At 46.6% G+C, this 51,557-nt stretch overlaps 1 protein-coding gene across 1 annotated transcript; it reads left to right on the top strand.

Annotated features, from left to right (window-relative positions):
- The first annotated feature begins 21,951 nt into the window (after positions 1-21,951).
- LOC118981710 (probable histone-lysine N-methyltransferase PRDM7) lies at positions 21,952-29,451 on the top strand. Its single transcript, XM_037038537.1, has 7 exons — positions 21,952-22,046; positions 22,151-22,522; positions 22,805-23,031; positions 24,064-24,113; positions 26,260-26,416; positions 28,820-28,921; positions 29,120-29,451. The coding sequence occupies exons 1-7, from the start codon at positions 21,952-21,954 to the stop codon at positions 29,449-29,451; spliced, it is 1,335 nt and encodes a 444-aa protein (XP_036894432.1).
- Positions 29,452-51,557: the final 22,106 nt, after the last annotated feature.

The raw sequence follows: 51,557 nt of genomic DNA, 5'->3' as shown, positions 1-51,557 counted from the left end.
TCATGGATTGGAAGAATTAACATCATCAAAATGTCCATACTACCCAAAGCAAGTTACAGATTCAATGCAATACCTATTAAAGTACTAATGGCATATTTCACAGACATAGAACAAACACTTCAAAAGTTTATATGGAACCATAAAAGACCCCGAATAGCAGCCGCAATTTTGAGAAAGAAGAACAAAGTAGGAGGGATCACAATTCCCGATATCAAACTATATTACAAGGCCACTGTAATCAAAACAGCCTGGTACTGGCATACAAACAGGCACATAGACCAATAGAATAGAACAGACAGCCCAGGAATAAACCCAACTCTCTACAGTCAATTAATATTCGAAAAAGGGGGCAGTAACATAAAATGGAGTAAAGATAGCCTCTTCAACAAAGTGTTGGGAGAACTGGACAGCTACATGCATAAAAATGAAACTCGAGCACCAACTTACACCATACACCAAAATTAATTCAAGGTGGATAAAAGACTTAAATATAAGATGTGAAACCATTAAAGTCCTAGAGGAGAACATTGGCAGGAAAATCTCAGATATTCCACACAGCAATATGCTTACTGATACGTCCCCTAGAGCAAGGGACATAAAGGAAAGAATAAACAAATGGGATCTCATCAAAATTAAAAGCTTCTGCATGGCTAAGGAAAACAGTATCAAGATAAAAAGAGAAGCAACAGCTTGGGAAAACATATTTGCCAATGATACCTCAAACAAAGGTTTAATCTCCAAAATATACAAAGAACTTACACGACTCCACTCTAGGAAGACAAGCAACCCAATTAAAAAATGGGCAAAGGACTTGAACAGACATTTCTCCACAGAGGACATACAGAGGATCCAGAGACACATGAAAAGATGCTCGATATCGCTAGCCATCAGAGAGATGCAAATCAAAACCACAATGAGCTACCACTTTACACCAGTCCGAATGGCCACCATAAACAAAAAAACAAACAACAGGTGCTGGAGAGGGTGTGGGGATAAGAAGACCGCCCTTCTGAAAGGCAGATGATGGTTCCATTCTTGCCCCACGATCTCTCCAGTTTCATGTTACTGTAAAGTATCAACTGTTCATCCACCCTCACAATTTGTCTTGGGAAAACAAAACAGAATTTCCTTATGTTTCTGAAGAAAATCCCACGGGGAAATGCTGCCAAGAATGGTGGTTTTTTTTTTCCCACTTCACTGATGTGGAACCCAAACACCAAAACAATTACCGAAACCATCCTGGTGCAAACAATTTTCCACAATCGATTTGGGTACTTTGAGTATGTGGCCTGTGTCCCACGTGGCCTCATGTGGTCTGTCCTCAGGGAACATCTGAACTTGATGGCTCTGCCACTGCAACTGGTCTGTTCACCCCGGGGCATCTCTGCGTGAGAAACCTCCTGCACAAAACGCTGCAAACCACTCCCCACACGTTCAATCCGTCACAACACCTTCTCGTACGTGCCCAGAGTCTTTTCTTCTGTTTACTGCCATTTTCACCCTTCTTGAAATACCAAAGCCTAATGCACCAAAAATATTCCTTATGTTCATCCACCCTCAATAGGAAAATGGCCACACAAACACTCAACAGTTTTGATGAGTTTTTCTTAACTCACGCTGATACGACATTTCTCATGATACAGTATAACAAAGTGGTTTTGAATGAAGTTAAAGACAAGTACGTTGTGAACCAGAGCCACGTGATGGGAGTGGGGAGATGGGGGTGAAGGCAGGGGTGGGGGGGTCCAAACTAACTTTTCGGCCAACCGGGTATAAAGCAGGCTGCACCCAGCATCGCGGCACTGAGCTCATGTAGAGTGTGTGTTTTGCTCTCATAGCACTTAAGCTGGAATTCACTGAAAGTGGGTGACTGGAAAGTTCTGCTGTTTGGTATTTATGAAACAGACTCATAAATAACCTCCAAAATGAACCACTATTGAGTTACAAAACAATTTGAGCTGAATGACTCTAAAAACACTACATACCAAAACTTCAGAAAGAAATCTTTACCCTCAAATGCATGCTAGAAACAGAAGTGGAAACGTACAAGTTTTGCACCCGTAAGAGGAACCTCAGTCAGTAAGTGAAGTCCAGGCACAGTGGAGGACACGAGCCCGCAGACATGTCTGGAGGGGCACATACATGAAATGATAGCGCTTTTTTTTTTTACCTCTGGGTGGAAAATTCTGAATAAATTTTACTTTTCTCAGTGTTTAAGGAAGCTGCAACACACAAAGCCAATTATAATTTTCAAGCACACTTGGAACTTTTAAAAACTTGGCTTTTGTGCTACAAAGTTCCCTCATTGTGCTATAAGCCAGTTCCAACAAATTTCACATTAGATACGCTTATTCCTCCCTTTGCCCTTAATCTTGAAGCCAGTCACAATGTACTCAAACAGTCCTTACACTTAGATGTTTTCAAATGCATTTGGAAATACCACTGCCATCAAAACTCATTGATAGTCCACTGGAATAAACCACTTTTCCTGCTGACCAGCACTAAGGTGTCGTTCCCCAATTTGACCACAAGACGGCAGCAGAGATGCACACTCAGAACACATACTGTACTTTGGGCCTGGCCAGCAGGTTCCTTCGGTTTTTTTCTGTGAGATGCAATGGCGGGCACATTTTTCATTTTCCCCAACAACGTGACTAAACAGCATATTCACCACTTTGTTCCACTGCCCTCTACCATCTTTCAGGCTACTTCGCCATTCCATCTTCCCACAACATTTTATATTTTGGAGCAATCTCCCAGGTGCCATTCCACAGAATGGAAATTTTTCTCCATTGAGAGAATTGTGGAAAGGCTGAAATAAATGGCAATGCAAAGGCGCAGGGTGGGTGAGTGCTGCGGATGAATCAGCACAGCCAGATCGCAACCGTTTTCTCCTGGTCATCCCAGAGAAAAGTGTGTTCTCACCTTATCTTGTCTGAAGATCACATGTCTTCTGCTGACACATTCAGGACTCTGTCCCTCAGGTGCTCTCTTGTGCTCTCTTTTGCTCTGAGGCGGAGCAGTACTTGCTGGAAGGAACCGCCTGGTTTCTGGTGAGGAGCTCCTAGGACAGGACTCCCTAATGACCCCACCACATGCACAGCATCGCCTCCTTTGGACGCAGACCGCCCTGTGGAGTGGATGGTGGTGGTTCCCTCCATGTGCCCACAGTCTCTCCTGGTCCACACTAGTGTCAAATATCAATGGTTCGTCCCCCCACCCCCACCAATCTGTCTTGGAATTGGAAGGCTTTCCTTACGTTTCAGTGGAGAATTGCATTTGGAAATGTGGTCAAGAAGGGTTCCCCCTCCTCCCTGCTTAACTTCTGGGGAACCCAAACATCAAAGCAATGAACGTAACTGTGCTGGTGCAAATGATTTTCAATCCTTGATTAGGATACTTTGTCCTCATGTCACCTGCTCCCACGTACCATCACGTGGTCTGTCCTCAGTTAACGTCTGAACTGGATGGCTCTGCACTGCAACTGGTCTATGTGACCCAGGGGGCAACTGCACAGGAGAAGTCGGCAGCATGAAACTCCGCAATCTGCTTCTGACACATTCGGTCAGTCACACACCTTCTCCATTCACACCACAAACCATTTTTTGCATTTCAGTTGTGTTTTCACCTTTCTTGAAATGACAAAGCCTAATGTGCCAATAATGTTGCTATGTTGATCCATCTTCAACACAAAAATGGCCACACAAATATTAACCAGTTCTGGTCAGTTTTTTCTTAACACATGTTGAGACAACAGCTATCACAATAACATCCAAAAAAGAAGTTTCAAATGTAGTTAAAAACAAGTCGTGCTACAACTGCACCCCAGCCCCTAATGTTAACCCCTAACCGTGCCATGGAACTGACACCCGACCAGGTGTCCGAAGCCTGTCCCTGACTCCAGATGCCTGGCTCTGGACATCATACCACAGAGAGCAGTGTGTCCTCCTATTTAAACCTGTAAACCCTTACAACGTAAACATTTAATGTCTAAAAACATAAAACAGGTTTCTGTTTAAAAAGTTGTATTAAATCAAACAAATTAAATGATGCAATGAGGACGCACATTAGACATGAGACGTAGGAGGCTGCTGCTGCCAGATCAAGGCATTCTCTTCCACAGCAAAATAGATGAACGTAAATGAGTAAATGTGGTGTCCTCCTGATCAAAAAATTCTGCATAGCAGGATAAGCTATTCACAGAGTAAGAAGACCACACACAGAACTGAAGAAAATGGGTGCACATTATACTTTCAATAAGACTCTTTTTTCCACAACAAAGAACTTTATGACTCAACAAAGAGCAGACACCTATATTATTTTAAACATTTTATTTATTTACTTTTAGAGAAGGGGAGAGAAGGAGAGAGGGAGAAGAACATCAATGTGTGGCTGCCTCTCACACACCCCCTACTTGGGACCTGACCCACAACCCTGGCATGTGCCCCGACTGGGAATCAAACCAATCACCCTTAGTTCACAGGTCACTGCTCAATCCACTGATCCATATTACCCCAGGGAAGACATCTATATTTTTAAAGAACTTGAATAGTCCCTTCTAAGGAGAAGATATTCATACAAATGCTAAAAAGAGAAAAACACCAGAAAAGATGTTCAATAGCTAAATCATGGCATGATACCCTTTCCCAGACACTACAAAGGCTGTAATGAGAAGGCAAACTGAGAAATGTTTATGATCACAAACAAATATTAGAACGATTGACCATTTCTTTTGTAAATGTAAAATATTGCAGACCTTGTTTAAAATGGTTTGACATTTCCTTAAAACAATTACCCTACTGTGTTCAATAACTCTACTTCAAAATATATATCTGAGGAATTAAAAACAGATGTTATAACAAACTTACACATGATTAGTTATAACAGCACTGTTACCAACTGAAAGGCAGAAAGTATTCAAATGCCCATCCACAGGTAAATGAATAAATAAAATTTGGTTATTCTGTCATCGAAAAGGTACTGGACCCAAGGTGGGTTTGCCCTGGCAAGGTCTCCTGTGTGTAGGTTCTTGACTTCATGCAGTGAAAAGTTCACAACACAAAGCGAGGGAATTTTGAGAGTTTGTGTATTAAATCTAAGCACAGTGAAGCAAAGAAAGGACTTCAGATAAAAGAGGTGACATCACAGCGCAAGAGTGAGCACAGGTGGAGCTCCTTCCTGGGAAACAAGAGAGTCAGACACAAAGAGGGTCCCTTCAGACAGGATCAGGGGGTGAGCCCAGGACGAGCTGCCACTGCCTACAGCTCCCCTGCCTGCAAGTCTCCTGGGACCTTAGGAGATAAGGAGAAACAAAGCGAGGATACGGGGCTAAGGAAAGAAGAGAAGGGAAGGCGCACGTGCACTCAACAAACACTGCATGCGGGTTCTTTGCCTTAAGGGGTTTACCTTTTTTCTAAGGTTGAGGACTTTAGAGGAGGTCTTGGAAGAGTATCCCAACAGAATTCAGCTTTCCAGGTGGGGCCTTTGATGTGCTGATTCAACAAAGCGAGCACACAGGGTGATCAGGGTCCTTCTCTGGTCAATTTCTCCCTCAGAAAAGTCACAGAGAAGGGCAGAGACCGGGGTGGGTCTTCCCCTGCATGGTCTGCAATGTCTGAACCCTTTGCTGTCAAATGCCCTTGGTCATGGAGGATAAGAACCGCAGACTTATTATGGGCTGTGAATCATTGTCGTTATTTTGCTATCAAACTCACTTTTCCCATTCCACTACCAAGGAGTTTTCATAGCTTTTTTTACTAACCTGCCTCAACTCCATACACTTGGGGAATCATATTGGCGGTGAATTTAACACAGTGACCATTTGTTGACAGACACGAGCTGCCAGAGCCAAACCTGGCACCCTGGACACAGACCTTTGACTCAAAAACCTGGACCCTGGACAAACACCAAACCAAAACCTGGACCCCAGTCCCAAATCTCTAAGCCTAAAGCAATGTGCCCTCACCCGAGCCAGACCACGTGGTCCAAAGGCCAAACACGAGATGCCAAGGACTGACATCAGACGCTTAATGCCAGATTCCATACACCAGAACCAAACGCTTCATCTGAATATAGACCTCACCTGTGAACTCAGAACACAAAGACACATCCTAAGAGGTGCAGGACTGCAGACACACAACTGAATATATTTTGACCATGAGGCACTGGCCCTGGACACAGGACACAGATCTCTAACCAGGATGCCATTGCCAGAATTTGGAGTTGCAGAGAGACACCGGCCCCGTGTGGCCAGAGGCCACAGGCAGGAGCTGAACCAGATCCTCCCATTGTAAACAACCCTGTGATTCAATAAGATAAAACCCTTGTCCCTCCAAATGCAGACTTCAAAACCCTGCCAAACCCAGCAGCAATGGGCCAAAGAGTGAACAAAAAGGATGCTGACCTTGGAGGGCAGACGTCCATGATCTCTCAGCTGCCACAGGTTCAGGAGTTAGCACTGTCTCACCATTCATTCCACACTGCCTACTTTTCAAAACTGTGTGGGATTAAAAAGGGATTATTTTCCACAAACCTTGTCAGCTCTAACACCAGTGGGATAATAACCAAAATAACATAATCAGATCAACACAAGATATTCAACATTAAATACATGCATGAGAACAAATGAATACCAGACAACGAGGTGATATCAGGTGTATAGGACCTTTGGGAGTGTGGGGAGATAGGGTCTTATGAGGTAAAATGGGTGATAGACAGGAAATTTGTGAGAAGTGCAGACTTCATGGAATGTTACCTTTTGTTAAGCAATCCCACACACTATAGGAAAGAAGCTAAACTAATAAACTCTTCCAAATTTCATCAACACATCACTCAGATGAGAACAGGTTACTTCGCTAAAATTGTTCCATCTTGTGGCAACAGCAGCAGGCACAGCCTGAGAGAGTCACCAGCGGCCAGGAGGGCCCTGCATCACCCACAGGGGGTCAAAGGTCTGAGCGTCCCTGTCCAGTGCAGTGCGGACCGTCCTCCTCTGCCTGCAGCCAGCACAGTGCGGCGGGGCCAGCCAGTGCAAGGCAGGTGACCGTGAAGCCACAACCAGGAGGCGAGCCCTGGCCACACAGGTGGGACAATAAGATTTGTCATCTCAAGTGACACATGACATGGCAGCAGAGAGCCACACTTGGGACATTTTTTCAAAGAGACCACCCTGTGCTAAAACAAGTTTTAAAAATTTCAAAGGACTGAAATTATATACAGTATGCTTCTTTATGTCATTGCTGTTGATATAGAAATCTGGAGCAAAAGGTAATGAGTCAGTCTTGATATTTAAAAGTTGGTGAATGCACGTCTAAATAACATTGCAGTCAACAGTCATTGATATTCTACTACAGTCAACCACTTTTCCTGCTGACCTGCCACTAAACATGTTATTCCCGAAATTCCCACAAGATGGCAGCAGAGATGCACACTTGGAAACTCCTACTCCGTTGGCCAAAAGGTTCGTTCGATTTTTAGGTAAAGACACAACAAAAGATGTGTTTCATTTTCACCAATAATTTCATTGAACAATGTGTTCACTGTTTTGTCACACTGCTTTCTGCAGTCTTTCAGGCATCTTCATAATTCCATCTTCCCAAAAGTTTTTTCTCTTTTGGCCAAGCCATTATAAAGCCAATTTCAACAAACATTGCACACAGCATTGAAAGTATATACAATATGTTCCTTAATTGCTCCTATTGCACTTGTTGCATCCACCAACTGCGAGAACAACTGTCAGAGACTTTCAGGGTTTCAAAGATGTTACTTTATTGGCTAAGTTTAACCTGCGCAGGGGCAAACTCTCAAAGTGTCTGGAGACATGGTGCCCGCAAGGGCTGCAAACGAGAGTCGCACGCAGCGCTTACAGGTAAGTCCTTATATAGAGGCAAGCAAGCAAGCGTTGCACAGAAGCAGATGTGGCGGTTAGCTATTGGCTTACAGAGCCCGCGCGAGGGAACAGGGTCTGTCTCAACTGAAAGGAAAATTTTGAAACTAAACAGATGGCAATCAATTTACAGGATGTTTGCTAGAGACGCAGGCTCCTTGGGGCTGAGACTATTTTTCTTGTTCCCAACACTGATCCGTTTTCTTTGGGGGTATGTCAAACCCTTGACTTTTCTTTATTTGGGATGATCAGGGGTCCTGGGACGGGGGCTAGGAAGGAGAGAAGAGTGTCCTGCCACTAGGAGGATGCTCCTGTCCTGGCCCTGGGCCATAGTCTGTCTTTAAGTCTATTTATGCATTGTAAGTTTTCTTCAACTAAGGCACTTTCATTATTTTTCTCCTCCTGTGATTAACTATTAGGAGGGGTTCTGAGATTTCTTTCTCTTTCTGGAATCATATAAAGGACAATGGATGAAGGTCTCATCTTCTTATAACTACTTCAGGCTGGACATGCACGTCATCCTACCTACCCTTGGGTCAGGGGTACCCTGAAAGAGGAGGAGGTGGGTGCAGCACAGAGGGAGTCCTTCCTGCAAGGGGAAGGACCTTACAGGGTCCTGGGCAGTTGGCTGTCACCAGGAAGTCGCAGGCTTGGTGTCAAAGGCTGGCATTACTGGACCGTTGGCCTTCTGGTCAGGTCATATTCTGGAGGTGACTGATTAGGTAGGTCATAGGCATACGGCCTATGTAAACAGAAGAACACACAGGTTAATTCACACAATAATTCACAAACCAGTTGCTGTGCCTGTGAGACTGTCTTTTGGGATGACATTCTATTGCAAGGTCCTTCTTGAAATGACATTTAACAGTGGCAATTTGACAGGTCCTTTGCACCTGTAAATTGTACATCTTTGGTGACATCACAAACCAGGTTTCAACTCTTAAATGAAAATAAGAGTTTTAAGACAGTTAGCTGCGCCATTCTGATATCCAATACTGAGCATAGTGATTTTCCTAGAACTATAATTTTTCTCCTTAAGATCACCCTCACTGTTATTATAGGGACTACTTTAGGTCCCACTTTTGATTTTGACTGTTCATTTGCATAAACATACCAAGAGCAGCCTGGATCACTTATGATCCTCAAGTCCGCTTTGCTGGAACTCACACAGGGAACCTTCAGATTGACTTCTCAGCCTGCCCCTCGGGGCACAGAAGCAGAGCCACACATCCGCCATCTGGCTTCGCCTGTACCAGTCATTTCACTCAAATCCTTGAGCCTCCATTGTGCCTACAGGTTCCTTTTTAGCCATCTTTCAGGAAAGCAACCTTTGTTCTTTCCCTGGAAAGGCTGGCTGGAACCGCACAACCAACCAAAGTACCAGGCTTTTCTCGTGGGCTTTTGCTAGCTTCACAGGTCAATCCCAGTTCCTCTGAGCTCTCTGGTAACGACCAGAACTCATATATGCCTCCTTCAGGTATGACATTCCAGTCAAAGTCTTGGTTAACAAAACCACTTTTAATGACCGGTCTTACTGGTTTTATGCAAAGAAACCGTACATCATCATTCATTCCTTCAGAATGCCAAATTCTGGAGGGATCAGGTAGAGAGAAAAACACAAAGCTTGAAGGAAAATCTTTCTCTTTCTAATACCCATTAAGATGCATCTCTATGCTGTTACAGGAAAATGAAGCGACCAGACACCGAGGGTTCAGGAGCACGATCTTTATTATGTGCACAGGCTCAGAGGAGAGTGACCTCCAAATTCTGAGCCCCGAACAGTGGCAGGGGTCTTACTTTTATACTCCTGTCTTTCTTTCTAAGCTACATGGCAAAAGCAGGTTACAGAAGCAAATGTGGAAGTTATGTCTATTTCCTTATCCGGGGATATCTGAAATGCTGGATCTCTCTCTTGTGGTTGCCTGGCAGAAGCAAGTTACAGAAGCAGATGCGGAAGTTAGATTACTCTGTGGCATTCTTAGGCTAGTGGGAGGGGGCTTTTTCCCTATCATTCCCCCCTGTGGGTGCTTAGACAGCGCTTTCGTCTGTCTCAGCATCCAATAACGGGACTCTCTGCTCTTGTTGTTGCTGGAGAATGAGAATGCGGCTAGTGGTCTTCCGTACTAGTGCTCCTTCTAAGTGGCTGACTACTGTTCTAATGGCCCAGGGTCCTACGGTAATGACTAGGATGAGGATGATCAGGGGTCCTAGGACAGGGGCTAGGAGGGAGAAAAGAGTGTTCTGCCACCAAGAGGTCACTCCCGTCCTGGCTCCGGGCCGTAGTCTGTCTTTAAGTTCATTTATGCGTTGTATATTCTCTTCAACTAGGCCACTTCCATTAACAAAATAGCAACACTCTTCTCCTAGGAATATACAGGTCCCTCGTTTATCTGCCGTTAGGAGATCTAAGGCCCGCCGGTTCTGCTGGGCCACCCTAGCTAGAGATAGGATCTGGCGTTGCAGGGAGGCCATAGAGGTTGCTACTGATCCTAAGGCCTCATGGAGTTCTTGGCGGAAGGCCTCTTGGGACTGCAAGCTTCTGACTAATCCTGCTCCTCCTACACTGATACTGGCGAGTGAAGCAGCGAAACTTAGTCCTACTAGTACAGGGAGGAATACTGCTCTTCGGTGGAGAGTGGAGTTTATATACTTGGCTTCTAGTTCTCCGGGTGGGTAGGCTAGTAGTTGGGGGGCTAGTGCTACTAGGAGGTAAACACGAGAGTCTGAACAGTTGATACTTGGGACTAATGTCTGATTAGTCCAAAAGAATAGCCCTGGTGGGGGTACAAGGGGAGGTGATTTGTCCCCCTTGTACCAGCTGGTACTATTTGGGCATAAACTCCTCTCTAGGGACTGATAGAGGGGGGCATGGACGGGCCCTAGGAGTCTACCTTGGCTGCCGTGGTCTGTATTCTGAGGAATGGCATTAACTTGGACTGCAATTAGTGGGGGCTTGCTTAGGGAGGCACAGAGGAAACAATCTGTGAAGTTTCCTGGGTCACTGAGGTTAAGGAGGGCTGCTCTCTCCTGGGTTAGAGTTATCCAAGAGAAAGGAGTATCTGTTTGGCTGACCTGGGGTTCAGCCCTTTCAATGGTTTTCTGACCTGTTTTCAGCATGTGGAGGCCAAGGTACAGATCTTTCCTTTTAAAAACTATTATATCTCCTACTGGTCCTGAAAAGGCCATGCCTACGTAGACTTTTCCTTTAACTCCTTTTTCCCAGTTAGGGTCTTCTGCCTTATCTTGGGTTATAACAATTTCTCTGCCATTTGTGCGGTGGACTCGGCAATATTTGTAGGCACAACCCCCATAGGTCTCCGGCCACCGATTGCATGACTTATCAGTCTGATCTTCTTTGAAACAGACAAACAGGTCCCTGAACCAAACCCACCCATTTAGACTTTGGAAGGACCCTCCCAAGATCTTGAGTACTAATTTTCCTCTGCAGGGCCCAAGACACTCTTTTGTGCCTATGGTGGCTACAGTCGTCCACCTCCCCTGTTTCCTATATTCTTGAACTACGATGGTCTCATTATAGACCATAGGGCTGACCTATGGCTAGGTCAGTGGGCTGACCCATAGGCTAGCAGGGGCAATAGGATGAAGAGCGTTTGCCAGGGGTTCATGTTGGGTGGGTTAGACAAAGCAAGCAATAGCTACGAATATACAAGTCAAACCTAGGTATAGTAGCCCTAGGGTTACTCGGTCTCTCGTGGTCCAGTCTTCTGGGGCAGTAACCCAGAGTCCAAGTCCCCCTGCCGTGGTGAGGAGGCCAATGACAGTGTAATAGTCCCAGGAGCGATTGTCCATTCCGCTCCCCTCCCTCGGGTTGTCCTTCCGAGTCTGGAGGCAGGCACCTGGCGGGGACCCTCAGATTCTCCCTGGGGCGACGAGCGGTGCTCAGGGTCCTGACGGGTCACGGGGAGTCTGGTGGTGATCTTGCAATGGTCCACTCTTCTACTCCGTCGTGGCAGGTCCTCTGCAGTTTCAGGGTGCGCACCCGGTCCGGTCTCTCCTCGGGTCTCTGTCCGGGCACCTCTGGATCGGCAGCAGCCTTCGCTCTGGTGTGGTGGATCCAGGGGGCGACACCTGCGACTTTTAAAGCAGTAGGGGTAGTTAACAGTACCAAGTAGGGTCCAACCCATCTGGGCTAGAGGGGCTCTTTTTTCCAATCTTTTACCCAGACATACTGTCCTGGCCTGAAGGAGTGGGCTGGCCCCCCTGTTGGTACTAGTTCTTGCCCAAGGTGGGCTTGCCTTACTCTTTCTAATTCTTGGTCTAGGGCGAATAGGTAGGATGCTTGACGGGTCTCTCCTAAAGCAGTTAAGTCTGTGGTGGCTGGTATTCAGGTTAAGGGGGTGGCTCTTCCATATATGATTTCATAAGGGGTATATCTGGCTGCATTCGGGGTGCACCTTATCCTGAAGAGGGCAAGAGGCAAAATGTCTGGCCAGGGGAGGTGTGTTTCTTGGCAGAGTTTTCCTAAAGTTTCTTTTAGAGTTCGGTTCATTCATTCTACCTTGCCTGAGCTCTGGGGCCGGTAGGCAGCATGTAGTCTCCACCTCAGATTCAGGGCCCGAGTCAGCAGCTGCATGACTTTAGCGGTGAAGGCCAATCCGTTGTCACTCTGTAAGCTGAGTGGCAGGCCGTGCCATGGGATGATTTCTCGGAGCAGTACTCTCGCTACTTCTTGGGCCTTTTCTGTGTGGGGTGGGGAACGCTTCTACCCAGCCTGAGAAAGTGCATACCAGAACTAGGAGGTACTTGTACTCACGGCTGGGTTTGAGCTCGGTGAAGTCGAGTTGGAGATCTTCAAAATGCAGTGTGCCGGTATACTGGATGCCCTGGTGAGGAACCTTGGGTGCCTTAGCGTTATATTGTGCACAGGTAGGGCAACGGGCTGTGATGGAGGTGCACAGGGTGTCCAAGGTGGGGATATATAGGAACTTTCCAAGGAGCTGGCTTAGCTTAGTCTTTCCTAGGTGGGTTAGACTGTGGCAGTTCTGGACAATATTCCGGCCTTGACTCTGAGGTATGTATATCCTCCCATCTTTTAGTTTCCAAAGCCCCTCTGGTGTCTTCTGGGCTTGGACTTGACTTGCCCACTGGTCCTCCTCTGGGCTGTAATCACGCTCGGTTGGGGTAATTCCTAGTATTGGGTTGAGGGTGATTATAGGCTCCGGCCATTTGCGCGCTGCCTCCTTTGCAGCCTGGTCAGCGAACTTGTTTCCTTCTATTTCTCTGGTGTGGCCCCACTGGTGTCCATGGCAATGGATTACGGCCACTTGGTTGGGGGCCTTTACCGCCTCACGTAGCCTGAGTATTTCTTGTTTATTTTTTAGCTCTTTTCCCTCCGTGGGCAAGAGCCCCCTTTCTCGGTCAATTGCCCTGTGGAAATGCAGGGTGGTGTAGGCATATTTGGAGTCAGTAAATATGTTGACCTTTCTGCCTTTGCTTAGTTCTAGGGCTCGTACGAGGGCATATAATTCGGCCCTCTGGGCCAACCACCCGGCGGGTAGGGCCCTCGCCTCTATGACTGTGTCTCGGGTGGTGACTGCATAGCCCGCTCGGCGCTCTCCAGCCTCAGTCAAGTAGCTGCTCCCGTAAGTGTACAGAGTCCAATCCTCATGGGGTATAGGTTGGTCTTTCAGGTCGGGTCGGCTAGCATAGACTTGGTCTGTAATGTCTGCACAGTCATGGTCTGGGGCCCCGTGCTCTGCGGGCAAATATGTGGCCGGTTGATAGACCGCACAGTCTTCAGGTGGACCCGGGGGTTTCCTTGGAGCAGCCCCTGGTATTGAGCTAACCGCGGATTGGATAGGTAGCGGTGCCCTGCCCCTTCTAATAGTCTATGGACAGCGTGGGGCAAGTAGAGGTGTGTTTCCTGCCCGAAGGTTAACTTGTCCGCCTCTCGTAGCAGGACTGCCACTGCCGTGACCGCTCTCAAACATGGCGGCCACCCCGCTGCAACATTGTCTAATTGCTTAGACAGGTATGCTACTGGCCTTTTCCAAGGTCCGTGATCTTGGGTTAGCACACCTAGGGCTATTTTTTCCTTCTCGTGCACATAGAGCCAAAAAGGCTTCTCTGGGTCAGGCAGACCTAGGGCCGGTGTGCTAGTTAAGCAGTTTTTGATCTGCTGGAATGCCTCCTCCTGTTCGGGGGTCCATAGAAACGGATCAGAGTCCAGTCCTTTTGTGGCCTGGTACAACAGTTTGGCTATCTGGGCGTAGCCGGGTATCCAAAGGCGGCAGAAACCAGCAGCTCCTAAGAACTCTCTGAGTTGTCTCCAGTTTGTTAGGACCACCATTTGCCTGATGACTGCCTTTCTTTCTACCCCGAGGGCCTGCTGTCCCTGGCTAATCTGGAACCCTAGGTATTTGACAGTCTCTTGGCAAAGTTGTGCCTTTTTCCAATATCCCCTGTCCTGCAATAACTGGAGTAAGGCGCCTGTGTGGACTGGGCAGTCTTCCTTCCCTCACCTGGCCAGTAGCAAGTCATCTACGTATTGGAGTAGAGTGACTTCAGGGTACTCATCCCTATACGGGCATGGGTCTTTTGCCAGGGCCTTACTGAATATGGTGGGTGAGTTCTTGAACCCCTGTGGCAGTCTTGTCCAAGTTAACTGGGACTTTTCTCCAGACACTGGGTCCTCCCACTCGAAGACGAAAATGGGCTGTGACTGTGGGGCCAGTGGGATACAGAAGAAGGCATCTTTCAGGTCTAGGCAGGTGAAGTGAGTGGCTGTCGGTGGCAACTGCCCCAACAAGGTATATGAATTTTGGACTACAGGGTGCAGCGTAACCGTGGCTTGATTGACAGTCCGCAAGTCCTGCACTGGCCTATAGCCGGACCCATCTGGCTTTTTCACAGGGAGCAATGGGGTATTCCACGGTGACTGGCAAGGGACTAGGATCCCTGCTTCCAGATGTTTATTGATTATTGGAGCTATGCCATGCCGGGCATCTCTTGGTATCGGGTATTGTTTAATGCACCTCGGGGTCGCCACGACCCAGGCCAGACCATCGACCCTGAATGCCAGACCCTCGACACCAGAGACTGACAGAGAATCCTGGACACCAGGTTCTATACATCAGACCCTACAGCCAGAGCTGCACATGGACCCCACACACCCATCCAGGAAACAAAGCTGCGCCCAAAGAGACTCCAGATCTCAGACACACAGACATAGATTCAACCCCAGGCCACAGACCCAGGAGACAGAACCCAGACCTGTAACCAGGACCCCACAGCCAGACTCCGGAGCTGCAGCTGGACAATGGAGCCCACTTGCCACATGCAGGAGTGGAACCCAGTCCTCACAATGCAAACAGAGCTAGGAGCCAAAAAAGAACATTCTTGACTCTCTAAGTCCGAGCAGCTCCCTCAGAAACAGTTTTTGATGCCAGTATAAGTGTACAAGGGAAGAAAATAACTCCCAACACTACTAAATTACACCAAGCCCTGCAGAAATAGACCAAAAACGCTGACAGAGCAAAAAATAATAATAATGCTTACTCTTGCCGGGAGAAGGCCATGATCTCTCAGAGGCTGCACTTTCCAGAAGTTAGGATTATGACGATGAATGTCACATGGTCAGCTCACAAAACCTCTGGGGGAATAAAAAATTATTTTTGCCGTACCTTCTAATTTCTAACAGCTGGAATAACAAACAAATTCACATAATCTGATTAATGGGAGGTTTCCAACGTCTAATACATGGGCAAGGGGAATTCATATTAAAATGAATACCAAACATAATGAGGTAATATTGAGCATATGGGACATTTTGGAAAATGGAAGAACAGAGTCTTAGATTTCAAAGGTCAAGTGGGGGACATGCAGGTTATTTAGAAAAAAAAAGGCAGCACACCTGCCAGGTCAATTTCTGTTGGGCAACTCCCACAACTTTAAGACACAAGGAGTACAGGAAGACAGTCCATAAGCTCCTGCTAGGAGTCTTACTGTCTGAAGCTGAGGTGAGTGTGCTGAAGCTCTCTTCCTAAACCAAGCTGTGGCAACTAAACCTCTTAGGAAGAAATGAGATGACAATCTTAAGAAATTTCTCAGTCTTCCCTTTCTGAACAGCCAGTTTAACATCAACGTGCCAACTGCAAAATGCTGGCCCTCTCATGACCGCCCCTGATACTTTACATAGAAGTTTTATATCCACCACCTACATGAGTACATTGTTCCACATTTCCATTGTTCCACATGACCATTCACTTTTGAGAATCAGTTACTTTACTCAAATAGTTAAATCTTACTTAAGTAAATGGTGACATGCATGTACTCCCCAAATTGGCCCCACATTAAATACCTGACTGCTTGCTTGTGTGGTGGGGAAACAGCCTTTCCTAGAACCTCAAGAATCTTCGGGCTGCTCTAATAATCCAACAGGTATGACACAGATTACCAAATGAAAATAGCCAAATGTCAGACATACACAGCCAGGACCACCTCACTCATAGGAGAGAGTCAGAAACCCCCCACACAGAAGAGCATAAATGAGGCAGCAGTGATGTGAGGGGGCGTGGTCATTTTCTATGATAAAGATATCTCCTTAGATCTGTGGGAAGAATATTTGACATGTAATAAAAGGGGTTGGAACAACTGAATGGGAAAAATGGTGGGCCCCCTACATTACACCCTCCACCAAAATCAATTCTTTCATTGATTTCAGTAGCCACTCATAACTAACATAAAACACTGAGAGCTATCTAAAACATACCAAAAGATCTAAAGTGAAAGAATGGGAAAAATATACTATACGAACATTAACAAAATGTAAAGTATATAACATATAATACACTTGAAGGAAAAATATGAACCACTACTACAAATAAAGATGAGTAGTTCATATTACTAAGTTCAATGTACCAGTTAGTTCCAAATTTTTATTCACTTAATAACATAAACTCAAAATTATATGGAACAAAGCTTCATGTAAAAATACACAAATAAATAATCATAATAGAAGAGTTAACCAACCTCTATCATTCAGGTTCTGTTTCAGAACCAATAAAGCCCACAAAAATAGTTAAAATATTTTAAAAAGAACATCAGAAGCAAATGGCATTCAATGTGCATAAGTACTTCACAGCACCCCAAAATTGCGAATTACACAGTTTTGTAATTTGAAATGCTTTCCAAGCACCCTGGGAATTTTTTTTAAATGACCATATTGTGAAATAAAGCAAGTTCCAACAAATTTCAAAGGACTGAATTTATATATAAACACACTCACATATATATACATATATTTATTGCTCTCACTGCCATTAATCAAGAAATCAGTAACAACACATAACTAATAAGTACTTATATTTACAAATTATGAAATACACTTCTAAATAACCACCCAGAAATAATACACAATTGGAGTTAGAAAACAATTTGCAGTGAATGATAGTAAAAACACTTCTTACCAAGGACAGATCACTCAGGTTCAAAAGATGATCACAGCTTCAAGCTCAGTGGTTTTCAACCTCAGGTTGACTTTTCCCCCCGGGGCACATTTAGCACATTGTATGGAGACCTTTCAGATTGTCCTTGGGGTGAGGTTAAGGTGGGAGTTACTGGCATGCACTGAACAGAGGTCAGGATTACTAATAAGCACCTGCCATGTGGAGAAAAATCCCCCAGGAGAAAATATCATCCACAGCAATGAGAAACCCTACTCTCTATGGAGCAGGATGGAGAGTCCATTACAATACAAACAGCATGTGACTTTGCACCCTAGATCTGAAATCACGCCTCTCTCTGGACAGGCAACCTGGAGGCTGAGAGCTAAAGAACAACAGAAAATAAATTAAAATGTCAGCCATGTTGCAAAGACTGGGGAGGAATATCCTTGGCTAAGAAGATGCCTGAGAAAACTCAGAAACCAAGGAATATATGACACCTTAAGAGTCTGAACTACATCATGATAAACCACAGTACTGAGGGCCACTGTCTGATTTCATTGCCCATACATAAGTCACTCTTCAATAATTGCTTATTAAAATAACTTGGAATCTATAACCTTACTCTTTTACTTTCCAGAATTCATCATCAAATGTTCTACTCTTTGAAAATGTGGACCTTTGCCATATTGCGAGTTCCTCAGATAAACTACAAGGCACACAATTTTACTTACAAAGTACTTCTGATTTCTAAAACACCATTGCTCTGGGTCCTGAACTCATTTACAATGCTAAGAATCATGTTATTATTGTTAGGGTGGGCGGGGATAGGAGGAAGCTCCCGCTGGACTTTGCCAAGACGGACATCCTCACAGTAACCTGAGTCCGAGGAGGAGACCACCAATGCTGTACTGCTGCTTTGTTCAGAGGGCACCCTATCCTCAGCTCCCACGGGGAGCCAACAAAAATAAAACCCCACTTCATTCCCCGCTTGGGCGTGACCTCCCCGGACTCATTCTGAAGACGGGGAACCTCACCCCGGGGGTACAAAACCCAATAAAGCTCTTTATTGCCTACTTTATGGCTGATTGGTATTTCTTTCTCGGTGGAGCCTAAGAAAACCTTTCATTTGGTGTCAAAACCCGGGAGGAGTTGTTGTCTGCTGAAGACCGCTCCTCTCCCAGCTCCCGGAGGAAGCCTCCGGGCCACCCCACCAGTCCGGACTCTGATTGGCATTTTTTCCTCGGCGGAGCTTGAGAAAAACCTTTCAATTATTTTATTTCTTTATTAATGAACTTACAACTAACACATTTTTAACTCTTCATATCTTCATCTTTTATTCCAAGTTTTAACTATTCTTTTATGCTTTATACAGCTAAACTAGCGTAATTTTATTATTGTATGATATCTTATTTAGCTTAACAACTCATGAATATTAACTTAAAGTTATTATATATGAGAGGTTTTCTTAGGCTCCGCCAAGAAAGAAATGCCAATCAGCCATAAAATAGCAAATAAAGAGCTTTGTTGGGGTTTGTGCACCCTGGTGAGATTCTACCGGTCTGCAGGATGAGGCCGGGAGAAGTCACACCCAAGCAGGGAATGTAGCGGGGTTTTATTTTCGTTGGCTCCCCGTGGGAGCTGGGGATTGGTGCCCTCTGAACAAAGCAGCGATACAGCATTGGTGGTCTCTTCCTCGGACTCAGGTTACTGTGAGGATGTCCGTCTTGGCAAAGTCCAGCCTGAGCTTCCTCCTATCCCCGCCCACCCTAACAATATATAATACAATTTAATAAATTGTGTGGTAAATAACGTGCAGAAATAAATTACTCTTTTATATGATGTGCTCATAGAAAGTGATCCTAAGGAACTGATCACTGACATTGGGACCTGGGACTTGTACCTTGAAACAGTCTTTTTAAAAAATCAACATTCACTGATATTCCACTATAATCAATCACTTTTCCTGCAGACCTGTACTAAGATGTTATTCCCCAAAATTCCCACTTGATGGCAGCAGGGATGCATGCTTGGGACACGTATTAGTGCTTTGGCCTTGGATCCAACACATAAATATAAAATTCATTGTTTTCATAATAAATGGTTTTCATGTCTCAAACAGTAACTGTGTAACACAGTATAGATTGTACTATGGAAATATTCCTGCTGGAATAGGGCTTTGGATGCAAATCGGACACTTTGGGTGGTCAAGGTGCTATTCAGTTAAGGAAGGCAGCACGGGCCACTGGATGTAATGAGGGTGTGCAGAATTTTTGTTGAGTCACTTTTAAATGCATACACATAGAACCAAGTACTTCTCATCCATTCTTTTATCTACAAAAAATAATTATAGATAGATTTATGTAAAGGAGAAAACAAATAACACAACATTCCAAATGACACGAAGGAAAAGCAAGTTTTCCCCTCCACCTCGCCCAGGCCCTGATCCGGTGAACAGTCCCTGTGTCTCCTCTCAGCACATCCTCTGCCTGGGTTTTTTTTAAACATAATTTGTTTTGCAGAATACTTTTCTCACACAATAACATTATTTAGAAGTTATTCTCTGTTAAAATCCATTAGAACCACCTTATTAGGTTTTATTTCTTTAATGAAACATCACATATTCTCACCCATTTTTAATGTTCTATAATATTTCATAATGTGAGCAAACCATAATTTAACAAATTCTCTTCTACTGAAAACTTTAAAATTATATCTGTATTATATATGTTGGATAAAATATATTAAGCATACTTCATTTCATATACAAGGAACCATAACTGGGGCAAATTTTAATGCTTTTCTTTCCATTATACTTATTAATTTGAAAGAGAGAGAGAGTTAGTTGTTTGGCTTATGCATTCATTCATCGGTTGCTTCTTGTATGTGCCCTGATTGGAGAATGAACTGACCACCTTGGCATATGGGCAGGACACTCTAACCATAGGAACTACCAGGTCAGGGCTACTAGGAGAAATTTTTTGAAAAGTGGAATTTCTGGGTCAGAGGGTATGAAGATGTTGTTTCTGGATGGCTATTCTCAAAATGATCACTGGGAAGACTGCACCAAAGGACCCTTCCCAGAGTTTTTCAGATCAAGGGCACTGTACCCGCTTGCTCATCAGCCTCAGAGATGTCAGGAGTCCTCTGGATCCTCATATGGGCCCCCACATTATGTACACCTTAAAAATATAGCAGTCAGTTATTCTACCAACAGATAAGGGGTTTATTCAGAAACAGTAAAAAAATGCAGTTTAGGACAAGCAACCTGTAGCAAAAGTCATTGGCAAGATTTATAAGTAAAAGAGAGGAATGTTATGTAACACAGAGAAAGGAGGAAGCTGGTAGGGATCATTTCAACAGAAAGTGCACTGGAGGAAACCATCAGGGTGACGATGGTTTCTCTCTGGCTGAGTTGCTGGGAAGTTGGTCTCTCCTGGGAGCACATGGTACCATCTTCATGTTGGGGGCCTGTGACAGACAATTTTTCCTGTAATTGACCCTGTGTGATGTTATGTGTCAGCACCCCCACTGACCCCCAACTCCACTTTAGTGAGATTTCCCTTTATGCAATTTCACAGTAATAATTAGTTGGCTTATAACTTATTTCCATCCATGGAAATCAAGTTATATTTACGTGCTCAAAACGAGGTAAGGACCAGAAACACTCTTCCTACTTTATCTGGTCAAAGCCAGTAGCAGCGAAACAGACCCTGCTCTGTGGACTCCTGTACTCAAATTTGATGTTATTTTTATGCAAAATACTTGCAGGTTTTTGAGTATTTCTAAACTTATTTAATTTTGCTTGGTTTTATCTTGGCTTCCTATTTCTGAAATGTTTTTTTTAAAGATTTTATTTATTTATCTTTAGAGGGGAAGGGAAGGAGAGAGGGAGAGAAACATCAATGTATGGTTGCCTTTCGAGGGTTCCCTGCTGGGACCTGCAACCCAGGCATGTGCCCTGACTGAGAATCGAACCGCGATCGTCTGAGTCGCAGGCCCGCGCTCAATCCACTGAGCTACACCAGCCAGGGCCCTGAAATGTTTTTACACCTGAGTTAAACACACCTATTGTTCATAACGCCACTTCTTTGAGATGTGAAATTCTCCCAGTGTGTTTTCCAGTATACTCATTATGTCATTTGTTGTGTCTAAATATTTGAGCCCTCTGGGACTTATTTTGTGTGTATGAATTGCGTGGCCAGATTTTACTGACTTAAGTTTCCACGGAATGCAATACAGTCTCGACCGCGTCCTCACTGCTTATGCTGCTCTAGCCGAAAGTGGGTTTGAAAAGGGGAGTGGGGGCACGGACGGGCCTTGATGTAAGTTGGGGATCCCGACCACAGTCTAGTGGAACAAAGTCACTTTGTCTGGCGGCGGAGGCTCACGTTCACCCCAACGTCCGGCCCGGCTCGGAGTTCCCAGCTCCTGCGGGATGGATTCACCAGCTGCGGGACAGCCCGCCTCGGAGCTGCAGGCTGCGTGACTGGCGCACGGGAAACCCAGGGTAGTCAATCCCCGCGGGGCGGGGCGGGTCTTCCGCTGGCCAATCCAGAACCCAGGGGGCTCTGTCCCTCTGCCCCGCCCTTTCAGCTTCTTCTGACCGCCCATTGGCGGGCAGGGCCCGGGGATTCCAGCACTGATTGGGCGCTATCCAGGATGGAACCTCCCCCCCTCGGGGCGGGAAGCCCCGGAGATCCGAGCGGATCTCCGCTGAGGTGGGCGGCGCGGCGGGGGCCGCGGGAGACTCTCCGGTAAGCGGGGAGCCTTGCCGCGGGGAGTCCTTAGCCCGAGACCTTCAAGGTCCAGCCTGAGAGACCCCGATGCCCTCATCCTGAGGGGCCCCGAATCCCTTCAGCATCGAGGGGCCCTCGGAGGACCCCCGACGCTTAGACCCCAAACAGCCCGAAAACCCCCGTTCCCCTCAGCTCGGGGCACCCTACGTGCAGCTCGCCCGGAAAGACCGAGTCTCCCCAAAGTCAGAGACGCTAAATGCCGTCGTCCTGGAAACGGACTCCGTGCGGGGACCCGGAAGCCCCTCGACAAGACGCCCCGAGTCTCCTCCGCCACCGCCGGGGTCTGACCCTCCCCTCCCCCCAGGCCTCCGCGTCCTCAGCCCGGAAGCCGCCCCGGCCGTCGGCCCCTGCCCCGCGGCCCCGCGGCCCCGCTCCCGGCGCCCCGCCAACGGGAGAAAGGCGTTCGGCCCTCTCAGCGCCTTCTCCTCCCACAGGCGCCTCGGGCTCGGGGCCGGGACGCCATGAACCCCGACGGCGGCCCGCGGCACAGCCCTGAGGGGGAAGCGGGGCGGACGCCTCAGGAGAGCTGAGGGGCGGCCCTCGGGGTGGCTGTGCGCGGGCGGAGCGCTGGTGGGAGAGACGGGACTCCGCGTCGCCGGGACCAGAACCTGAAGAGGAACTTGGAGGCGCGCCCCAGCCCAGGTCGCCAGTGCGCAGGCGCTGGGCGGGAGGGCCGCTGACCAGACAGGCTCCCTCCTGCGCCGACGTCACGGCAGGGCTGGCGCTGCCCGCGCGGCGCTCCCATCGCACCCGAGCCGGTCCCAGGGGCTTCCCGGAGCTCGTGCCTCCTCCAGGCTCCGTGCTTTCAGGACTTGGTTGTGTCTCCGTCCAGGTCTCAGGGCTCCTCAGCCACCTTTCCTGCGTCACCACCGCACGGGGGCCGCCGAGCTCCAGGAGGCGGACCCTGCGGACGCTGATGAAGAATGGGCTCCAGGGCAGCGAGGTGAGGGGCAGGAGGAGGCAGAGCTGCCCTCCCGACGCGGACCTGGTGTAGGTCAGGCTGCATCTCGGGACATAACCAGGGGACAGGGCTTGCTTGTCCAGCGAACACACAGGATGCAGAACAGTGTGTCGTACAGTGAGGGGCTGTTCCTGTAAACTTCAAGTGTGCAAAATCATCTTACATATTTATAGACACATTAAGAACCCGTAAACGTATAGGAATATACAAGTGAACAAGACATTCAGAAGAGTCATCACAAGAGAGGGAGGCAGGTCTGGCCGGCGAGGAGTGTCCCCACACCTGGCTGCCCGGCGCCCTGGTGGAGACAGACGCGGAACGGCATTAACCACGCCGAGGACGGGACTGGGGGGAGGGCCGGAGGAGGAAGTGGTGATCGCTGTCTCATTTCCTGACGTCGGCCACGGGGCCGTTCTGTCCAGTATCATGAGTGTTCGCTGGGTAGAGTCGGTGCACTTTCCTGGGTCTGGGGTTGAAACACAGCTGAGGCCAAGATGTGATCTTCAACTTGACTGGAATTCTGTTCTGTGATCAGCAGACTGTGGATGCCGACCAGAGTCTAATGATAAGGAAGGGCGAGGATGGCCAGTATGTGCACAGGGGGAGGATCCCAGAGAAAGGAGGTGAGGGGCTGTGGTGCCCGGACGAGGCCGGTTCAAATGCAAAAAACAGGACGGAGAAAGGGTTGTGTTGAAGACATGGAATTTCTGTGCAGTTACTGTTATTACATTTTTGTCAGGAGAGGCCAATGTATCTTTTAATAAATGATAATAGGTGCTTCATGAACATAAGATGAAACGTAGATGACACTTTGTCTATTTTTTATCATTCTAATGAAATTAGTGGATGGCCCCAGTAGAAGCATAGACCTAAATGATACCTCAGAAAACATTTTCCAATCATCCTGGGATTGTTCTTGGACTACTCTCATTCAGAATTCTGTGTCCCTAATAAGAATCTCCACATTTTTGGAACATTTACCAACCAAAACACTGATTTCTCATCGTCTTTCAGTGAAACCTTCTTGGGTGGCCTTCAGAAGGGAACAGAGTAAACATAAGAAGGTGAGTATTTCCCAAATCCTGTTGACAAGAAAATTTTCCTCATGGATAGAAATGCAGGTAAGAGTAGGAAAATGCAGAAAGGATCCTAGGAACTGCTGCCTTCCTTTACTGATCTCTTCAACACATTGTCTGATATTACCATCTTTTAAAAAAGATTTTATTCACTGATGTTTTAGAGAGAGGGGGAAGGAGGGAGAAAGGGAGAGAAGCATGTGCGAGACACACCTGTATGGGTTGCCACTCACACGCCCCCAAGTAGGGAACCTGAACCGCAACCCAGGCATGTGCCCTGACTGGGAATGGAACTGGTGACCTTTTAGTCTGCAGGCCAGCACTCAATCCACTGAGCCAACCAGCCAGGGCTCATCATCATCTTAATAGTTAACAACTACAGCAACAATAATAACTACCATTTGTTTCATTCTCACAATGTTTCAGACTTTAAGAATTCTATGTGAATAAACTCACTCAAACATTACAACAACCCGATGAGGTATGTACTATATAACTCCATTTACAACGAGGAAAGTGATCTTTCAGAGATAGAGAAATGTTTGAGTCTTTCAGAGATACAGAAATGTCTAAGATCACAGTATCAGTGGTAGTGCAATGTAACCCATATTTGCTTCTCTAAAACACAAACTCATTAAAACTTTCAGAGTTTTGCCCTCACCACAGTGACCAGTTGGTTGTCATGTTGCAAAGCGAAAGATCACCAGTTTGCTTCCTCGTCAGGGCACATGCCTGGGTTGTGGGCTAGTTTCCAGGTTGGGGTGTGTGTGAAAGGTGAGTGGTCACTGTTTCTCTCTCTCTCTCTCTTTCTCTCTCTCTCTCTTTCGCTCCCTTCCCCTCTCTCAAGAAAATGAACAAAATCTTTTTTAAAAATTAGAAAAATAAACTTTCACAGTTTCTAAATTTTACATTGTCTTATCCATATGTCATTACATGAATCATCTGACTGACTGTTTCAACCAAAGTTCTTCTCTGCTATGCTGAAGTGAGAAATGCACTAAGACCCTCTGAACGAGGAAAGTGTACGATGTGTAGGCACTTGGTACAGTGGATGGTCCCAGATGAAGAAGAATGTAAAATGTCCAGGATCACAGCCTCCCACTCTAATCAAAAAAAGCATCTCCCACTCCTGAGGAGCTTCAGGTTTGATGATTGAGAAACAACAAATAATAAAATGACTTAAGGACATCATATAGGTTACACACTCTTCTATAGAAAATCATCCATCTGGAACTGATTTCAAATGCCCTTTCTTATAGGGTGAAGGAAAAGCTTCTTTCTCTGAGTTCCAATGAGGCCACTCTCATCCTCTATAGTTCTTTAGATTCTATATTTCCCCTACTATTCTTGCCCTCCCCCTATCTATTTTCTATCTACTGTCTATGCTATTTTCTATACCTCATCCTATTTAGAGTCATTTGTTCAACCTGCCCCCCTCGGCGTTGTGGGCTCTTTGAGAGGCTGGTCCATGCCTGAGACTTCTCAGAGGTTACAGGCCCAGATCAGGGCCCCTGAGGGCCCCCAAATGTTTGCTGAATGATTTTACAGTTACAAATTAAACTAGAAGATGATAAATGAACGCCGAAGGCAATTTCTGTGAGATGTGAAATATGGAGAGAGTTGAGTAAATTGATAGCAGGACTGTAATCGCACATTCATACTGTATTACACAATTCACAGAACACTTTGGTGAGCATTATTTAATTGCACATTCACTGTAACATTGAAAATTAGCATGTTAGAGGTCATGAAACTGAAGACAACTAGCTACTGATACAGTCTTATTCAAACAATTGGTGGGAAGCAGCTAATCTAAGTATAAATATTCTTTCTAAGGTATTCCAAATTTTATCATCATTTTATTTATTGTCTAGATATGTTTCCGCCAACTATTTCTTTATTCTTTTCCCAATATTCTCCACTCAATGTTATAGAGACAATTGAAAGAAGAGAGCCATAATGCACAAGTTCTAATCTTGGGTTCATTATCCACATCGGCTCTATCCCCTCTAATATTCATACTCCCTATGTGTTTCCAAGGGTTGAAGTATCAAAGACATGCATGTAAAATGTATCATAAGCCTTAAAAAATTAAATAAATGTTATCTTTTAATATGTGACTCTTATATTGAAGGCAACATCCACGCTGCCATTAAGCAATGAAGACAGTTTGAAGGAATTATCAGGAATAGCAAATTTGATGACTGCAAGTGACTCAGAGCATGGCCAGAAACCAGTGTCCCCTCCTGGAGAAGCATGTGCCTTTGGAAAGCACACTAGACAAAAACCAGGTAAGAAAAAATAATTTGGAAACTTTAGTTCTAAGTCATATAGAAGGGCTGATAAATCTGACCTAGGTATGTGAGGTTGACTATGGATGGGCCTGGATTTAAGCTGGGCTAAGCTGAGAGTAAAGTTACCACTGGTCCTTTGGGCAAATCCTATAAATTCTCTGAGCTCCCAACTGCTAATGTGTAAAGCGAAGAAGATAAGGATATTTCGCTCATATGTTGTTTGAAAACATTAAGTTGAATTTAAAATAGTTGACACGTGCAACTTGTCCAATATATCCATCTGTGATAATAGCAACCACACTTTATTGGTGTTGTGTGCCTAGGCCTTTACTGAATGCCTAACACATAATGTGCACTCCATAAATATTTTATGAATGATTACAAGTTGGCAAATTAAACCTGGTAATGGGAAGATCTAGAAACTAAAAACTTTTTTAAAAATATATTTTATTGATTATACCATTACAGTTGTTCTATTCCCCCACTTCATTCCCCTCCACCCGCACACTCCCTCCCCCACCATTCTCCCCCCACTTAGGTTATAACCACATGTCTCAAGTTCTTTAGATTCTTTATTTCCCCTACTATTCTTGCCCTCCCCCTATCTATTTTCTATCTACTGTCTATGCTATTTTCTGTACCTTCTCCCCCCTTCTCCTCCTCCCACTCCCCTGTTGCTAACCCTCCATGTGTTCTTCATTTCTATGGTTCCACTCCTGATCTAGCTGTCCTCTTGGTTTGCTTTTGTTTTAGGTGTGGTTGTTAATAACTGTGAGTTTGCTGTCCTTTCACTGTTCATATTTTTCATCTTCTTTTTCTTATATAAGTCCCTTTAGCATTTCATATAATAAGGGCTTGGTGATGATGAACTCCTTGAACTTGACCTTATCTGAGAAGCACTTTATCTGTCCTTCCATTCTAAATGAAAGTTTTGCTGGATAAAGCAATCTTGGCTGTAGGTCTTTGGATTTCATGACTTGGAATACTTCTTTCCAGCCCCTTCTTGCCTGTAAGGTCTCTTTTGAGAAATCCGCTGACAGTCTGATGGGTACTCCTTTGTAGGTGACTGTCCCCTTATCTCTTGCTGCTTCTAGGATTCTCTCCTTCATTTTAGTCTTGGCTAATGTAATTAGGATGTGCCTTGGTGTGTTCCTTCTTGGGTCCAACTTCTTTGGGACTCTCTGAGCTTCCTGGATTTCCTGGAAGTCTATTTCCTTTGCCAGACTGGGGAAGTTCTCCTGTATTATTTGTTCAAATAAGTTTTCCACTCGTGGCTGTTTCTTTCCCTCTTCTGGTACCCCTATAATTCGGATGTTGGAACCTTTAAAGATGTCCTGGAGGTTCCTAAGCCTCTCCTCATTTTTTTGAATTCTCATTACTTCATTCTTTTCTGGTAAGATATTTTGTTCTTCCTTCTGGTCCATTCCATTGATTTGATTCCCAGTTTCCTTTCCATCGCTATTGGTTTCCTGGACATCTCCCTTCATTTCAATTAGTTTAGCCTTCATATGTTCCTCTAATTTGTGACTAAAATCAACCAGTTCTGTGAGCATCATGATAAACAGTGTCCTGAACTGTGCTTCAGAGAGGCTGGCAATTTCTCGGTCGCTTAGAGTTATCAGCTCTGGGACTTTGAGTTCTTCTTGTGCCATCTTTTGGGCTGTTTGTGCCTGTTAAGTAGCAGGATCGGAGCCCTAGGTCTTCACCTGAGCAGGGCAACTCAGTCGCTGGGTTGTGACGTTGTATGTGGGGGCGGGGTCAACGAGGAGCAATGGCGTCCCGTCTGCTGCCTCCTGCCGGGGCCCCCACAGGTGCGGCAGCTGCCACCGTGACCAGGCCCACGTGTTTTGTCCCACTGCACGCAAGCGTGCCACCGCCGCCAGCCCTCGCTCCCTGGAGCCTGCACAGTCCGTCTCCCTGTGCACGAATGTGCGACCACGGGTCAGTCTGCCCCACACCCTGACCGGGTCCGGGCTCCCTGTGCGCCTGGGTCTAGGGATCCTTCCTGCCCGACCCAGCTCCTCCGCTGGCTCCGCCCCTCCTACCCTCCCGTTTGAACGGCTAGTGGTTGTCGGACTTCTGTATAATTCAGTTTTCTGTTTTGTGGTTGCGTCCTTGTTCTCCAAACCTTTGTTGTATTCAAACTTGGTTGTGGGAGAAGGCACAGTGTCTCCACCTATGCCTCCATCTTGGCGGAAGTCCCTAGAAACTAAAATTGAATCAGTCATTAGTTAGTGTGGAGTCTTCATCTTCTGAACCAGTAATTAACAGAGTAAAATACCAGAGTGTGCAAAAGAACAGGTGATCATTTGATAGGAGGAGATTGTGTGTTATCTGACAAAATGGGAACTAATGCTCTAGACCCCACCAACCTCGCTCACCTGCTCTTCTCCAACTCAGAATTCAGGAGAAAGGAGATGGATGTGAAGATGTACAACCTACAAGAAAGAGAGGTTTGTGGGTACCAAGAGATCACTGAGCCCCAGGATGATGACTACCTTTGTAAGTGACCCACACTAAGAAGTATATTATGATACAGTAACTTCCCTCTAGTCCTTTGGTCCCCAAATCATTCCCTTCCTCTAGTGACCTAGAGTACAGGATTGAGCCTCAATGATGTGAGTGCCACACTCCCTCTGAAGCTCTGTGTCCAGAAACATGTGCTACACCTTCCCTAAACCCTGTTGTTCTCGCCTCCAGATTGTGAGAAGTGTCAGAACTTCTTCATCAACAGCTGTGCTGTGCATGGGCCCCCTACATTTGTAAAGGACAGTGCAGTGGACAAGGGGCATCCCCACCGCTCAGCCCTCACCCTGCCCCCTGGGTTGAGAATCGGGCCATCCAGCATCCCTGAGGCTGGGCTTGGAGTGTGGAATCAGGCAGCTGATTTGCCTGTGGGTCTGCACTTTGGCCCTTATGAAGGACACATCACAGAAGATGAAGAGGCAGCCAAGAGCAGATACTCCTGGCTGGTGAGAACTGTTTACCTCTTCCCCTGTCCTCTGGCTTCCCACATTCCTTCTGAAGCTTAGAGGGACCTCGCCTCTTATGTGCTAGACATGGAGGGGACAATATGGTTAACTCTGTGTACTGACTGGATTTCACATGAACACAGAGCTCCTGTTTAAGGATCAGAAGGTAAATGGGAGCAAAGTGGTGCAGACACAAAAGAGTGGCTCCTCCCTTGTGGGGCTCCTGCTCTGACTGGACAGGTAGACTGAGGTGCGTAGACGATGTGTAAAAAAATATCATGTGGTCACAGCTGGCAGTTGAATCCCCATGTAGGCTGAACGAGCTTTAATGACTGTGGAGTAAAATAATTCTGACTAATACCTTCCCACCAAAAAAATAAAAGGTCTTTAACATCTTTTCTGAAACACAGATCGCGACAGGGAGAAACTGCTATGAGTATGTGGATGGAAAGGACAGATCCTGGGCCAACTGGATGAGGTGAGGTCAACAGGTCTCTGAATGCCAGAGGGGACACTCATCCCCCACAAGCCCATATATCTTTCCCTCTCATCATGCCTCCCTTAGTGGTCTCCCTTAATCCTGTTTTCCTTCTTTTTCTCCATACAGTATACTTTCATTTCAGGGGACTTTTACGAAAAAAGTATAGCATGTGTCCTCAAAATATAAAACTCTCTGCTAGACACCATCTGGGTGCTGAAAAGGACCTTGAAGAGCCTAAATTCACCAGGGACACTGGATTACTTTAATTTATCAAATGAATATTAATTAAGCACTTACTGTGTTCTAGTTACAGTGAAGGACTACATTACTTCAGATCACACAACCCATGTCCTTATGGAGGACCTCTCACAGACAGACATAAAACCAACTGCTTTTAGAAACTATAATTTTCAACAAGCGCACAGTGTCAAGATAGCACAAACCAAGGATTGCCTAAACCTGTGAGGGCAGCAAACCATCCCAGCCTCACTTCTAACTAGAGCTGGGCTCTGAGGCCTACAGAGGAATGGTTATGGGCCCTTTCCTGAGAGGGGCTGTCTTTTATCAAGGTTAACAGAATGTGAATCAACTACTATTGTTCTGTTTTATTCTAACAAGACAAAAAGACATTCAATTTTCTATAATAACCTTGGGCAGGCAAGTAAGTGAATGGTATCCTACATAAAGTGTAGTGGGGTTGGAGAAAGGCCTCTCAAGAGAAAACAGACGTGGGCTGAGTACTGGATAACTAGTGAGCTAATTCAGAAGCAGAGCCCTAGATCAAGCACCAGGTTCTGTGGTGTGAGACAACTTGATTTAGAGTTTGGGGAAGCCAGAGATCACTGGATATTATAGCCAATCAGGGTGGTTAAGTCTAGAACTGGGTTTGAGAAAATAGTAATCGGCAGGATGAACACTGCAAGCAGGACTTGGAGGTAGGAATTCACATGACATGTTGACAGATGCTCAGACACTGAACAGAAGGTTCCCTGGGAGCATTAGGGGCAGTGGGCAACACCAGAGCCTGAGGGCTTTAAGAATCAGTGAGGAAGGAGCTGGACATGGATGTAATAGGTAGTGGGAACTCATCACTGTGGTTTTCTTTCCCTTCATCTGCCTCAATCCCAGGTATGTGAACTGTGCCCGGGATGATGAAGAGCAGAACCTGGTGGCCTTTCAATACCATGGGCAGATTTTCTACCGAACCTGCCAGGTCATCAGGCCGGGCTGTGAGCTGCTGGTCTGGTTTGGGGACGAGTATGGCCAGGAGCTGGGCAGCAAGTGGGGCAGCAAGTGGAAAAGACAGTTTGCAGCTGGGAGAGGTGGGCACCACTGTTCTTCGAAACAGAAAGAAAAGAGAGAATTCTCCATAGAAATATTCATGATCCAACTCTTAACTAGAGTAAAATCCACTCTAAAGTCAGTATAGTTTCAAATCACATGCTTCAGAAATTCATAATTCATTCATATGCCTTTTACTCTTAGGCAAAATTTTTATATATTTCATGAACAAAATACACAACCACATATTGGCCTAAAAGACTGAAAGGCAAAAAAGAAAAGATTTCAATGTACTAACAAGTTCTTTCACCAAGGCAGTTTTTCTGAAACTTTTATTGCTGTTTCTTTTTAATTTTTCTCCATACTTGTAAATAGAACATTTTTCTTTATAGGCATTCATTATTTTTTAAAGATTTTTGCCCTGGCAGGTATGGCTCAGAGACTTGAGCACTGGCCTGTGAACCAAAGGGTTTCCAGTTTGATTCCCCACTGGGGCATATGTCTGGGTTTCGGGCCAGGTCCCCATTACAGGGCATGTGAGAAGCAACCACACACTGATGTTTCTCTGCCTCTCCCTCCCTTCCTTTCCCCTTTTCTAAAAATAAATAAATACATAAGTCTTTTAAAACAAATTTTTATTTATTTTTACAGAGAGTGGAAAGGAGGGAGAACAAAAAATCAGTGTGCAAGGGAAATATTAGTCAGTTGACTATGACATGCCCCCAACTGGCCCACAACCCTGGCATGTGCCTGACAGGGTATCAAAGTTGTAACCTTTCAGTTTTCAGACAACACCCAACCCACCAAGCCACACCATTCAGGCACGGTGCTGCATTCATTCATCATATCAGTGAATTATCATGTGAGATATTACTCTGGCGCACAGTGTCCTGGGACATGAAAATACAGATAAACATGAGGATCACAATCACTGCTCTTGAGGAGCTGACTGGTGAAAGACAGAAACCCAGACACACGCGCTTGCATGTGCATAACACTACAGAGCAGTTAGTGTTTAGGGGAAAACTAATCCAGGATCATGGCCTAGGGATAAAAGTGAAGGAAGGTGCAGTGTGGCAGGTGGTCCAGGAAGGGCTCTCTCCAGATACAACATTTACAAAAATACTGCAGGCAAAGGATCCCAGGCCAAGGGAGCAGCTAGTGCAGGGAAGAAAAGAAGTGCAATGTTGAATTGTTTGAGGGTCACTCAGGTCTTGTCTCAGCATAGAGGATAAGAACGGACGCAGTTCAGGTAGATGCTTAGCAACCCAGAAATGCAGTGACAATGATCCTACTTGAGACACTGGGGACTTTCCTGAGTACAAGTGTGCAGTTATCAGCTGTTGAGTGGTGTGTTCTCTGTTCTGATTATACTTCGTTAATTTTTAGAAAATAAACTCCAATGGGGAATCCTTTCAGAGATTACTTCATCTCCAAGTGAGAGAGCATGGTAGGCTGGCCAGAGAGGAACAGGAGTCAGGCATGTAAGATGTGTAGTTGGAGAAATATTTTGAAACAGGAGTTCTCTGAATATGAAATGAAGCATGAATATCTGGTGTGAGGCTTGAGGAAGGACTTTTTAAAAGATTTTTATTTATTTTTAGAGGGAAAGAGGGAGAAAGAGAGGGAAACATGAATGCCTGGTTGCCTCTCACATGCCCCCTACTGGAGACCTGGCCCACAATCCAGGCATGTACCTGACTGAGAATTGAACCTGCAACTCTTTGCTTCTGCCACTCGACCACTGAGCCACACCAGCAAGGGCAGGAAGGACATTTTATTTGACTGTTTTGGAAACCAGAGAGAAGGAATTCCTAGTTCGGGCCTGTGGTTTTCCTTTTTAACATGACTTAGAAGATACTGATACATGGAAAAGGTCACTGCAGTTCCATCCACACAGGGGGTGAAATGGCCTCTCGTGATCCTTGAAAGCCCTTAGTCTGGGCAATATTAGCAAAGACCCTTGGTGTGGGCTTTCTAGATTTCTGAAGAGGCACTGCAAAAAATAAAAAGGAAAATAAACTGCAAGTGGACACTGAGGGGTAAAGAGCTTGCGTTGTCACCACAGTAAGAAGGGGCAGGTCTTACTAGGAAACTAATCATACGGCCCAAGTGTTCTCATCAACATCTCCCTGACCAAACCTTTCTCTTTCAGCGGAACCAAAGCCAGAGATTCACCTGTGTCCCTCCTGCTCTCTGGCCTTCTCCAGTCAGAAATTCTTCGACCAGCATATGAAACTCAGTCATCCCTCTCAGGTTCTCCAGGGAACATCTGCAAGAAAACACCTCCAAGCAGAGGAACCCTGTCCAGAGGATCAGAATTGGCAGCACCAACATACTGATAGACACAACTGGAATGATAAAACTGAAGGTCCAGAGGCTAAAGAGAGGTCCAAACCTTTGCTTAAAAGGATCAGTCAAAAGAGAATCTCAAGATCTTTCCAACCTTCCAAAGAACAAATGACAAACTCTAATGAGCATGAGCAAATGATGGAGGAAGAGCCCCACAGAGGCCAGAAAAAGAGTCCAGAGGGTGCAGGCAAGTTCTTTGTGAAAGTAGGAATGTCAAGAATAACAACAATCGAGCATGGAGGGTGTTCGCAAGGCTTAAATGATGGGTCACATCTCATCAGAGGCCAGAGAACACACTCTGGGGAGAAGCCCTATGTTTGCAGGGAGTGTGGGAGAGGCTTTGCATACAAGTCAGCTCTCATCACACACCACAGGACACACTCAGGGGAGAAGCCCTATGTTTGCAGGGAGTGCGGGAGAGGCTTTACACAGAAGTCAGCTCTCACCACACACCACAGGACACACTCAGGGGAGAAGCCCTATGTTTGCAGGGAGTGTGGAAGAGGCTTTACACGGAAGGCATATCTCATCACACACTTCAGGACACACTCAGGGGAGAAATCCTATATTTGCAAGGAGTGTGAGCGAGGCTTTACATGCAAGTCACATCTCATCACACACCAGAGGACACACTCAGGGGAGAAGCCTTATGTTTGCAAGGAGTGTGAGCGAGGCTATACATGCAAGTCACATCTCATCAGACACCAGAGGACACACTCAGGGGAGAAGCCCTATGTTTGTAGGGAGTGCGAGAGAGGATTTATATGCAAGTCACACCTCATCACACACCAGAGGACACACTCAGGGGAAAAGCCCTATGTTTGCAGGGAGTGCGGGAGAGGCTTTGCACGAAAGTCAGCTCTTATCACACACCAGAGGACACACTCAGGGGAGAAGCCCTATGTTTGCAGGGAGTGCAGGAGAGGCTTTACATGCAAGTCACATCTTATCACACACCAGAGGACACACTCAGGGGAGAAGCCCTATGTTTGCAGGGAGTGCGGGAGAGGCTTTGCACGGAAGTCAGGTCTCATCACACACCAGAGGTCACACTCAGGGGAGAAACCCTATGTTTGCAGGGAGTGTGGGAGAGGCTTTACATGCAAGTCAGCTCTCATCAGACACCAGAGGACACACTCAGGGGAGAAGCCCTATGTTTGCAAAGAGTGTGGGAGAGGCTTTACACAGAAGTCAGCTCTCATCACACACCACAGGACACACTCTGGGGAGAAACCCTATGTTTGCAGGGAGTGTGGGAGAGGCTTTACATGCAAGTCACATCTCATCACACACCAGAGGACACACTCAGGGGAGAGGCCCTATGTTTGCAGGGAGTGCAAGCAAGGCTTTACACAGAAGGCACATCTCATCAGACACCAGAGGACATAAACACGGGAGAAGCTCTATGCAGGTGGACTGAGAGTCCTGAGCATTAATTTGCATATCAATAGCCATAGGAAGTCTATGGCCTCTTACTCTCCCCAAGATTGCAATTACTATACAAGTCACTGGTTAAACAAATCCTCCAGGTTTATGACAAGAGATGAGATGGACAAACAGTTCCATGAGTGATATGGGGATGTCAGCACCAATCTCCTTCATGGCTTTTTGACACTCTTCTAAAATGTTTTGTCTTCATACAAATATGTAGCCCACGTCTCTCATTCCCCCCATCACTGAAAGCAAAGAGTTCCATAAGAGCCACAAAGAACTCACACAGCCACAGAAATTCAACTCCTGTAAATGCATAAGTCTTTAGTCAATCTACTTTGGTTTCTGCCCAAAAAGAGGGGCTTGAGACAGATGCATCAGAGAAGGGAATTCCCCGGACTCCTGGGAAGTGGGGCCTTTTCTCCTAATAGGCTTCCTACCCTCCTCCCTTGGCTTCTCTTGGCTCTTCTAGTTTCCTACAACCTCTGGAGCCTCAGAGGTGAATGGCATGGAGAAATGTATGCTTCTGTGTGTATGTGAGCTGGGCTCAGTATGTACACCTCGTCTTCCCCACTGTCCTTGCTGCCCCTTCAGGGTCAGTGTTTTCTGGCGCACAGCATATAGTTTCCACATTAGTCCTTAGTGTGAGTCTCAGCTCTGTCTTCTCCAGCTGTGTGATGTAAGGCATGATTCTCAGCTTCTCTCTGCCTGCTTACTAGTCTGTACAACGGAAATGGGAACTCCAGCCTTTCAGTTTCACATTCAAACTGGAGTCAGCACAGAAAGACTCTGGCAAGAGGATCGCTGAGATCACAAGTCCTGCTGAACAGCCTTCAGTGCCCATGTCTTCTGGGCCTTTAGTGCTGGACAAAGGAAGATAAGGACAGGGTAGGAGTCTGTAGCCAAATTCAGAATTTGAACAGACCCCACTGCTTTTGCCACATAGACTCAGATTCCCCAAGAAGAAGGCCTGAGGTGGGAGATTCACTTCCCTCCAGGTCACCACCCTCCCACTGACCCTGCACACCTTCAGAACCTCTTCAAAACAGCAGGTGGTACTATGAGTGACCTGTGAAACAAGACCCTTGGCTACCCCTTGCTGAGAACTGACATTGGGAACAGCATGTGCCCCCACTGGTATGTTAGGATAGATGGTGAGCCAAGGCAGGAAGAACAAGGAGGAGTTAGTACTCAGCAGACCTCAGCTTGGTCCAATTCTATTGCCATATTATCCAGCATCAGAAGAAACACCATGCTAACACATTGACATTCTAGGTATCATTCCTACTATCTGGGAAAGAAAGGATTTGAAACTTCATCCCAAGGCCTAGAAGATAGGAGAGGATCCACAGCACTTAAAGAAAGGACCTGTAAATCAAATTTGGCTAATTGCCTCTGGTCACTATCTGATTTATGAGAGGGTCCCTAGTGTTGACAGAAAAAAGCCCATAGGTAACTGGGTAATTGCCTCAACTTTAATTCTGTCATGTATCTATATTACAAGCTGACCAAATGGAATCTGAAGCAAGATAAGGATTCCAGCTATTGATCCCCACACCTACATTTGGGTAGTTATGTCCCCCATGGAAGCTGGCACCACTTTTACCTGTCAATATGTAACTTCACCTCCATCCCACCAATTATATGAGTCAGGACAAAGGACCTGGTACCCTTGCCGCCCAAGCTCTCACTCCCACCTCAGCAAGACCTGTCATCTCCCATGAGAACATATCACTAATAAACCCTGCTTGTATGCTAATACACTTGCTGATCTGCAATTTTTTACTGCATTGACAAGGAGAACCGAGTTTCTCCTGTGACAGATGCACCCAATCTGTATGTGGCATTCATGAAGCCCGCAACACAGAAACTTCTGTAATGCACTTTCCTTGTACCTGGGCTGCACAGGGCTTCATACATCACTGACACCATCTTGAAATTAGTACTTATTTGATCTTTAAACTTTTGTTTGTGAAGTGAACTCTGATGGGATAATGGACATGCACAATATTGGTTGTTCCTGGCCACCCATTCTCAGACAGTGTCCACAATGGCCCAAGAGCACGAAATTCCCATGGACCCAATGGGTGGGAGTCCAGCAAGACTTGGGGTGAGAACAGGGTAAACATCCGCATCTGTATAAGCCTAAGGAAGGGTGCCAACAGCTCCCAGAGGCCACACTTTTCTTAGAACCAGAGCTGAGTTTAATACACAGAGATGTCAAACATTTAGTGAGGACCCCATCATACCCTGTCCTGCATGAGGGAGACCTAAGCATGACCCACCTTGTTCCTGCCTGAGTGGGTTCACCCAAGGGAGACCCCCCATCCCCATGACCTGAAGTGAGGACCTTTCTGTACTTCCAGTGCAAGGCTTATGATGAAGAGTATCTACATAATCTACATGGATTTCAATAATTGACATGTGCACTGACCAGCAGTGCCCACAGAGTTATGGATGATCAAGACGAATTCACATGGACTACCAAATCCTGTGGAGAAAAGGGGCAGGACACTCTAGGGGAGAGTGCTACCTACCCTTTGCCTGGACAGGCTTTATTTTTGCACAGAAATTCAGGTACAACTTATTAATCATGAATAGGCAGTAAACAGTAGATAGTGTAAAAAGAACCATATGGGCTTCTAAATCGGGGTCTGTCAACTAAAAGGCTATAAAGCTGTAGGAAAATAAACATTTAATTAAAAGCATTCTTAGCACAGCAGGTTTCAAGGGATTGTTAACAATTCTTTCTCTTGCCAGATCATACTGGATCTGGTTAAGATCTCACTGCGCTACCTGGTAAAAGGTTGCACCGTCTTTACTATCACAGGTTTTCAGGCTTAAGTGAATTAGAGCCAGAAAGTGCTTCTCCCAGAGGACAAGGGGACTGGACTATGTCAGAATAGTGGGGAGGGTGGTGAGGGTCTATCAACTCCTCTTTGTTGCAGCCCCCCCACCCCGAGTCTTTCTGTGATGGCCTCCCAAGTGATTGACTCTGGCTTAGGTTGCTCCTTGCTGTGAAGAATCTTACCCATCCTAGATCTTTGATCGTGCATTGGGGGCAGGGGGTTGAAGCAGGGGCAGCATCTGATGCCAGAGACAAGCCTCGCCTCTTCAGTGGCTCACATCCCGGAGGTTGCACACTCAGCCTTAAATGGTTACAATTCCTGAAACCAGGCAGAGCAGTTCCCAACAATAAAAATCCACTATTATTTTCTTTTATGATTTTTTAAAGGATGGTGTATTTCTTGGGTTTTGTTTCTTTTCCCTGTTTCTCCCCCCACCACCACAGCCCAGAGAGGACACCATAAACTCAATATTCTGTTGCTTTCAGCATGGGCCATGGGAGAGAGGCAGAATCCTGGTGTAATGCTGACAGCATGGCTGGCACTGAAATACAGTGGGGAGGGGAACCCACAGTCTGCCAGGTGATGGTCACCATGACCCCCCACTAGGACAGACCCTGGAGGCCTTTGTGATTCAAGATGAGTAGACAGCCCTGGCTGGTGTAGTTCAGTGGATTGAGTATGGGCCTGTGAAGCAAAGGTTCACCTGTTCAATTCCCAGTCACAGCACATGCCTAGGTTGTAGGCCAGGTCCCCAGTAGGGGACACACATTGATGTTTCTCTCCCACTCTTTCTTCTTCCTTTCCCCCTCTCTAAAAATAAGTAAATAAAATATTTTTTAAAAGATGAGTAGACAGGTCAGTTTCCTCCCCCTCCCCCTCCCTTTCAGCAGCAAACCACATTCCTGGTGTAGCTGCCAGCCTCCAAGGTGTCCCCCAAATCCATATGCTATCACCCCAGACCTTTTACAGTCCCTCCTTTACACAACTGAGCTGATCTGTGTTGTGAAAAGGGTGTGTAGCTCCCAAAGCAAAGTCATTCCCGGTCCTTTTGTTTCAGTCTTGCTCACATAGTTCACATGGTAGACCACCTTGTGCAGGGAGCTGGGTGTTTACACACCCCTCCCTCCTACCTGCCAGTGACTGGCAGCCATCCTCCTTGTTTCAAAGTGGAGGCTCCAAGGTGTGAGTGTAGCCTGACATCTGCTGGATTCTGAGTCTCTTGCCCTTGACAGGCAGCTGAGGTTACTGTCCTGTCCCCATGATGCCTGAGATGCCTCAAGGCCATGCTAGCTGCACCTGCTGGTTTCCCAACTCCTCCACATGACACTGTGATCGACCTGGATAGGGTAGGTCAATAGTCCTTGGTCAAAAAGGATATCAGTAGCTGAGGCGACAGGACACAATGGCCAATTGCTTCCATCACACATTTGACTCTGACTACAGTGGTCACCGCAGCTGTGGCCAGTCCCACCTGGTTTATGTTCTGATTGCCTGCCACCCAGGGTAAGGGGGCCATGGACTGGCTTGGGGACCACAGCTGGGCTATTGAGGGGGTTACTCGCCAGAATGGTCAGCCATGAACACAGACCAGCTCACTGCCTTCCAAGCAGGGGTCAGGTAGGCCTTTCTGAAATGTGGCAGATTTGTCTTGACACCCAGACCCTTCCCTGTCTGTTGCTGGTCTGGCCCCTGGTCTGGCCTCGGTCCTAACTGCCCTGGAAAGTTCCTGACCCAGCCTCTGAGAGCTACACATCTTTGGGAGGTATGTTATCCATAGATGCTGTCTTCAAATATCAGACTTCTTAAGAGTTACTAAAGAAAGCTTTTTATGAGTGCGGGCCTGCGAACCACATGATCGTGGTTCGATTCCTAGTCAGGCCACATGCCTGGGTTGCAGGCCAGTTCCCAGCAGGGGACTCACAAGAGGCAACCATACATTGATGTTTCTCTCCTTCTTCCTTTCCTCTCTAAAGATAAATAAATAAAATCTTAAAAAAAGAGAAAGCTTTGTAAAAAATAATTTTTTACAGTAAGAGATTGTTAATCTCATCACCTGGAGAAAACTGTAACATTCTGAAATTTGCACTTTAAGATTTTCTTTTGCATATAGTATTGGAAGTTCTAGCCACAGCAATCAGACAAGAAAAGGAAATAAAAGGCATCCAAATCAGAAAGGAGGAAACAAAACTGTCATTGTTTGCAGATGACATGATAGTGTACATGGAAAATTCTATAGCCTCTACCAAAAACTGCTCGAACTAATAGATGAATTTGGCAAAACAGCGTGATACAAAGTCAATATCCAGAAATCAAAGGCATTTCTGTATACCAACAATGAAACAGCAGAAGCAGAAATCAAGAAAAAATCCCATTCAATATAGCAAAAACAAAAATAAAATATCTGGAAATAAACCTAACCAAAGAGGTAAAAGACCTATATGCAGAAAACTACACAACACTGAAGAAAGAAATCAAGGAAGACACAAACAAATGGAAACATATACTGTGTTCATGGATTGGAAGAATTAACATCATCAAAATGTCCATACTACCCAAAGCAATTTACAGATTCAATGCAATACCTATTAAAGTGCCAATGGCATATTTCACAGACATAGAACAAACACTTCAAAAATTTATATGGAACCATAAAAGACCCCGAATAGCAGCCGCAATTTTGAGAAAGAAGAACAAAGTAGGAGGGATTATAATACCTGATATCAAACTGTATTACAAGGCCACTGTAATCAAAACAGCCTGGTACTGGCATAAAAACAGGCACATAGACCAATGGAATAGAACAGAAAGCCCAGAAATAACCCCAAATCTCTACAGTCAATTAATATTTGACAAAGGGGGCAGTAACATAAAATGGAGTAAAGACAGCCTCTTCAACAAATGGTGTTGGGAGAACGGGACAGCTACATGCAAAAAAAATGAAACTTGAGCACCAACTTACACCATACACCAAAATAAATTCAAGGTGGATAAAAGACTTAAATATAAGCCGTGAAACCATTAAAACCCTAGAGGAGAGCCTTGGCAAGAAAATCTCAGATATTCTACGCAGCAATATTTTTACTGATACGTCCCCTAGAGCAAGGAACATAAAGGAAAGAATAAACAAATGGGATCTCATCAAAATTAAAAGCTTCTGCATGGCTAAGGAAAACAGTATCAAGATAAAAAGAGAAGCAACTGTTTGGGAAAACATATTTGCCAATGACACCTCAGACAAAGGTTTAATCTCCAAAATATACAAAGAACTCACACGACTCCACTGAAAGAAGATGAGCAACCCAATTAAAAAATGGGCAAAGGACTTGAACAGACACTTCACCAAGGAGGACATACAGAGGATCCAGAGACACATGAAAAGATGCTCCATATTGCTAGCTATCAGAGAGATACAAATCAAAACCACAATTAGATACCACTTAACACCAGTCAGAATGGCTATCATAAACAAAGAAACAAACAACAAGTGTTGGAGAGGTCGTGGGGAAAAGGGGACCCTAGTTCATTGTTGGTGGGATTGCAGACTGGTACAACCACTATGGAAAACAGTATGGAATTTTCTAAGAAAACTAAAAATGGATGTGCCTTTTGACCCAGCAATTCCACAGTTAGGAGTATATCCCAAGAACCCTGAAGCACCAATCCAAAAGAACCTATGCACCCCAATGTTCATAGCAGCACAATTTACAATAGCCAAGTGTTGGAAGCAACCTAGATGCCCATCAGTAAATGACTGGATCAAAAAGCTATGGTACATTTACACAATGGAATTCTATGCAGCAGAAAGGAAGAAGGAGCTCCTACCCTTTGCAACATCATGGATGGAACTGGAAAGCATTATGCTGAGGGAAATAAGCCAGGCAGTGAAAGACAAATACTACATGATATCACCTTTAACAGGATTCTAAACAACAAAACAAACAAGCAAGCAAAATGTAACCAAGGACACTGTAATACAGAAGGTGCTGACAGGGTCCAGAGGGGAGAGGGGACAGAATCACAGGGGAAAAGGGGAAGGACTCACATGAACAAGTATAAAGGACACATGGACAGTAACTAAGATGGGGGGCGGAGATGGGAGGGAGGTGGGGAGCACTGGGGGGGGGCAGGGCTGGGAATACAAGAAAGAAAACTGTACTTGAACAAGAGTTAAATAAAAATTTTAAAAAAGATTTTCTTTTGCAGATCCTCATAGTTGATGGGAACTTTTTTTTCTGGTGATATGCAGTTATTGTTTTAAAAAAGTAAGTTTGGGAAATACAGAAAATAAAAGCACCCATTATTCCATAATCCAGAAGGCACACCAATTAACACAGCAAGTTAGAGCTCTCTGTTCATCACACACATGGGCACACCTGCAGTTTCCTTTACAAATGTTACAGAGCCCCATCTGACTTCCTCAGCATGCTCTTTCCCTTCCACATGTCTTTGACACCGTCCTTCAGTTTCCACAGTTACACTGGGTCCCACACCCCTGGGTTGAGGTCTCACCAACTCCCTTTGTTGGACAAGAATGGTGTTTCTGGGAGGCATCGGTATAGCACATGTCATCCTAGTTCTGGTACAGACGTGAGTGTGCAGTGTGTGCAGTGCATTCAGGACCCAGGAAAGCTCTCCAGTGTCCTGCATTTAAGGGGAAAGCACACTCCACCTTCAGGCCTCGCAGGATGTCAGCGTCCTTCCTCCTCTCAGCCTTCATCTCCTGAGGAAGGTGTTTCAAAATCCTTGAGGCCATGGTGGGGTGGGGGCACTGTTTTCTGGGAAGCAGAGGAGAAACATGACACTGAGAGGTGGCTCTCAGGTGGGACCACAGTCATTGTCCTCTGTGCCCTTGCCTATTTCTCTATGGTTTTGCAGCTTTTTGCTCAGGTGATGCCTTCTAATAAGGGCCCCCAAATGCCTCAGATGCTGTGGTTGGTAATGGAAGGTCAGGATGCAGCAAACCCAAGCCCCTCCCACAGGTCAGCATGGCATGGACAGTCACTGGGTTTACTGGACAGTTAGGCTTCTGCTGTGGTCTCTCTCCTGTGGTCCTTTTAGGAAGCTCTCTCTGGGCACCACATAGACTACTGATGTTCCCCAATGCCCACCTTGGTCTCAAGAGGCAAAGGAGAGATGGTGCTATCTACTTCCCAGAGAATGACTGAGGCCCATTCCCAAAACTGTAGGTCAGGAATTGACAGACCTAGGCAGGCCTAGGAGGAACGGAAAATCACCAGGGGGGAAACTGCACTGCGGGAAACTGCCTGCCTGGGAAACTGCCTGCCGACCCTACCCAGGACGAACAGATGCTCAGCTAAGATTGGGGTCTGGGGTCGATCTACCCAGTGTAACAGGATGTGGCTTTAACCTGAGGCTGACAAGATGTACCAAGAACAATGGTCAGCAGAAACAGCACCCAGCCACCAGCTCTAGCTGATCAGACTCTGACACCCCAATCAGTTGCCCTTTGCTGTTTTTTTGTGCTTAAAAACCCTGCCCTAAGAACAACCGAGCGAGTCCCAACCTCCCTTGGTTGGCCCCACTTTCTCCACTTTCTCCCACTAATAAACCCTGCAACTTAGCTCACTGCTGTCTGTCTGGTTTTTTGAATGACTCCGACCTAACAGGAATGGCCAAGGACAAGCTCTGATCTCATTCCGGGAGCCCCACTGAGGGAATTCAGACTCAATGGGGACTCTTCTCTGCAGGTTCTGTTCCTGTGTGGTCTTCAGATCAAATAGAACAAGGAAGAGAGTTCGGGTCTCCTACAGCATCGCTGGTGCAGGCGCTGACCCACCTCCTTTCTTTTTCTTCATCCTCCCCCGAGGACATTTCTGTCATTGCTTTTAGAGAGAGGGGAGGGGGAGAGACAGAGAAACATCGATGCAATGATTGGTTGCCTCCCATACACATGCCTACCAGGGATTGAACCCTCAACCTAGGTACGTGCCCTGACTGGAATGGAACCCTCAACCTTTCAGTTACAGGACGCTGCTCCAACCAACTGAGCATCTGGCCAAGGCTGACAAACCTCCCTGGGTGTTTTTTGTAAGAAGGGAAAGTCGGTGGGTACAGGCGACAACAACCCTGGATGGGGAGAAGCGATCGCACTGTTGCAAGTGTCTCCTGTGTGGCCTCGCTTCCTAAACACCTCAGACAGCCACTTGTCTTGTGAAGTCATTCAGGACACATCTGTAAGCCCTTTTCACACTCCAGGGGCTGCACATGAAGGTTAAGAGGGTGGAGGTGGACAGGGCTGGGCACAGACCTGAGCTGTGAGCTTGTGGACAAGATCTGGGACTCGCTGGGTGTGAAGGTTACATGGAGGGCCAGCCTCTGAGCTCAAAGCAGACAGCAGCAGCTGGAAAATAAATGAAACTGAAAATTCCGCACGAAAGCTCATTCTGATGGGCTGATTTCCTGTCCCCCTCACCTGCCAGTGGCAGCCACTGCTGTTTTCTCCCCTTTCCTCCCTTTTCTGTCATCATAGTCGCTTTGTCCCCACAGCAAACCCCTGCTCACCAGCCAGCACCAACCGTCTCCTGATGACCCCATGAGGGGAACAGCCACCTCAGGTCCATTCACGGACCAAACTCCAAAGTCTTGGTTTAAGCAACCAGGACTCACTCCCCCCACCCAGCTCTCCCCTCTGGCTTGTGAGGCCAGTGTCCAGACAGGACGCCCCTGACATTGTCAGGGAAAGAGGGGTGAGTGTCTGGGAGCAGTGGCACAGGTGGAGGGATCAGACCTGGGACGGCCACATGCCCTTCCCTCAGGTCACTGATAGTTTCATGTTAGTGGGGGACAGTGTTCCCACAGCTACAGCAGTGTCAGAAGAAGCCCTAAATCTATCCAAGTGAGTGAACAAATAACCATGAAATTGCTGCAGTGATGTGGTGGACGATACGGCTGTGTCACTTCACAGGCAGTATTACCGTCTGCACAGTCAGAAGACTGAAGCAGGAGCACGTTGCATTATAGATTTCTGTGCTAATTCTGTAGCCATGCTGGTTGTCAGCTGTTGGGATATCAACTCCCCTCCGCGAACCCCTGCAGGTGCCACCAGGATGCACTTCACAGCAATGGACACAGCTGCCGCCGAGAACACCCACAACGCAACCACGGCTCACACCACGGTGCCTCAGCACAGCACGCTCACCATCAGCCAGCACACGGGCATCATCACTGTGCTCACTTCAGGGCTGGGCTGATGGGGAGGGGGCAGGAGGGGCCACTGGGTGGGGTGGGGTCCATGTATATTTGTCCCCATGGTGGGCACCGACTGGCCAATCAGAGCAGACACCAGCCAATCAAAGCAGACACCGGCCAATCAGAGCAGACTCTTAACTAGGACATGCGCCAACCAGTCAGAAGGGGCACCTGCCTCAGTCGGGGGCCTGCTGGTGCCCACAGGCTGACCCTGAGCCCTGAGCACAGTAAGCCCTAAGGAAATCACCAGAGTACATCAGAAATGTGCTCACAAGACTGCCCTGTACGCAGCAGGATGAAATGGCCTCTCTCAAAATTAGACCACATTCTCTGCTGAAAATAGAAAACACTCCCAGCATCGCCCGCCACCATGAGAGTGGAACACATAAGTAAAGGGGTCCCAGAACCCACTATCTGGTGCTGGGACTGGGAATATATGGATCAGATCCCAATCCAGGTAAAGTCTCCTCAGGTCAGTTCTGGGAGGGGATGGTCTGAAATCACCAAACTTTGCCTCTTTGTGGAATGGGCGGCCAAGGCACAAACTGAGCTGCCTGTCACCTCACAGGATCCGACCCAGAAGCTGGTGTTTTACTGGATGATGGTCCTTCTAGCTGGGTGCCTCAGGTGGGCTCCTCATCTGCTCTCTGGGTGGCTCTGGGTGGATGAGCCAAACCTGCCTCTGGTCCCCAGGGTGGAGCACCCCGTGTCTGTCTGCAGAGCATGCCCATGTACAGCCCAAGGGTTCAAGGTGATGAACTCCAATGTGACGATCTAAGTTCTGCAGTGACAGCTGGATTCACACTCACCGATGGCAACAGCCACCCTCCCATCTCCAGCCTGACCATGTCCAGCAGAAACCATAGCATATCCTGTGGTCTGTGTTTGCTGGTGGCTCATGTGTCAGTGTGTTGGGCCACAGTGTCACTCGGGCCCATGATCCTCAGCCAGGTGGCTCACTAGAACACTCTGGGCCTCACTGGGACACACCGACCAACTCTCTGTCCAAGGGCAAGGGCAGCCAACTCTGGCCTGGGCAGTGACTCAAATGGGGAGATCAGTGAAGCAGACACAGTCCGTGACAAGATCCAGATGCGGTTGTCCTGGGGGCCAGGGAGGGGCTCTGACTCCAACCACGAATTCCCATCACAGTGTAGTTGGGCATGGGCACAGGCATCCTTCCTTTGATGGTCCAGCCGCCTTGGTGCTTGGGCCTCCCTGTGGTCGGTGCTTGTCCAGATATCAGCCAGACCAGCCAAGCCCTCAGGTCTCTGCTCAGGGCCTTGGATGACCAAGAAGAATCATCCTTTCCAGTTCACTGAGCAGTGGGTTCTGCACATTTTACCTGCATGGTCTCAAATCTATGAGGCAAAAACGCCTTCAGCCATGTGCCCAGAAATGTCAGCAGGATGGTTCAAGAGCATGACTGCACTGTCTCCATCACACAGTCCAGGCCTAGAGGCCCAGCTGCCGAGCATCCCAGCAGCAGCAGCAGCGGCGGCGGTACCAGGCACACAGCTTCACCTGTCTTTCTGCTCTGTCTTCCTGGGCCTGTGTTTTGTCCTCCTTGCAGCGAGGGGCTCCTGCACTTCCAGCATCACAGTAACACTCGTCCAGTCCCACAAACTGGGAGGGAGTGGGGTGGGAGTCAGTTCCTTTGAACTGGGAGGCCGCTACTGCTGGGCTTGTTACAGTTGGGGAGCCCTCCCCTCTCTGGAGGACACCACTGTTTGTGTCCTGCGACCCCAAGACAGAGATGCCAGGACACACACAGAGAACAGCAGGAGTTTTGATTTGTTTTATTTTACTTTTTCTCTTTCAAGTTGTGCCCATCTCCCCAGTGATGGAAATGTGAAGGCACGTCTGAGCACTACTTTCTCGTCTAAATGGTCCTGAGCAGTAAACCCAGCTCTGCCCCCAAGGTGATAGATGGATGCATGGATGGCTGTCGGGCACCCCAGCTGGACTCTCCTTAAGATTGCACAGGCCTGACTCAGGATGGAGAAATTAGCTCCCCTTGAAAACACAGTCAGAGGGGCTGTGACAGGAACATGGTGGGGGGCGGGGGAGACTGGCAGCAGAGGACACTCCAGGCCTGACTTCTGGCTCTGCTTCCAGCCCTGCAGGGCCGCAGTCAGGACCTGAGGGTCTGCAATCTTGAACAGTGCTGACTCCTCCTCCTGCCAGCGGTACACTTGGGAACAGGGATGCAACTGGACTCTGGGTCTTGGGGTGGGATGAAGCTGACCGTCAGCTAGGAGCCTGTGAGGAGCCACCCAGCCCCTGACCCCTGGCTCCCAGCCCTGCCCCTGCCAACACCCCTGACTGTGGTTTGTCTCTGCCAAGCATCTCACTAGGGTGTCTTGGTATTTGGTTTCTTTTTTCTTTGTAAATATCATTTGCATAACTCTAAATGCCCATTGTTACAGCTTAGGACTGGAAAGAGCAAAAGTAAAATAACACAAATAAAAAAATTAACCACATTGTGCTATAAAGCAAGTTCCAACAAATGTCCATTGAATGAAATTATGGAAGGTATGTTACTTGTGTTCATTGCTAATAATCTAGAAATCAGGTACAGAAGGTGATTAGAAACTCCTTTTATTTCGATGTTATGAAGTACACTTCTAAATGAACTCCCCAAACAAATCACAATTGGAGTTAGAAATAACTTAAACTGAGTGATGATAAAAAATACTGTGTACCAAAGCCATATCATTCAGGCTCCACAAACGATCCAGGTCAGTGGTTCTCAAGCACAAGTGATTTTGTCCCCAGGGGGCCACTAGGTAAAGCAGGGACACATTTCAGAGTGTCATGAGGGTGGGGGTGAGGGAAGGTGTTACTGGCCAGCAGAGGTAATGGATGCTAATAAGCACCTACAATGCAGAAAAAAACCCCAGGAGAAAGAATTATTGGCCCAAAAGGCCCTCAGTCCTGTTACCAGGAAGACCCAAGTTAGGGGAGTTGGGGTATTCCCCTCCTTGCCTCCTGTCCTGCTTGAAAGCATGGATTCAGACTAGGAACAACAAGCACAGTGCAAGTGAGGTAGCAGGGTTATGTGTGAAATGCACTTGACAGGAACCTGCAAGCCTGCACAGAGCTAGTCTGAGTGCCCCACCTGCTAGGGTTTCAGGGCTTTCATGCTTGCAGCAAGCCCCCAGGCTTCCTCTCCCAGCCCTTCTCCCAACCTTGGGATTAACATACAGTTTCAAAGACTTCCCTTCCCAGATTGAGAATACAGTACACAGAATTTCAAAGGCTCCCCTCCAGCTGCTGGTCTCTCTTCTGATCTCTGAAAATCTTACCTGACCTGGCTCAGCACTGCTGAATTACTGGGTGGGATGTGTCCCCCTCCTCCTTCCTACCTTGATTTGCTGTCTATCCTGCTTAGCAGTGCTGAGAATGAGGAACCCTGCTCTGTGTGGGACTCAATGAAGAGTCCAGGAGAATGGAAACTGCACGTCCCTTTGCTCCCTAGATCTGAAACAATACCTCTGTCTTTGCACAGACAGCATACAGACTGAGACCTAAAGAACAACAACAAAGCTCACCATCTTGCAAAGACTGGTGAGTGTCCTATGCTGAGAAGACACCCACATAAGTCAGGAGGCAAAAAGGTCTGACACCTTAGGAGACAGAACCACACTGTGATACGCCACAGCGCATGTCTGAGGGTCACTGCTTCTTCTCATTGCCCACACATCACTTTCCAACAGCTGTTCTACAATGTAACTAGAATCAATAATCTGAGTCTTTTAGTTCCCAGAATCCACCATCTAAAATTTCCCTTTTGAAAATGTGAACATTTGCCCTATTACAGGTTCCTTAGATTACCTACAAGGGGCACAATTTCACTACAAGATACTTCTGAATTCTAGACCACCATTAATGTAGGCTCTAACTCATTTAAAATGCTAAGAATGCGGTTACTACTTTATTTAATCAATAATGAGTTATAACTAACAAAAAGAATTTTTCTATCTCTTCACATTGTCTTATTTCTTCATGTTTTCTTCCAAGCTTCAGCTATTTTTGAGTTATATATAACTAAAATAATGTGATGATTATTATTACATGATAGCTTACCTTGAAACTCATTAGAATCAACTTTTACCTTATTCCAAATAATAGAATTAAGTAATGTGTGGAAGAAATTACATGCATAATTAAATATCCTTTACATACAAAAGAGTAAGCTAAAGATACAATTTTTAAAAACACCCAAAAGCAACAAAACTGGTAAAACACCTGGGAATAAACTTAACAAGAATGTGCAAGGTCAGTATGAACCAATTCATAACATGCTACCCAATAAGAGACACCTGAACAACACCGACTGGGGAAACTCAGTGGCTTGGGTGCCGAGGCGCAGACCTGAAGCTCACTGGTTTGATTTCCGGTTGGGGCACACGCTTCGGTTGAGGGTTAGCTCCTTGACAGAGGCTGTGTAAGATGGAACCAATCAATGTTTCTCTCTCTGTCTCTCTTTCCAGCTCCCATCCCCTCTCACTAAAAATAAATAAAATCTGCCCTGGCTGGTGTAGCTCAGTGGATTGAGCCTGGGCTGTGAACCAAAGGGGTGCTGGTTCGATTCCTAGCCAGGGCACATGCCTAGGTTGCAGGCCAGGTCCCCAGTGGGGGCCACGTGAGAGACAACTACACATTGATGCTTCTCTCCCTTTCAACCTCCCTTCCTCTCTCTCTAAAAATAAGTTAATTAAAAATAAATTAAAAAAATAAAGATAAATAAAATCTTTTTTTTCCCAAAAAGACACTTAAACAATAGGAAAGTAACAGCATGTTCTTGGATAGAAAAATATATAATGATCTCCATTTCCCACAGTTACCTATAAATGTAATATTGTTACTGAACAGGGGTCCAAGGGGGGCAATATTTGGCCCACCCAGGGATGCCAAAAAAAACTGTTGCAGGACAGATACACTGGGGCAGACTCCAGAGGATGGCATACTAATACCGTCAGACCCCTACTGGGCCTGATCACAGTTGCCAATTGGAAAGACATCTCTCAATGCCAGAGATTTGTGAAAAGGACAGGAAATGTTTCTTTAATGGTATTCAGACCTAACATCTTCATTAAAATATCAAAGTCCTTTAGGGTATCCACCTATGCACACAGTGCTCCCTTCTCCCCCTGTCCTAACTCCAGGTACTGTAAATCAGGAAAAGAGCACACGTCTGTTTTTCCAGGCTGCTGGTACCATCAGCTGTGTCGCAGTCCAGGCAGGATCTCCAATTAATCCAGAGTCATGTGGCACCTTCTCACGGTCCACTGGCAAGAGTTCTTTGTACCCATTTTTCTAGGCAAAGTCTCTCCTGCTTCCCAGGCCATGCGGCCAAAGGGAGCACCCCAAAGCTGTGTGGGCCTCTTCTACCAAAGCTGGAGGGGTCTGCACTCCACCAAAAGTGTGTAGCTTTCTTCTTCACCTGGCTGCAGGGGTCTCCACTCTGGCAAAACCACGTGGCTCCCCCTGACACCTGGGCAAGGGCGGGGTCCTCACTCTGCCCAAACTGCATGCTTCTTCCCTTGACCTGAACAGGTGTGGCCCATGTCCTGGAGCCGATCTTCTCCAAGCTCCCACGCAGGCTCTGTAACTTGGGGGACCTGCCTCCCAGTTACATCTTGAGGGGGAGTGACTTCATTCCCCTGGCTGCAAGCCTGGCCACAGCTGTCACTTCAACAAGTGACCCACCAAAGGCTGTAGATATGTTAAATGACCATGCCATGGATTAGCCGCAAGGCCGTGGCTGTACAAAACAGCCCTGCATGTTCCTGCTCCATGTGTCCCTTCCCCCAACTCACACCTGTGGGGGAAGGGGTGAGGACATCGTATATGCCTCTCCAATATTCCTGTACACCTTGAGTTCGGGACACCATTCCAAATCCCTTTTTGGCCCCCCCTCCCTTGGCTGCATCCTGTATCAATATGATCTAGATTAAAATATCAGCCAAAAATTTTTTAATCCTCACCTGAGGACATGCTTATTGATTTCATAGATAAGGGAAGGGAGAAAGAGAGAGAGGGAGAGAAACATCGATGTGAGAGAGAAGCATTGAAGGCTTGCCTCTCATGCTTGTCCTCGCTGGGGACCGAACCCGCAACCTAGGCATGTGCCCTGACTAGAGCTTGAACTACAACCTTTCGGTTTATGGGAGGAACTTGGTTCTTCTTGCTGATGCAGCAAAGAATTACAGATCAGCCAGTCTATTAGTGTGCAAGCAGGGTTTACTAGTGATATGTACTCATGGAAAAGAACGGGCCTTGCCAAGGTCGGGGTGAGAGGCATAGATTTTGGGCAGGGCAAGGAAAGGGCGGCAAGAGCCTCAGGTCCTTGGTCCTGAGGAATTAGGTAGTTGGCAAGATGCGGGTGAAGTTACATATCAATTGGTGGGTAAAGGTGGTGCCAGCTTCCACGGGGGATGTGACTACCCAAACTTAGGTATGTGTGGGGGTCTGAGGGGAAGGGAAGGTGAGAAGGAGAGAAGTATCAATGTATGGTTGCCTCTCGTGAGTCCCCCGCTGGGAACTGGCCTGCAACC

The sequence above is a fragment of the Sturnira hondurensis genome, unplaced genomic scaffold (genome assembly GCF_014824575.4).
Source record: "Sturnira hondurensis isolate 20B ecotype Veracruz unplaced genomic scaffold, ASM1482457v3 Scaffold0024400, whole genome shotgun sequence".
NCBI lineage: Eukaryota > Metazoa > Chordata > Mammalia > Chiroptera > Phyllostomidae > Sturnira > Sturnira hondurensis.
This window is presented reverse-complemented; position numbering and strand designations above follow the sequence as displayed.

Bases quoted from the DNA above. Each gene is read 5' to 3' on its own strand.
- LOC118981710 (XM_037038537.1), top strand. From the start codon at position 21,952: ATGGAACCTCCCCCCCTCGGGGCGGGAAGCCCCGGAGATCCGAGCGGA. The intron at 23,032-24,063 runs GTGAGGGGCAGG...ATCGTCTTTCAG, and splicing joins ATGGGCTCCAGGGCAGCGAG to TGAAACCTTCTTGGGTGGCC. The intron at 28,922-29,119 runs GTAAGTGACCCA...TCTCGCCTCCAG, and splicing joins CCAGGATGATGACTACCTTT to ATTGTGAGAAGTGTCAGAAC.